Raw genomic sequence first — 72,089 nt, forward strand, 5'->3', positions numbered from 1 at the left:
ATGTACCCATCTGAATGTACCTAGATTAATGTACCCAGCTGAATGTACCCAGCTGAATGTATCTAGATGAATGTACACATCTGAATGTATCTAGATGAATGTACCCAGCTGAAGGTACCCAGCTGAATGTACCGAGATTAATGTACCCATCTGAATGTACCCAGCTGAATGTACCCAGCTGAATGTACCTAGATGAATGTACCTAGATTAATGTAGCCAGCTGAATGTACCTAGATTAATGTACCCATCTGAATGTACCTAGATGAATGTACCCAGATTAATGTACCCATCTGAATGTACCTAGATGAATGTACCCAGATTAATGTACCTAGATGAATGTACCCAGATGAATGTACCCAGCTGAATGTACCTAGATGAATGTACCCATCTGAATGTACCTAGATGAATGTACCCAGATTAATGTACCCATCTGAATGTACCTAGATTAATGTAGCCAGCTGAATGTACCCATATGAATGTACCTAGATATATGTACCTAGATGAATGCACTAAATCTAAGAGTGTCTGTAAGAGTGTCTGCTAAATTACTAAAATGTAAATGTAGCCTAATAGTCAATCTACCAGTTTAACCAGAGTGTATTGGCTATTGTAAACCAATCAGCTCAGAGCAGATCTAGTAAGGTGCTCCAAATAGCTTCCCTATTCCCATAGTAGAATGACTCTGTGGTAACTCCTGCCAGTAGTAGTGTGGATCCATTACAATACCCCTCCTCCTGCTGTAGACCAATGTAACCCTCGAGTCACACTTGTCAGAATAGATTTACCCAATGGAAACCACATGTTTGACTCTGTCCCATTAATTCCATTCCAGCCATTACAATGAGCCTGTCCTCCTACTGCTCCTCCCACCAGCCTCCACTGTTGTATGTGGTGTGTGTGTGTGTGTGTGTGTGTGTGTGTGTGTGTGTGTGTGTGTGTGTGTGTGTGTGTGTGTGTGTGTGTGTGTGTGTGTGTGTGTGTGTGTGTGTGTGTGTGTGTGTGTGTGTGTGTGTGTGTGTGTGTGTGTGTGTGTGTGTGTGTGTGTGTGTGTGTGTGTGTGTGTGTGTGTGTGTGTGTGTGTGTGTGTGTGTGTGTGAAAGAGAGACACTACCTGTTCTATCTGGCTGCAGCTAGGTTCTTCTCCACTCGTACAGCTGATACTAGCCGTGCCCCTGTGCCAAGGAGGTCACTATAGTAAATAACCTTGCACAAGCCTTGGCCCCTGCGAGTCAGAGCGCCTCATAGGAGCCTGTTTCTGTAGCGTGAGGCAGCTTGATGTTCAAGTACATCCCCTGGACAGGAGACTAGTGGTGTAAATGTTGTGTGGAGAATTCAGGGTGGGTTCAGTTGGCAGTTGGTTTTATCACCAGAACACAGAGCAGTGGTAGAGAGATCATGGTTGATATATCTGCTGCTCATGGTAACAGAGGGAGACCACAGCTTCTATTTGATATTGTAACAGCTTCTATTTGATACTGTAACAGCTTCTATTTGATATTGTAACAGCTTCTATTTGATACTGTAACAGCTTCTATTTGATATTGTAACAGCTTCTATTTGATATTGTAACAACTTCTATTTGATACTGTAACAGCTTCTATTTGATACTGTAACAGCTTCTATTTGATACTGTAACATAAAATGGATGGACTGAATCCCATTGAGTCCCCAACTGTGAAAAACAAGTACCAGACAAATAACAGAGTCTGTGCGGAAACAACCTTTGTTTAATAGTCTATTGACACCCCCTCACTATCAGAACCTGTACATTAACCTCTTAAGTCGACCCTCTACTTTTTCGAACATTCTGTAAAAATCGCGCAACATTTCAGCGCCCTGCTACTCAGGCCAGGAATATAGTATATGCATATGATTAGTATGTGTGGATAGAGAACACTCAGACGTTTATAAAACTGGTTAAATCACGGCTGTGACTATAACAGAACGTGCGTTTCATCGAAAAGTGCAGGAAAATCTGATCACTGAAAATGGAAATAAATATCCTTGCGCTACTTCCAGGAATTGTTCAAAGTGAACCGAATTACATGAGGCCGAGGTTGCAGTGCCTAAAGCTTCCACACGATGTCTAGAGTCTTGTCGTTTGATTCGGCTTTAATTCTTGGTCAAACCGAATCAAGGGAACCGATTCCCTCCGGTCTCCGACCGGATGTTTTGGTCGTGCTCTCATCAGACTTTTTTTCGAGACGGACACCTATAGAATTTACATCGTCTCCTGATGAATTGTATCGCTTATTAACGTGTACTAATACCTAAAGTTGCATTACAAAAGTATTTCGAAGTGTTTTGTGAAAGTTTATCGTCGACTTTTTGAATTTAAAAAAATGACGTTACGTTATGAAACGCTATTTTTTTCCGTTTATCACACAGTCTACATAGAACGATATCTAGGCTATATATGGACCGATTTAATTGAAAAAAATACCCAATAGTGATTATGGGACATTTAGGAGTGCCAACAAAGAAGATGGTCAAAGGTAATGAATGTTTTATATTTTATTGTGCGGTTTGTGTAGCGCCGAATATGCTAATTATTTTGTTTACGTCCCCTGCGGGTCTTTTGGGGTGTTACATGCTATCAGATAATAGCTTCTCATGCTTCCGGAGACACCTGAAAAGCATTTTAAAAATCTGACTTGTTGCCTGGATTCACTACGAGTGTAGCTTTAATTCAATACCCTGCATGTGTATTTTAATGAACGTTTGAGTTTTAACTAATACTATTAGTATTTAGCGTAGCGCATTTGCATTTCCAGAGCTCTAGATGGGACCCCTGCGTGCCAGGTAGGAGCAAGAGGTTAAGCCCCATGTTTATAGTCTATTGACACCCCCTCACTATCAGAACCTGTACATTAAGCCCCATGTTTATAGTCTATTGACACCCCCCCACTATCAGAACCTGTACATTAAGCCCCATGTTTATAGTCTATTGACACCCCCTCACTATCAGACCCTGTACATTAAGCCCCATGTTTATAGTCTATTGACACCCCTCACTATCAGACCCTGTACATTAAGCCCCATGTTTATAGTCTATTGACACCCACTCACTATCAGAACCTGTACATTAAGCCCCATGTTTATAGTCTATTGACAACCCCCCACTATCAGAACCTGTACATTAAGCCCCATGTTTATAGTCTATTGACACCCACTCACTATCAGAACCTGTACATTAAGCCCCATGTTTATAGTCTATTGACACCCACTCACTATCAGAACCTGTACATTAAGCCCCATGTTTATAGTCTATTGACACCCACTCACTATCAGAACCTGTACATTAAGCCCCATGTTTACAGTCTATTGACACCCACTCACTATCAGAACCTGTACATTAAGCCCCATGTTTATAGTCTATTGACACCCACTCACTATCAGAACCTGTACATTAAGCCCCATGTTTATAGTCTATTGACACCCACTCACTATCAGAACCTGTACATTAAGCCCCATGTTTATAGTCTATTGACACCCACTCACTATCAGAACCTGTACATTAAGCCCCATGTTTACAGTCTATTGACACCCACTCACTATCAGAACCTGTACATTAAGCCCCATGTTTATAGTCTATTGACACCCACTCACTATCAGAACCTGTACATTAAGCCCCATGTTTATAGTCTATTGACACCCACTCACTATCAGAACCTGTACATTAAGCCCCATGTTTATAGTCTATTGACACCCACTCACTATCAGAACCTGTACATTAAGCCCCATGTTTACAGTCTATTGACACCCACTCACTATCAGAACCTGTACATTAAGCCCCATGTTTATAGTCTATTGACACCCACTCACTATCAGAACCTGTATATTAAGCCCCACGTTTATTGTCTATTGACTGTTTATTGTATATAATGTGAGACATATCTAGCAGGCCTGTGAAGAGCACCCCTTGCCTTTCCTGCTCTAACACCTGCAGTAGTCTGGTCTTACTACCACTGACTTTGCTCATAGATTCTTTACAACTGTGATATGTGGTTGTCCCAAACAGCTAACATAATATATAATGTTAGTCACTCTGGATAAGTGTCTGCTCAATGACTCAAATGTCAAATGTAAAAAGAAATCAATGTAGCACACACACACACACACACACACACACACACACACACACACACACACACACACACACACACACACACACACACACACACACACACACACACACACACACACACACACACACACACACACACACACACACATGCTCACTCACACACACACTACAAACTCACTCACACACACACACCAAACACACTCACACACACACACAAACACACTCACACACACACACACACACACACACACACACACACACACACACACACACACACACACACACACACACACTCACTCACTCACTCACTCACTCACTCACTCACTCACTCACTCAGTACCTCTGATACCACTGACAGCCACAGGACTCCTGGAACATATCTAGGCTACACACACACACACACACACACACACACACACACACACACACACACACACACACACACACACACACACACACACACACACACACACACACACACACACACACACACACACACACACACTCACTCACTCACTCACTCACTCACTCACTCACTCACTCACTCACTCACTCACTCACTCACTCACTCACTCACTCACTCACTCACTCCTGGAACACACACACACTCACACACACACACAAACACACTCACACACACACACAAACACACTCACACACACACACACACACACACACACACACACACACACAACACACACACACACACACACACACACACACACACACACACACACACACACACACACACACACATGCTCACTCACACACACACACACAAAAGAGCTCACTCACACACACACACACACAAAACTCACTCACTCACACACACACACACAAACACACTCACACACACACACACACACACACACACACACACACACACACACACACACACACACACACACACACACACACACACACACACACAAACTCACTCACACACACACACACACACACACACAAAACACACTCACACACACACACACACACACACACACACACACACACACACACACACACACACACACACACACACACACACACACACACACACACACACACACACACAACCACACACAAGCCCAAAACACAAACACACACAAACACACACACACCTATCTCTATTGGGACACCTGTTCTTCATTTCCTTTCTCTAGATGGAGAAGCCTCCATTGCCTAGCGATGAGGAGGGCACTAGGATGGGAGAGAGTCGGTCGGAGGCGGAGCTCCTGGACTTGGGATTGCAGGGGACCTCCGGGCGTGGCGTCGTCTGGGGATGCAGACGACCGCCCGGCGTGGGACATTAAGCTGCAGTATGTACTGGCTCAGGTGGGCTTCAGCGTGGGCTTGGGGAACGTATGGAGGTTCCCCTACCTCTGCCATCAGAACGGAGGAGGTGAGTCTCACCCTGTGGGCCCTATAGGACAGGGGCAGAGAGGGAGAGTGAGAGGGAGAGAGAGAGGGAGAGAGAGAGAGAGAGAGAGAGAGAGAGAGAGAGAGAGAGAGAGAGAGAGAGAGAGAGAGAGAGAGAGAGAGAGGGAGAGGGAGAGAATTGTATATTTCAAATTCCATAAGGCAACTTTACATGCACTCTTAGAAAAAAGGGTTCCAAAAGGGTTCTTTGGCTGTCCCTATAGGAGACAAGGGTTCTTTGGCTGTCCCTATAGGAGACAAGGGTTCTTCAAAGGGTTCTTCTATGTGGACAGCCGAAGAACCCTTTTAGCAGCTATTCCTGAATTATTTGACATATTTGACATAAATACACAAATAAAGTGGGAAAGGGAGGTTCCCTAGTCAGTTGTACAACTGAATGCATTCAACTGAAATGTGACATCCACGTCTTTGTTGCCCAGGGAACAGTTGGTTAACTTAGTTTGAATTTTGTAAAGTTAGTGCGGGAGAGGTGGGAAAATTATTGTTATCGATCAATAATGACAAACCTCCTGGCATTGACAACTTAGATGGAAAGCTACTGAGGATGGTAGCTGACTCTATAGCCACTCCTACTGAGGATGGTAGCTGACTCTATAGCCACTCCTACTGAGGATGGTAGCTAACTCTATATCCACTCCTACTGAGGATGGTAGCTGACTCTATAGCCACTCCTACTGAGGATGGTAGCTGACTCTATAGCCACTCCTACTGAGGATGGTAGCTGACTCTATAGCCACTCCTACTGAGGATGGTAGCTGACTCTATATCCACTCCTACTGAGGATGGTAGCTGACTCTATAGCCACTCCTACTGAGGATGGTAGCTGACTCTATAGCCACTCCTACTGAGGATGGTAGCTGACTCTATAGTCACTCCTACTGAGGATGGTAGCTGACTCTATATCCACTCCTACTGAGGATGGTAGCTAACTCTATAGCCACTCCTACTGAGGATGGTAGCTAACTCTATAGCCACTCCTACTGAGGATGGTAGCTGACTCTATAGCCACTCCTACTGAGGATGGTAGCTGACTCTATAGCCACTCCTACTGAGGATGGTAGCTGACTATAGCCACTCCTACTGAGGATGGTAGCTGACTCTATAGCCACTCCTACTGAGGATGGTAGCTGACTCTATATCCACTCCTACTGCAGATGGCAGCTGACTCTATAGCCACTCCTACTGAGGATGGTAGCTGACTCTATAGCCACTCCTACTGAGGATGGTAGCTGACTCTATAGCCACTCCTACTGAGGATGGTATCTGACTCTATAGCCACTCCTACTGAGGATGGTAGCTGACTCTATAGCCACTCCTACTGAGGATGGTAGCTGACTCTATAGCCACTCCTACTGAGGATGGTAGCTGACTCTATAGCCACTCCTACTGAGGATGGTAGCTGACTCTATAGCCACTCCTACTGAGGATGGTAGCTGACTCTATAGCCACTCCTACTGAGGATGGTAGCTGACTCTATAGCCACCCCTACTGAGGATGGTAGCTGACTCTATATCCACTCCTACTGAGGATGGTAGCTAACTCTATAGCCACTCCTACTGAGGATGGTAGCTAACTCTATAGCCACTCCTACTGAGGATGGTATCTGACTCTATAGCCACTCCTACTGAGGATGGTAGCTGACTCTATAGTCACTCCTACTGAGGATGGTAGCTGACTCTATAGCCACTCCTACTGAGGATGGTAGCTGACTCTATAGCCACTCCTACTGAGGATGGTAGCTGACTCTATAGCCACGCCTACTGAGGATGGTAGCTGACTCTATAGCCACTCCTACTAAGGATGGTAGCTGACTCTATAGCCACTCCTACTGAGGATGGTAGCTGACTATAGCCACTCCTACTGAGGATGGTAGCTGACTATAGCCACTCCTACTGAGGATGGTAGCTGACTCTATAGCCACTCCTACTGAGGATGATAGCTGACTCTATAGCCACTCCTACTGAGGATGGTAGCTGACTCTATAGCCACTCCTACTGAGGATGGTAGCTGACTCTATAGCCACTCCTACTGAGGATGGTAGCTGACTCTATAGCCACTCCTACTGAGGATGGTATCTGACTCTATAGCCACTCCTACTGAGGATGGTAGCTGACTCTATATCCACTCCTACTGAGGATGGTAGCTGACTCTATAGCCACTCCTACTGAGGATGGTAGCTGACTATAGCCACTCCTACTGAGGATGGTAGCTGACTCTATAGCCACTCCTACTGAGGATGGTAGCTGACTCTATATCCACTCCTACTGAGGATGGTAGCTGACTCTATAGCCACTCCTACTGAGAATGGTAGCTGACTCTATAGCCACTCCTACTGAGGATGGTAGCTGACTCTATAGCCACTCCTACTGAGGATGGTAGCTGACTCTATAGCCACTCCTACTGAGGATGGTAGCTGACTCTATAGCCACTCCTACTGAGGATGGTAGCTGACTCTATAGCCACTCCTACTGAGGATGGTAGCTGACTCTATAGCCACTCCTACTGAGGATGGTAGCTGACTCTATAGCCACTCCTACTGAGGATGGTAGCTGACTCTATAGCCACTCCTACTGAGGATGGTATCTGACTCTATAGCCACTCCTACTGAGGATGGTAGCTGACTCTATATCCACTCCTACTGAGGATGGTAGCTGACTCTATAGCCACTCCTACTGAGGATGGTAGCTGACTATAGCCACTCCTACTGAGGATGGTAGCTGACTCTATAGCCACTCCTACTGAGGATGGTAGCTGACTCTATAGCCACTCCTACTGAGGATGGTAGCTGACTCTATAGCCACTCCTACTGAGAATGGTAGCTGACTCTATAGCCACTCCTACTGAGGATGGTAGCTGACTCTATAGCCACTCCTACTGAGGATGGTAGCTGACTCTATAGCCACTCCTACTGAGGATGGTAGCTGACTCTATAGCCACTCCTACTGAGGATGGTAGCTGACTCTATAGCCACTCCTACTGAGAATGGTAGCTGACTCTATAGCCACTCCTACTGAGGATGGTAGCTGACTCTATAGTCACTCCTACTGAGGATGGTAGCTGACTCTAAAGCCACTCCTACTGAGGATGGTATCTGACTCTATAGCCACTCCTACTGAGGATGGTAGCTGACTCTATATCCACTCCTACTGAGGATGGTAGCTGACTCTATAGCCACTCCTACTGAGGATGGTAGCTGACTATAGCCACTCCTACTGAGGATGGTAGCTGACTCTATAGCCACTCCTACTGAGGATGGTAGCTGACTCTATAGCCACTCCTACTGAGGATGGTAGCTGACTCTATAGCCACTCCTACTGAGAATGGTAGCTGACTCTATAGCCACTCCTACTGAGGATGGTAGCTGACTCTATAGCCACTCCTACTGAGGATGGTAGCTGACTCTATAGCCACTCCTACTGAGGATGGTAGCTGACTCTATAGCCACTCCTACTGAGGATGGTAGCTGACTCTATAGCCACTCCTACTGAGAATGGTAGCTGACTCTATAGCCACTCCTACTGAGGATGGTAGCTGACTCTATAGTCACTCCTACTGAGGATGGTAGCTGACTCTAAAGCCACTCCTACTGAGGATGATAGCTGACTCTATATCCACTCCTACTGAGGATGGTAGCTGACTCTATAGCCACTCCTACTGAGGATGGTAGCTGACTCTATAGCCACTCCTACTGAGGATGGTAGCTGACTCTATAGTCACTCCTACTGAGGATGGTAGCTGACTCTAAAGCCACTCCTACTGAGGATGGTATCTGACTCTATAGCCACTCCTACTGAGGATGGTAGCTGACTCTATAGCCACTCCTACTGAGGATGGTAGCTGACTCTATAGCCACTCCTACTGAGGATGGTAGCTGACTCTATAGTCACTCCTACTGAGGATGGTAGCTGACTCTAAAGCCACTCCTACTGAGGATGGTAGCTGACTCTATATCCACTCCTACTGAGGATGGTAGCTGACTATAGCCACTCCTACTGAGGATGGTAGCTGACTCTATAGCCACTCCTACTGAGGATGGTAGCTGACTCTAAAGCCACTCCTACTGAGGATGGTAGCTGACTCTATAGCCACTCCTACTGAGGATGGTAGCTGACTCTATAGCCACTCCTACTGAGGATGGTAGCTGACTCTATAGCCACTCCTACTGAGGATGGTAGCTGACTCTATAGCCACTCCTACTGAGGATGGTAGCTGACTCTATAGCCACTCCTACTGAGGATGGTAGCTGACTCTATAGCCACTCCTACTGAGGATGGTAGCTGACTCTAAAGCCACTCCTACTGAGGATGGTAGCTGACTCTATAGCCACTCCTACTGAGGATGGTAGCTGACTCTATAGCCACTCCTACTGAGGATGGTAGCTGACTCTATAGCCACTCCTACTGAGGATGGTAGCTGACTCTATAGCCACTCCTACTGAGGATGGTAGCTGACTCTATAGCCACTCCTACTGAGGATGGTAGCTGACTCTATAGCCACTCCTACTGAGGATGGTAGCTGACTCTATAGCCACTCCTACTGAGGATGGTAGCTGACTCTATAGCCACTCCTACTGAGGATGGTAGCTGACTCTATAGCCACTCCTACTGAGGATGGTAGCTGACTCTATAGCCACTCCTACTGAGAATGGTAGCTGACTCTATAGCCACTCCTACTGAGGATGGTAGCTGACTCTATAGTCACTCCTACTGAGGATGGTAGCTGACTCTATAGCCACTCCTACTGAGAATGGTAGCTGACTCTATAGCCACTCCTACTGAGGATGGTAGCTGACTCTATAGCCACTCCTACTGAGGATGGTAGCTGACTCTATAGCCACTCCTACTGAGGATGGTAGCTGACTCTATAGCCACTCCTACTGAGGATGGTAGCTGACTCTATAGCCACTCCTACTGAGGATGGTAGCTGACTCTATAGCCACTCCTACTGAGGATGGTAGCTGACTCTATAGCCACTCCTACTGAGGATGGTAGCTGACTCTATAGCCACTCCTACTGAGGATGGTATCTGACTCTATAGCCACTCCTACTGAGGATGGTAGCTGACTCTATATCCACTCCTACTGAGGATGGTAGCTGACTCTATAGCCACTCCTACTGAGGATGGTAGCTGACTATAGCCACTCCTACTGAGGATGGTAGCTGACTCTATAGCCACTCCTACTGAGGATGGTAGCTGACTCTATAGCCACTCCTACTGAGGATGGTAGCTGACTCTATAGCCACTCCTACTGAGAATGGTAGCTGACTCTATAGCCACTCCTACTGAGGATGGTAGCTGACTCTATAGCCACTCCTACTGAGGATGGTAGCTGACTCTATAGCCACTCCTACTGAGGATGGTAGCTGACTCTATAGCCACTCCTACTGAGGATGGTAGCTGACTCTATAGCCACTCCTACTGAGAATGGTAGCTGACTCTATAGCCACTCCTACTGAGGATGGTAGCTGACTCTATAGTCACTCCTACTGAGGATGGTAGCTGACTCTAAAGCCACTCCTACTGAGGATGGTATCTGACTCTATAGCCACTCCTACTGAGGATGGTAGCTGACTCTATATCCACTCCTACTGAGGATGGTAGCTGACTCTATAGCCACTCCTACTGAGGATGGTAGCTGACTATAGCCACTCCTACTGAGGATGGTAGCTGACTCTATAGCCACTCCTACTGAGGATGGTAGCTGACTCTATAGCCACTCCTACTGAGGATGGTAGCTGACTCTATAGCCACTCCTACTGAGAATGGTAGCTGACTCTATAGCCACTCCTACTGAGGATGGTAGCTGACTCTATAGCCACTCCTACTGAGGATGGTAGCTGACTCTATAGCCACTCCTACTGAGGATGGTAGCTGACTCTATAGCCACTCCTACTGAGGATGGTAGCTGACTCTATAGCCACTCCTACTGAGAATGGTAGCTGACTCTATAGCCACTCCTACTGAGGATGGTAGCTGACTCTATAGTCACTCCTACTGAGGATGGTAGCTGACTCTAAAGCCACTCCTACTGAGGATGATAGCTGACTCTATATCCACTCCTACTGAGGATGGTAGCTGACTCTATAGCCACTCCTACTGAGGATGGTAGCTGACTCTATAGCCACTCCTACTGAGGATGGTAGCTGACTCTATAGTCACTCCTACTGAGGATGGTAGCTGACTCTAAAGCCACTCCTACTGAGGATGGTAGCTGACTCTATATCCACTCCTACTGAGATTGGTAGCTGACTCTATAGCCACTCCTACTGAGGATGGTAGCTGACTCTATAGCCACTCCTACTGAGGATGGTAGCTGACTCTATAGTCACTCCTACTGAGGATGGTAGCTGACTCTAAAGCCACTCCTACTGAGGATGGTAGCTGACTCTATATCCACTCCTACTGAGGATGGTAGCTGACTATAGCCACTCCTACTGAGGATGGTAGCTGACTCTATAGCCACTCCTACTGAGGATGGTAGCTGACTCTAAAGCCACTCCTACTGAGGATGGTAGCTGACTCTATAGCCACTCCTACCGAGGATGGTAGCTGACTCTATAGCCACTCCTACTGAGGATGGTAGCTGACTCTATAGCCACTCCTACTGAGGATGGTAGCTGACTCTATAGCCACTCCTACTGAGGATGGTAGCTGACTCTATAGCCACTCCTACTGAGGATGGTAGCTGACTCTATAGCCACTCCTACTGAGGATGGTAGCTGACTCTAAAGCCACTCCTACTGAGGATGGTAGCTGACTCTATAGCCACTCCTACTGAGGATGGTAGCTGACTCTATAGCCACTCCTACTGAGGATGGTAGCTGACTCTATAGCCACTCCTACTGAGGATGGTAGCTGACTCTATAGCCACTCCTACTGAGGATGGTAGCTGACTCTATAGCCACTCCTACTGAGGATGGTAGCTGACTCTATAGCCACTCCTACTGAGGATGGTAGCTGACTCTATAGCCACTCCTACTGAGGATGGTAGCTGACTATAGCCACTCCTACTGAGGATGGTAGCTGACTCTATAGCCACTCCTACTGAGGATGGTAGCTGACTCTATAGCCACTCCTACTGAGGATGGTAGCTGACTATAGCCACTCCTACTGAGGATGGTAGCTGACTATAGCCACTCCTACTGAGGATGGTAGCTGACTCTATAGCCACTCCTACTGAGGATGGTAGCTGACTCTATAGCCACTCCTACTGAGGATGGTAGCTGACTATAGCCACTCCTACTGAGGATGGTAGCTGACTCTATAGCCACTCCTACTGAGGATGGTAGCTGACTCTATAGCCACTCCTACTGAGGATGGTAGCTGACTCTATAGCCACTCCTACTGAGGATGGTAGCTGACTCTATAGCCACTCCTACTGAGGATGGTAGCTGACTCTATAGCCACTCCTACTGAGGATGGTAGCTGACTCTATAGCCACTCCTACTGAGGATGGTAGCTGACTCTATAGCCACTCCTACTGAGGATGGTAGCTGACTCTATAGCCACTCCTACTGAGGATGGTAGCTGACTCTATAGCCACTCCTACTGAGGATGGTAGCTGACTCTATAGCCACTCCTACTGAGGATGGTAGCTGACTATAGCCACTCCTACTGAGGATGGTAGCTGACTCTATAGCCACTCCTACTGAGGATGGTAGCTGACTCTATAGCCACTCCTACTGAGGATGGTAGCTGACTATAGCCACTCCTACTGAGGATGGTAGCTGACTATAGCCACTCCTACTGAGGATGGTAGCTGACTCTATAGCCACTCCTACTGAGGATGGTAGCTGACTCTATAGCCACTCCTACTGAGGATGGTAGCTGACTATAGCCACTCCTACTGAGGATGGTAGCTGACTCTATAGCCACTCCTACTGAGGATGGTAGCTGACTCTATAGCCACTCCTACTGAGGATGGTAGCTGACTCTATAGCCACTCCTACTGAGGATGGTAGCTGACTCTATAGCCACTCCTACTGAGGATGGTAGCTGACTCTATAGCCACTCCTACTGAGGATGGTAGCTGACTCTAAAGCCAAAGTAATTCCGCTACCCAAGAGTGGTAAAGCAGCCTTTACTGGTTCTAACAGCAGACCTATAAGCTTGCTGCCAGATCTTAGCAAACTGATGGAAATAAATTGTGTTTGATGAAATACAATGCTATTTCTCTGTAAACAAATTAACAACAGACTTTCAGCATGCTTATAGAGAAGGGCACTCAACATGTACTGCACTGACACAAATGAATGATGATTGGTTGAAAGAAATTGATAATAATAATATTGTGGCAGCTGTAGATTTCAGTGCAGCCTTTGATATTATTGACCATAACCTGTTGTTGAAAAAACGTATGTGTTATTTATGGCTTTTCAACCTCTGCCATATCGTGGATTCAGAGCTATCTATCTAATAGAATTCAATGGGTTTTCTTTAATGGAAGCTTCTCTAATGTCCAACATGGAAAGTGTGGTATACCGCAGGGCAGCTCTCTGGGCCCTCTACACGTTTCTATTTTTACCAATGACCTGCCATTGACATTAAGCAGGGCACGTGTGTCCATGTATGCTGATGATTCAACCATATATGCATCAGCAACCACAGCTAATGAATTCACTGAAATCCTTAATAAAGAGTTGTTGTCTGTTTGTTCTGGTCCTGAACATCTCTAAAACTAAGAGCATTGTATATGGTACAAACCATTCCTTAAGTGCTAGACCTCAGCTGAATCTGGTAATGAATGGTGTGGCTGTTGAACAAGTTAAGGATACTAAATTACTTGGCGTTACCTTAGATTGTAAACTGTCATGGTCAAAACATATAGATTCAATGGTTGTAAAGATGGAGAGAGGTCTAGTCGTAATAAAGAGATGCTCTGCTTTTTTGACACCACACTCCAAAAAGCAAGTTCTGCAGGCTATAGTTTTGTCTAATCTTGATTATTGTCCAGTAATTTGGTCCAGTGCTGCAAGGAAAAACCTAGTTAAGCTACAGCGGACCCAGCACAGAGCGACACATTTAATTGTAATTGTAATTGTAATTAGAGGGCTGATATAAATGCTATGCATGCCAGTCTCTCTTGGCTAAGATAATAATAATAATAATATAATAATAATAATAATCTAATAATAATAATAATAATATATAATAATATAATAATATAATAATAATAATAATAATAATAATAATAATAATAATAATATATGCCATTTAGTAGACGCTTTTATCCAAAGCGACTTACAGTCATGTGTGCATACATTCTACGAATGGGTGGTCCCGGGGATCGAACCCACTACCCTGGCGTTACAAGCGCCATGCTCTACCAACTGAGCTACAGGACCACCAGGAGAGACTGACTGCATCATTTCTTCTTTTTATAACAAACATTGTTTGCATAGTCAACATCCCAAATTGTTTGCATAGTCATCTTACACACAGCTCTGACACACACACTTATCCCACCAGACATGCCACCAGGGGTCTTTTCACAGTCCCCATATTCAAGAAAGCCTACAGTAATATATAGAGCCCTTACTGCATGGAACTTCCATCTTATATTGATCAAATAAACATCAAACCTGGTTTAAAAAACAGATAAAGCAAAACCTCACGGCACAACGTCTCTCTCCTGTTTGACCTAGATAGTGTGTGTGTGTCTATGCATTGATATGTAGGCTACGTCTTCCTTTTAAAAAATGTATGTAGTTCTGTCCTTGAGCTGTTCTTATCTATTAATGTTCTGTATTATGTCATTCTGTATTATGTTTCATGTTTTGTGTGGACCTCAGGAAGAATAGTTGCTGCTTTTGCAACAGCTAATGGGGATCCTAATAAAATACAAAAAAAAACTTACACGCTCAGGGGCAGAACAACAGAGTTTTACCTTGTCAGCTCGGGATTCGATCCAGCAACCTTTCGGTTACTAGCCCAACGCTCTAACCACTAGATACACAATACACAATAAATTAATCAACAAACGTTTTATCACTAATTATTATTACAACCAGCACTTTCAGTCCTTATTATGTGGGACTAGAGCCATCACTTTCAGACTTTATGCTGTGGGACTAGAACCATCACTTTCAGACTTTATGCTTGTGGGACTAGAACTAATCACTTTCAGACTTTATGCTGTGGGACTAGAACCAATCACTTTCAGACTTGATGCTGTGGGATTAGAACCATCACTATCAGAATTGATGCTGTGGGACTAGAACCATCATTATCAGACTTCATGCTGTGGGACTATAACCATCACTTTCAGACTTAATGCTGTGGGACTAGAACCATCACTTTCAGACTTTATGCTGTGGGACTAGAACCATCACTTTCAGACTTTATGCTGTGGGACTAGACCCATCACTTTCAGATACTTTATGCTGGGGGACTAGAACCATCACTTTCACATACTTTATGCTGGGGACTAGAACCATCACTTTCAGATACTTTATGCTGGGGGACTAGAACCATCACTTTCACATACTTAATGCTGTGGGACTAGAACCATCACTTTCAGACTTTATGCTGTGGGACTAGAACCATCACTTTCAGACTTTATGCTGTGGGACTAGACCCATCACTTTCAGATACTTTATGCTGGGGGACTAGAACCATCACTTTCACATACTTTATGCTGGGGGACTAGAACCATCACTTTCAGATACTTTTTGAAGAAGTAGGTTTATTTCTCTCTAACTCGTCCCCTCCTCCCTCTCTCTCGCTCTTACTCTCTACTTTATTCCATTGTTTTATCTCTCCCTCCCCTGTCTCCTTCACTCGTGTTTTTCCATCTGTTCTCTGTCTAACCCCATTCACTCTCTCTCTCTCTCTCTCTCTCGCTTTTTCCCTCTCTACTTTATTCCATTGTTTTATCTCTCCCTCCCCTGTCTCCTTCACTCGTGTTTTTCCATCTGTTCTCTGTCTAACCCCATTCATCTCTCTCTCTCTCTCACTTTTTCCCTCTCTACTTTATTCCATTGTTTTATCTCTCCCTCCCCTGTCTCCCTCACTCGTGTTTTTCCATCTGTTCTCTGTCTAACCCCATTCACTCTCTCTCTCTCTCGCTTTTTCCCTCTCTACTTTATTCCATTGTTTTATCTCTCCCTCCCCTGACTCTTGTTTTTCCATCTGTTATCTCTCTAACCCCATTCAGTCTCTTTCTCTTGAGTGGCGCAACAGGCTAGAGGCGTCACTACAGACCATGGTTCGATCCTGGGCTGTATCACATACTGCAGTGATTGGGAGTCCCGTAGTAATTAATTACTTAAAAATCATACAATGTGATTTTCTGGATTTTTGTTTTAGATTCCGTCTCTCACAGTTGAAGTGTACCTATGATACAAATTACAGACCTCTACATGCTTTGTAAGTAGGAAAACCTGCAAAATCGGCAGTGGATCAAATACTTGTTCTCCCTACTGTATATAGCCATTGAATCTTGAAAAATATAACTGTCACGAGAATTTTCAATCCCAATGATAATAACCAACCATTATTAAAGCTTTGACTAATTCCCGAGGTTTCTAAGACCTTGGATTTAATAATAATTAGGCCAAGTCTCAAATCATATAATGCGCATAGCCTTTTATATAACTCCTACAAGCACCTACAAGTCTACAAGCGCATCTGTTCCTCCCTGGGTGGAGGAACGTTATCTCCTGTCCTTGGTCTCACAGTACCAAAACATGTGTGTTGTCAAGTTCCTATTTATCACACACAAACACAATGTTCCCACTGACTCACAATATTCTAGAATTATGTCTAAACACATTGTCTAAGCTTCTGTAACTATTAGGGTGAAATACTTTAGTCATTACTCTTAATGTCATTCAGATTCTCTTATTATTACTCTAAACATATACATTCCCTTATCAATAACTTTAAAATGCCTCATGACCTTAGTTCAACTGTCTAATTCCAAAACTCAAGAAATAAGCTTGTTTTGTTCCTTTGTTTGTAAACAATGCAATTGTAAACTATATATGTTTAAATCTTATGGATTGTCAATCCTTGCATCATAGCTCTGTCTTTGAATCTGAGAGTGGTTACATTTCTCCAACCCCATCCCTCAGCTGTTTACCTAAACAGAGAACTGCAGATTTCCCCTTTAACTCTCTGCCTCCTCTCCCTCTCTCTTCTCCTGGCAGGCGCATTCATGGTTCTCTATGTCATGCTGTTGGTGGTGGTGGGGGTTCCCCTGTTCTTCATGGAGCTGGCTGCGGGCCAGTGTATCCGTCAGGCAGCATCGGTGTGTGGAAGCACATCTCCCCCAAGCTGGCCGGTATCGGCTACTCCAGCTGCATGGTGAGCACAACAGGTTGGCCGGTATCGGCTACTCCAGCCGCATGGTGAGCACAACAGGTTGGCCGGTATCGGCTACTCCAGCTGCATGGTGAGCACAACAGGTTGGCCGGTATCGGCTACTCCAGCTGCATGGTGAGAACAACAGGTTGGCCGGTATCGGCTACTCCAGCCGCATGGTGAGCACAACAGGTTGGCCGGTATCGGCTACTCCAGCCGCATGGTGAGCACAACAGGTTGGCCGGTATCGGCTACTCCAGCCGCATGGTGAGCACAACAGGTTGGCCGGTATCGGCTACTCCAGCCGCATGGTGAGCACAACAGGTTGGCCGGTATCGGCTACTCCAGGCGCATGGTGAGCACAACAGGTTGGCCGGTATCGGCTACTCCAGCTGCATGGTGAGCACAACAGGGGTTGGTCCCAAATGGCACCCTATTTCATACTGTATGTACAGATGCCGTACCTTAATTTGAACCTGCTTCTCACAGCAGGAAAATAATCCTGCTGCAATGTCAATTATTATGTGGATTATAATTAATGGACATTTATGTAGGGAAAATCAGGTCTGAAATGTTAAAGTGGACGTTAGAAGCCTTTTTAAAAATTGAATTCACAAAAATTAGCATTTCCTGCAAAAATGAGCGTTTCCTTTTCCTGTGCAGGAAAATGATCTGCAACAACAGTGTGATTAAATTAAGATAGCAGATCTGTAGTACACTACTTTTGACCAACAGAGTGATTAAATTAAGATAGCAGATCTTTGCACTACTTTTGACCAACAGAGTGATTAAATTAAGATAGCAGATCTGTAGTGCACTACTTTTGACCAACAGTGTGATTAAATTAAGATAGCAGATCTGTAAATTTTGAAACAGTGTGATTAAATTAAGATAGCAGATCTGTAGTGCACTACTTTTGACCAACAGTGTGATTATGGCTCCTAGTGTTGTTAACAGGTCCTGCACCAATGACTGTGGACAGGTTTGGAACCTGACCTTAAGCCCTGAGGCAAAGAAGAACAGCAGAACAGCTTGCAGAAGTCGACTGGTGTAGTCTAGCAGTCAGAATAAGTCAGCTTGGTTTAACCGTGGAGGGGGTCATAGAAACAGCATAGTTATAGTGAGAGATCACTTCATAATGAACTTTTTAGTCACCTCATGTCTGGTAAAAAGAGATACAAAACAAACTGACTCGTACACCTGTGTGGCTGGAGAAGGCTAGAGGTTTGTGTGTGTGTGTGTGTGTGTGTGTGTGTGTCTGTCTGTCCGTCCGTCCGTCCGTCCGTCCGTCCGTCCGTCCGTCCGTCCGTCCGTCCGTCCGTCCGTCCGTCCGTCCGTCCGTCCGTCCGTCTGTGTGTTGTTAGGGGAACGATCTCTTTGTAATTTGTGAGATGTAGTTGCACACTCCTCTCTCCCCTGTGTTGGTATCACTTATGCACTGACACCCTATTGGTTAACACTGACACCCTATTGCTTAACACTGACACCCTATTCATACTCATTCTGTCAGTGCTGATGTCAGGGAGCTGCTATAACAATATTTAAAGGGATAGTGTGATACTTTAGGAATTACTTACCCAGAGTCAGAGAACTTTGTGATTTGATGTCCCTGCATACAGTTTGAAGGAAGTTTAATTTAGTTTTGCGAGCCATTGTTAACTAGCGTTAGCGCTGCTAAATGCTACTACTTGCAGTTTTATTATATGCATAGTCACTTCACCCCTATCTACATATACAAATGACCTGGACTAACCTGTACCCCTCCACACTGACTGTACCCCCTGTATATAGCACACTGACTCGGTACCGGTATCCCCTGTATATAGCCTCATTATTGTTATTTTATTGTGTTACTTTTTATTATTTTTTACTTTAGTTTATTTGGTAAATATTTTCTTAACTCGTCTTGAACTGCGCTGTTGATTAAGGGCTTGTAAGTAAGCATTTCACTGTGAGGTCTACACTGTTGATTAAGGGCTTGTAAGTCAGCATTTCACTGTGAGGTCTACACTGTTGATTAAGGGCTTGTAAGTAAGCATTTCACTGTGAGGTCTACACTGTTGATTAAGGGCTTGTAAGTAAGCATTTCACTGTGAGGTCTACACTGTTGGTTAAGGGCTTGTAAGTCAGCATTTCACTGTGAGGTCTACACTGTTGATTAAGGGCTTGTAAGTCAGCATTTCACTGTGAGGTCTACACTGTTGATTAAGGGCTTGTAAGTCAGCATTTCACTGTGAGGTCTACACTGTTGATTAAGGGCTTGTAAGTAAGCATTTCACTGTGAGGTCTACACTGTTGGTTAAGGGCTTGTAAGTCAGCATTTCACTGTGAGGTCTACACTGTTGATTAAGGGCTTGTAAGTCAGCATTTCACTGTGAGGTCTACACTGTTGATTAAGGGCTTGTAAGTCAGCATTTCACTGTGAGGTCTACACTGTTGATTAAGGGCTTGTAAGTCAGCATTTCACTGTGAGGTCTACACTGTTGATTAAGGGCTTGTCAGTCAGCATTTCACTGTGAGGTCTACACTGTTGGTTAAGGGCTTGTAAGTCAGCATTTCACTGTGAGGTCTACACTGTTGATTAAGGGCTTGTAAGTAAGCATTTCACTGTGAGGTCTACACTGTTGGTTAAGGGCTTGTAAGTAAGCATTTCACTGTGAGGTCTACACTGTTGGTTAAGGGCTTGTAAGTAAGCATTTCACTGTGAGGTCTACACTGTTGGTTAAGGGCTTGTCAGTCAGCATTTCACTGTGAGGTCTACACTGTTGGTTACGGGCTTGTAAGTCAGCATTTCACTGTGAGGTCTACACTGTTGGTTAAGGGCTTGTAAGTCAGCATTTCACTGTGAGGTCTACACTGTTGGTTAAGGGCTTGTAAGTCAGCATTTCACTGTGAGGTCTACACTGTTGGTTAAGGGCTTGTAAGTCAGCATTTCACTGTGAGGTCTACACTGTTGATTAAGGGCTTGTAAGTCAGCATTTCACTGTGAGGTCTACACTGTTGGTTAAGGGCTTGTAAGTCAGCATTTCACTGTGAGGTCTACACTGTTGGTTAAGGGCTTGTAAGTCAGCATTTCACTGTGAGGTCTACACTGTTGGTTAAGGGCTTGTAAGTCAGCATTTCACTGTGAGGTCTACACTGTTGGTTAAGGGCTTGTAAGTCAGCATTTCACTGTGAGGTCTACACTGTTGGTTAAGGGCTTGTAAGTCAGCATTTCACTGTGAGGTCTACACTGTTGATTAAGGGCTTGTAAGTAAGCATTTCACTGTGAGGTCTACACTGTTGGTTAAGGGCTTGTAAGTCAGCATTTCACTGTGAGGTCTACACTGTTGATTAAGGGCTTGTAAGTAAGCATTTCACTGTGAGGTCTACACTGTTGGTTAAGGGCTTGTAAGTCAGCATTTCACTGTGAGGTCTACACTGTTGATTAAGGGCTTGTAAGTCAGCATTTCACTGTGAGGTCTACACTGTTGATTAAGGGCTTGTAAGTCAGCATTTCACTGTGAGGTCTACACTGTTGATTAAGGGCTTGTAAGTAAGCATTTCACTGTGAGGTCTACACTGTTGATTAAGGGCTTGTAAGTAAGCATTTCACTGTGAGGTCTACACTGTTGATTAAGGGCTTGTAAGTCAGCATTTCACTGTAAGGTCTACACTGTTGGTTAAGGGCTTGTAAGTATGCATTTCACTGTGAGGTCTACACTGTTGATTAAGGGCTTGTAAGTCAGCATTTCACTGTGAGGTCTACACTGTTGATTAAGGGCTTGTAAGTCAGCATTTCACTGTGAGGTCTACACTGTTGATTAAGGGCTTGTAAGTCAGCATTTCACTGTGAGGTCTACACTGTTGATTAAGGGCTTGTAAGTAAGCATTTCACTGTGAGGTCTACACTGTTGGTTAAGGGCTTGTAAGTCAGCATTTCACTGTGAGGTCTACACTGTTGATTAAGGGCTTGTAAGTCAGCATTTCACTGTGAGGTCTACACTGTTGATTAAGGGCTTGTAAGTCAGCATTTCACTGTGAGGTCTACACTGTTGATTAAGGGCTTGTAAGTCAGCATTTCACTGTGAGGTCTACACTGTTGATTAAGGGCTTGTCAGTCAGCATTTCACTGTGAGGTCTACACTGTTGGTTAAGGGCTTGTAAGTAAGCATTTCACTGTGAGGTCTACACTGTTGGTTAAGGGCTTGTAAGTAAGCATTTCACTGTGAGGTCTACACTGTTGGTTAAGGGCTTGTCAGTCAGCATTTCACTGTGAGGTCTACACTGTTGGTTAAGGGCTTGTCAGTCAGCATTTCACTGTGAGGTCTACACTGTTGGTTACGGGCTTGTAAGTCAGCATTTCACTGTGAGGTCTACACTGTTGGTTAAGGGCTTGTAAGTCAGCATTTCACTGTGAGGTCTACACTGTTGGTTAAGGGCTTGTAAGTCAGCATTTCACTGTGAGGTCTACACTGTTGGTTAAGGGCTTGTAAGTCAGCATTTCACTGTGAGGTCTACACTGTTGGTTAAGGGCTTGTAAGTCAGCATTTCACTGTGAGGTCTACACTGTTGATTAAGGGCTTGTAAGTCAGCATTTCACTGTGAGGTCTACACTGTTGGTTAAGGGCTTGTAAGTCAGCATTTCACTGTGAGGTCTACACTGTTGGTTAAGGGCTTGTAAGTCAGCATTTCACTGTGAGGTCTACACTGTTGGTTAAGGGCTTGTAAGTCAGCATTTCACTGTGAGGTCTACACTGTTGGTTAAGGGCTTGTAAGTCAGCATTTCACTGTGAGGTCTACACTGTTGGTTAAGGGCTTGTAAGTCAGCATTTCACTGTGAGGTCTACACTGTTGATTAAGGGCTTGTAAGTAAGCATTTCACTGTGAGGTCTACACTGTTGGTTAAGGGCTTGTAAGTCAGCATTTCACTGTGAGGTCTACACTGTTGATTAAGGGCTTGTAAGTAAGCATTTCACTGTGAGGTCTACACTGTTGGTTAAGGGCTTGTAAGTCAGCATTTCACTGTGAGGTCTACACTGTTGGTTAAGGGCTTGTAAGTCAGCATTTCACTGTGAGGTCTACACTGTTGATTAAGGGCTTGTAAGTCAGCATTTCACTGTGAGGTCTACACTGTTGATTAAGGGCTTGTAAGTCAGCATTTCACTGTGAGGTCTACACTGTTGGTTAAGGGCTTGTAAGTCAGCATTTCACTGTGAGGTCTACACTGTTGATTAAGGGCTTGTAAGTCAGCATTTCACTGTGAGGTCTACACTGTTGATTAAGGGCTTGTAAGTCAGCATTTCACTGTGAGGTCTACACTGTTGATTAAGGGCTTGTAAGTCAGCATTTCACTGTGAGGTCTACACTGTTGGTTAAGGGCTTGTAAGTCAGCATTTCACTGTGAGGTCTACACTGTTGGTTAAGGGCTTGTAAGTCAGCATTTCACTGTGAGGTCTACACTGTTGGTTAAGGGCTTGTAAGTCAGCATTTCACTGTGAGGTCTACACTGTTGATTAAGGGCTTGTATGTAAGCATTTCACTGTGAGGTCTACACTGTTGATTAAGGGCTTGTAAGTAAGCATTTCACTGTGAGGTCTACACTGTTGGTTAAGGGCTTGTAAGTCAGCATTTCACTGTGAGGTCTACACTGTTGATTAAGGGCTTGTAAGTCAGCATTTCACTGTGAGGTCTACACTGTTGATTAAGGGCTTGTAAGTCAGCATTTCACTGTGAGGTCTACACTGTTGGTTAAGGGCTTGTAAGTCAGCATTTCACTGTGAGGTCTACACTGTTGGTTAAGGGCTTATAAGTCAGCATTTCACTGTGAGGTCTACACTGTTGATTAAGGGCTTGTAAGTAAGCATTTCACTGTGAGGTCTACACTGTTGATTAAGGGCTTGTAAGTAAGCATTTCACTGTGAGGTCTACACTGTTGATTAAGGGCTTGTAAGTCAGCATTTCACTGTAAGGTCTACACTGTTGGTTAAGGGCTTGTAAGTATGCATTTCACTGTGAGGTCTACACTGTTGGTTAAGGGCTTGTAAGTCAGCATTTCACTGTGAGGTCTACACTGTTGGTTAAGGGCTTGTAAGTCAGCATTTCACTGTGAGGTCTACACTGTTGGTTAAGGGCTTGTAAGTCAGCATTTCACTGTGAGGTCTACACTGTTGATTAAGGGCTTGTAAGTAAGCATTTCACTGTGAGGTCTACACTGTTGGTTAAGGGCTTGTAAGTCAGCATTTCACTGTGAGGTCTACACTGTTGATTAAGGGCTTGTAAGTAAGCATTTCACTGTGAGGTCTACACTGTTGGTTAAGGGCTTGTAAGTCAGCATTTCACTGTGAGGTCTACACTGTTGATTAAGGGCTTGTAAGTCAGCATTTCACTGTGAGGTCTACACTGTTGATTAAGGGCTTGTAAGTCAGCATTTCACTGTGAGGTCTACACTGTTGATTAAGGGCTTGTAAGTAAGCATTTCACTGTGAGATCTACACTGTTGGTTAAGGGCTTGTAGGTCAGCATTTCACTGTGAGGTCTACACTGTTGATTAAGGGCTTGTAAGTCAGCATTTCACTGTGAGGTCTACACTGTTGATTAAGGGCTTGTAAGTCAGCATTTCACTGTGAGGTCTACACTGTTGATTAAGGGCTTGTAAGTCAGCATTTCACTGTGAGGTCTACACTGTTGATTAAGGGCTTGTAAGTCAGCATTTCACTGTGAGGTCTACACTGTTGATTAAGGGCTTGTAAGTCAGCATTTCACTGTGAGGTCTATACTGTTGGTTAAGGGCTTGTAAGTCAGCATTTCACTGTGAGGTCTACACTGTTGGTTAAGGGCTTATAAGTCAGCATTTCACTGTGAGGTCTACACTGTTGATTAAGGGCTTGTAAGTAAGCATTTCACTGTGAGGTCTACACTGTTGATTAAGGGCTTGTAAGTAAGCATTTCACTGTGAGGTCTACACTGTTGATTAAGGGCTTGTAAGTCAGCATTTCACTGTAAGGTCTACACTGTTGGTTAAGGGCTTGTAAGTATGCATTTCACTGTGAGGTCTACACTGTTGGTTAAGGGCTTGTAAGTAAGCATTTCACTGTGAGGTCTACACTGTTGATTAAGGGCTTGTAAGTCAGCATTTCACTGTGAGGTCTACACTGTTGATTAAGGGCTTGTAAGTCAGCATTTCACTGTGAGGTCTACACTGTTGATTAAGGGCTTGTAAGTCAGCATTTCACTGTGAGGTCTACACTGTTGATTAAGGGCTTGTAAGTCAGCATTTCACTGTGAGGTCTACACTGTTGATTAAGGGCTTGTAAGTCAGCATTTCACTGTGAGGTCTACACTGTTGATTAAGGGCTTGTAAGTCAGCATTTCATTGTGAGGTCTACACTGTTGGTTAAGGGCTTGTAAGTCAGCATTTCACTGTGAGGTCTACACTGTTGGTTAAGGGCTTGTAAGTAAGCATTTCACTGTGAGGTCTACACTGTTGATTAAGGGCTTGTAAGTCAGCATTTCACTGTGAGGTCTACACTGTTGATTAAGGGCTTGTAAGTCAGCATTTCATTGTGAGGTCTACACTGTTGGTTAAGGGCTTGTAAGTCAGCATTTCACTGTGAGGTCTACACTGTTGGTTAAGGGCTTGTAAGTAAGCATTTCACTGTGAGGTCTACACTGTTGATTAAGGGCTTGTAAGTCAGCATTTCACTGTGAGGTCTACACTGTTGATTAAGGGCTTGTAAGGCAGCATTTCACTGTGAGGTCTACACTGTTGGTTAAGGGCTTGTAAGTCAGCATTTCACTGTGAGGTCTACACTGTTGGTTAAGGGCTTGTAAGTAAGCATTTCACTGTGAGGTCTACACTGTTGGTTAAGGGCTTGTAAGTAAGCATTTCACTGTGAGGTCTACACTGTTGGTTAAGGGCTTATAAGTCAGCATTTCACTGTGAGGTCTACACTGTTGGTTAAGGGCTTGTAAGTCAGCATTTCACGGTTGTATTTGACGCATGTGACAAATAACGTTTGATTTGATTTGATTTGACTGGAAGTCTACAGGTGCAGCTAGCATGTTAAATACTGCATTAACCCTGTCTTCCTTCCTCAGGTGCAGCTAGCATGTTAAATACTGTATTAACCCTGTCTTCCTTCCTCAGGTGCAGCTAGCATGTTAAATACTGTATTAACCCTGTATTCCTTCCTCAGGTGCAGCTAGCATGTTATATACTGCATGAACCCTGTCTTCCTTCCTCAGGTGCAGCTAGCATGTTAAATACTGCATGAACCCTGTCTTCCTTCCTCAGGTGCAGCTAGCATGTTAAATACTGTATTAACCCTGTCTTCCTTCCTCAGGTGCAGCTAGCATGTTAAATACTGTATTAACCCTGTCTTCCTTCCTCAGGTGCAGCTAGCATGTGAAATACTGCATTAACCCTGTCTTCCTTCCTCGGGTGCAGCTAGCATGTTAAATACTGTATTAACCCTGTCTTCCTTCCTCAGGTGCAGCTAGCATGTTAAATACTGTATTAACCCTGTCTTCCTTCCTCAGGTGCAGCTAGCATGTTAAATACTGCATTAACCCTGTCTTCCTTCCTCATGTGCAGCTAGCTAAATACTGCATTAACCCCTTCTGATGACCAGGTGGCGAATCGCATCTCTGCATGTCTGGCAGACATATCAGTGTGGATGACTGATCACCACCTCAAGCTGAACTTCGGCAAGACGGAGCTGCTCTTCCTCCCGGGGAAGGACTGCCCGTTCCATGATCTCGCCATCACGGTTGACAACTCCATTGTGTCCTCCTCCCAGAGCGCTAAGAACCTTGGAGTGATCCTGGACAACACCCTGTCGTTCTCAACTAACATCAAGGCGGTGGCCCGTTCCTGTAGGTTCATGCTCTACAACATCCGCAGATTACGACCCTGCCTCACACAGGAAGCGGCGCAGGTCCTAATCCAGGCACTTGTCATCTCCCGTCTGGATTACTGCAACTCGCTGTTGGCTGGGCTCCCTGCCTGTGCCATTAAACCCCTACAACTCATCCAGAACGCCGCAGCCCGTCTAGTGTTCAACCTTCCCAAGTTCTCTCACGTCACCCCGCTCCTCCGCTCTCTCCACTGGCTTCCAGTTGAAGCTCGCATCCGCTACAAGACCATGGTGCTTGCCTACGGAGCTGTGAGGGGAACGGCACCTCAGTACCTCCAGGCTCTGATCAGGCCCTACACCCAAATAAGGGCACTGCGTTCATCCACCTCTGGCCTGCTCGTCTCCCTACCACTGAGGAAGTACAGTTCCCGCTCAGCCCAGTCAAAACTGTTCGCTGCTCTGGCTCCCCAATGGTGGAACAAACTCCCTCACGACGCCAGGACAGCGGAGTCAATCACCACCTTCCGGAGACACCTGAAACCCCACCTCTTTAAGGAATACTTAGGATAGGATAAAGTAATCCTTCTCACCCCCCCCCCCTTAAAATATTTAGATGCACTATTGTAAAGTGGCTGTTCCACTGGATGTCATAAGGTGAATGCACCAATTTGTAAGTCGCTCTGGATAAGAGCGTCTGCTAAATGACTTAAATGTAAATGTAAATGTAAATACTGTATTAACCTTGTCTTCCTTCCTCAGGTGCAGCTAGCATGTTAAATACTGTATTAACCCTGTCTTCCTTCCTCAGGTGCAGCTAGCATGTTAAATACTGTATTAACCCTGTCTTCCTTCCTCAGGTGTGTTTCTTTGTGGCTCTCTACTACAATGTCATCATCGCATGGAGTCTCTTCTACATGGGCAACTCCTTCCAGTATCCTCTACCTTGGGAGCAGTGTCCCATCAACATGACCACCAATAACACTGGTATTCACGAGCTGTGTGTGTGTGTGTGTGTGTGTGTGTGTGTGTGTGTGTGTGTGTGTGTGTGTGTGTGTGTGTGTGTGTGTGTGTGTGTGTGTGTGTGTGTGTGTGTGTGTGTGTGTGTGTGTGTGTGTGTGTGTGTGTGTGTGTGTGTGTGTGTGTGTGTGTGTGTGTGTGTGTGTGGTTCATATCATGCTTCTCCTTATTTGTGTTTAGATGTGTAATGGACACATTGTATTCTACAAGAGCAGGGTTTGTGTATGTAAACTATAAATCTCTCTCTCTCACTCACTCTCTCTCACTCCCCCTCTCTCTCTCACTTCCTCTCCCTCCTTCTCTCTCTGTCTCTCGCTCTCTCTGTCTGTCAGTAAAGGAATGCTTAGGTAGCTCCCCAACCTCATACTTCTGGTTCCGGAAGGCTCTAGACATCACAGACTCCATCGATGAGTCTGGTGAGTTTAACCCCATCATGACTGGCTGTCTGATGGCTGCCTGGGCCATCGTCTGTCTAGCCATGATCAAAGGCATCAAGTCATCTGCCAAGGTAAGGACGCTCTCAGTTCATCTTTTTCACAACATATAACATGTTGCAAACAGTATAACGGGTCACCACCTGCCTTGACCCTCAGTAATGTCGCCGCTGGCAACCACTAACCATGATTATGGTAGGCTAGTAGTTAACACGCTAGCTGTGAAGGAAAGTGGCTGAATTCTGTTTTTACTTTTAAATTGTTTAATGTTAATGTTAATGTCCTCCTTCGTTGACCTTGTCTTGTTAAATGTTTTTTTTTTCATATATAGTTTTTAAAAGAGAATGTAGAATCATAAAACACGGGACGAGATGTTAAAAACTGTCCATTGTGCCAATAGATGGAATGCACTCGCATGAGATTTGCCGTGATGTTGACAGAGTGGCATGGGAGGTTTATTTCTTAGACTGGGGTAAGATGTCAATTTTTGGGACACATCCTCAGTAGTGTGCCTTCGAATCAGTGGGTGTTTCGGCCTTTAATCACTAAACACCCTCATCAAAGGTGTCCAGCTAAAGGGTGATCAAGCCTTAGCTTGTGTCCCATGCCCGTGGAAAAATGAGTTGCTGGCCAATATCGACAAGCATCTTCCAGTCCCGGGCCATGGCTAGGTGTCCAGTTTCTGGCTTTGTAGGAGGATACTTGGGCCTTTTCTGTCCCTCCCGGATGAATGTTGTTGTTTTGACGGGATTGCTTGTTTTTGGAGGTAATGAATTGGTTGCACTCCTCTTGGTCTCAAGTGCTGCAGCCAGGCTCTTGAGGACCTGATTGTGCCTCCAGGTGTAGCGGCCTTGTGAGAGGCTGGTCTTGCAACCTGTCATTATATGCCTGAGAGTCGCTGGAGCTGGGCAGAGGGGGCAGGTCGAGTCCTCGCCATACCATTGATGTAGATGTTTTGGTGATGGAAGCACATCATAAACAGCTCTTATGATGAAGCTGATGTTGCTTGCCTCCATTTGCCAAAGCTCACTCCAGTTGATCTTTCTCCTCTCCAGACCTTCCCACCACGTCCATTGCCCTTGTTTAGCAAGAGAGACAGCCTTTGCACTTCTTGCAGTCTCCTCCTGTCTGCGCACCTCCTCGACCACCAGCTTCCTGCGTTCAGATGTTGTTGCCTTATGGAACGTTGGTTTGCTTGCTGCCAGGCCAAAGCCTCCTCTTCCATGCTGGATATTCCCCACAATGTCTTGGTGTCTCAGGGCTGATGTTGCTTGCTGCACAGCCTTGGATGATGTCCATTTCCGTCCAGTTTGTAGGGGAGGTGCAGCCTTGCTAATGGTCTGGTCTTTGGAGTCCTTCAATGTCATCTGAAGTCTTACTTTAGAGCACTTGTACTCCTCCGTTAGACTTGTAAGAGGTAGTTCAAGGACCCCTTTGCCATAGAGGCCGATGTTACTCAGGCATCGTGGGACACCCAGCCATTTCTTCACGTATGAGGTAATGGTTCGCTCCATCTTCTCCACTGTTGTTATTGGGACCTCATAAACGGTGAGTGGCCACATTACCCGGGGAGAAGTCCAAACTGTAGGCACCAATGCTTGAGCCTCCCAGGCAGTAGGGCCTTGTTGATGTTCTCAAGACTGTCGGCGATGTCCTGCCTTACTTGCTGCACTTGATCTTTATCCCGGAGGCTTTCGTTGTACCATCTACCCAGGCTCTTGATGGGTTGCTCAGACACGGTTGGTATCGGGTCATCTCCAATGCAGAAGCTCACATCTTTAAGCTGTCCCTTAACTATGGAGATGCTTCGAGATTTGCTTGGCTTGATTTTCATCCGGGCTCACTTGATGTTATCCTGCAGTTTTGCAAGTAGGTGGGAGATGGATCCCTTCCTTAGTTCTTTCACCGCCGACCACCCATCTCGATGCCCTGATGATGACTTCCATGGCCATAGTGAAGGCCAGAGGAGAAATTGTACAGCCTGCCATTATGCCTACTTCCAAGCACTGTCATGTTGTTGTGAAGTCAGGTGTTGTTGAGGAATGGGGCTGGAGAAATGCAACCTCTCCTAAATCCATAGACATATTTTACAATCTCCATTAAAAGAAGTGATGGTTCCTAATTGTATTGTAATTCTCCTTAGGTGATGTATTTCTCCTCAGTCTTCCCCTATGCTGTGCTGCTCATCTTCCTCGTCAGAGGCTTGATGCTGGACGGAGCCATGGAGGGAATCGCCTACATGTTCTACCCTAAAGTAAGTACTAATATAACTATAATATATTTAATTGATTTTGCACTTTTAATTACAAGTAGAGTCTCAAAGATGTACAAAGATGCTTAAAAACAAGAATAAAAAAAACATGAATTTCTATTCACTTCCTGAATTGACAGCTTATAAATAGAATAGAATTTAGTCTTATGCTGTCTCTCTCTCTCTCTCTCTCTCTCTCTCTCTCTCTCTCTCTCTCTCTCTCTCTCTCTCTCTCTCTTCTCTCTTCTCTCTTTCTTCTCTTGCTTTCTTCTTTCTCTCTCTCTCTCTCCCTTTTGTCTCTCTCTCTCTCTCTCTCTCTCTCTCTCTCTCTCTCTCTCTCTCTCTCTCTCTCTCTCTCTCTCTCTCTCTCTCTCTCTCTCTCTCTTCTCTTTCTTCTCTTGCTCTTCTTTCTCTCTCTTCTCTCTCTCTCTCTCTCTCTCTCTCTCTTCTCTCTCTCTTCTCTCTCTTCTCTCTCTCTCTCTCTCTCTCTCTCTCTGTCTCAGATAGAAATTTGGGCTGAGGTGCAGGTGTGGCGGCAGGCAGCCACACAGGTGTTCTTTGCCCTGGGCCTGGGCTACGGCTCTGTGATTGCCTACTCTTCCTACAACCCCATCCACAACAACTGTCACCGTGACGCGCTCATGGTCTCTTGCATCAACTTCATGACCTCAGTGCTCGCATCACTGGTGGTGTTCGTAGTGCTGGGCTTCAGGGCCAAGAACATTGTCCTGAACTGCATCACCCAGTAAGTGTGGAGTCAAGGGGGGGATTGTGGGTGTGTGTTTGTGAGTGAGTGAGTGAGTGTTGTAGGAATTCCTCTATGTTTTAACACCCAATTAAAATTAAACACTCTGTCAATTCAAAATGGATATGTATGACCCTTATTAGTATAAAAATGGACAGAGCCCAGTCTTAAAGTCAAACAGCAGCCTTTATTCACGAGAGTACTGCTCCTTACACATTTTACCACAGGTTATAAACTTAAAATGACGTCATTAGTTTCAGTACCCACCCGTGCCATCTCCGCTCTAATACAAAGGCTGTATGTTTCTCACATCGTCTTCCCCATTAAGATGATATATGACTGAGCTTAGGACAGCTGGTGTAGATAAGCCTTCTAGCCAGTCTGGCTATGAGTTCATTCATTTCTACCATGGTACAGACAGTCATTGTATTCATTGCACACATTATATTCAGTACTAAGATTAAAAATACAATTCATACATATACAGTAACATAATAGTATTCTGATTAGTACATATACAGTAACATAATTGTATTCTGATTAGTCAGTCCTGATTGAAATGTATACATAATTAGTCATCATTGATAAAAAATTCCTTTAACAGTGAGTGAGTGAGTGAGTGAGTGAGTGAGTGAGTGAGTGAGTGAGTGAGTGAGTGAGTGAGTGAGTGAGTGAGTGAGTGAGTGAGTGAGTGAGTGAGTGAGTGAGTGAGTGAGTGAGTGAGTGAGTGAGTGAGTGAGTGAGTGAGAAATGTCATTTTGTTACTTCGGATGAACTATCCCTTTATAAAGCATGTCAATATTATGGAAACACATCCAAGACATGTCTATATGTACACTCTTAGAAAGAAAGGTGCTATCTAGAACCTTAAAGGGTTCTTCAACTGTCCACATAGGAGAACCCTTTGAAGAACTATTGTTGGTTGCAGGTAGAACCCTTTTGGTTCCAGTTTCTACATGGAACCAAAAAGGGTTCTACATGGAACCAAAAAGGGTTCTACCTGGAACCATAATGGTCCTCCTATGGGTCCATCTGACTAACCTTTTCTGAACCTTTTTTTCTCCGAGTGTAAGCATACCTTCAAATGAAGTATTAGCGATGTACCGAAGGGAATTTCGATATTGAGAGCTTGGAATTATCATGTTCTATCTGCAATTTTGACCAAATTGAGTTCTGGACATTTTCTTGTTCTGTTCAATGTTCTCTACCTATATAGTACTCTAAATAACCCCAATTCATGTTGTTAAGTGAATAAGGATATGAGCTAGAAATTTCTCACACCATTCAAAACAATAAGGGTTGGTAACTTTCAAGCCAATTACCTCAGAATCAACTTTTTACAGAAGGAACCTTATAATTCTAAGCTCGGACAACGTCACCTCCTACCCTTCAGAAATCTGGGCCTGTTAAATGACATGGCCACACATGGAAGCAACCATCACTGGTGGCCATGGTTCAACATGTCTGATCCTGCCTCCGTCACCATACCTGACTACAGAGAGTGGTACCATCACTACGGCTCCCAGGTGGGGACAAACATCACCGACTGTGACCTGGATGAGGAGATGAGCAAGGTGAGGGTTAGATTAGGTTTTAGGGGGCTTGTGGTTCAAATCCTATTTTCAGAAATAATGGACAGAGCCCAGTCTTAAAGTCAAACAGCAGTCTTTATTCACGAGAGTACTGCTCCTTACACACTGCTCCTCCCGAGTCCTTTGTAATGTAGGCACAAAGTTATTTATAAGGAGCTGTCTTTACGTGGCTCTAACTGTCTTTACGTGGCTCTAACTGTCTTTACGTGGCTCTAACTGTCTTTACCTGGCTCTACCTGTCTTTACCTGGCTCTAACTGTCTTTACCTGGCTCTAACTGTCTTTACCTGGCTCTAACTGTCTTTACGTGGCTCTAACTGTCTTTACCTGGCTCTAACTGTCTTTACCTGGCTCTAACTGTCTTTACCTGGCTCTAACTGTTTCCCCTACCTTGTATTCCCTCTCTTTCTTCACCCCTTACAACCTCCTGTTAACACCTTGCCCCCCCTCACTCATCCTCTCTCTCCCTCCCTCGTTATCTCCCTACCTCCCGTGTTCTCTCACTCCCTCCCGTGTTCTTTCCCTACCTCCCGTGTTCTCTCCTTCCCTCCCGTGTTCTCTCCCTACCTCCCATGTCCCCCACCTCCCGTGTTCTCTCCCTCCCGTGTTCTCTCCCTCCCGTGTTCTCTCCCTCCCTCCCGTGTTCTCTCCCTACCTCCCGTGTTCTCTCCCTATCTCCCGTGTTCTTTCCCTACCTCCCGTGTTCTCTCCCTCCCGTGTTCTCTCCCTACCTCCCATATTCTCTCCCCTCCTTCGTTCTCTCCTTCGTTCCCTCCCTCGTTCCCACGTTCTCTCCCTCCCTCCCGTGTTCTCTCCCCTACCTCCCGTGTCCCCCCTCCCGTGTTCTCTCCCTACCTCCCGTGTTCTCTCCCCCTACCTCCCGTGTTCTCTCCCCCTACCTCCCGTGTTCTCTCCCTACCTCCCGTGTTCTCTCCCTACCTCCCGTGTTCTCTCCCTCCCTCCCGTGTTCTCTCCCTCCCTCCCGTGTTCTCTCCCTCCCTCCCTCCCGTGTTCTCTCCCTACCTCCCGTGTTCTCCCTCCCTCCCGTGTTCTCTCCCTACCTCCCGTGTTCTCTCCCTACCTCCCGTGTTCTCTCCCTACCTCCTGTGTTCTCTCCCTCCTGTGTTCTCTCCCCACCTCCCGTGTTCTCTCCCTCCTTCGTTCTCTCCTTCGTTCCCTCCCTCATTCCCACGTTCTCTCCCTCACTCACTCTCTCCCTCCCTCCCATGTTCTCTCCCCCCTCCCTTCCTCCCTCCCTCGTTCTCTCCCTTTCTCTATTACATTTTTACCCCCCCCCCTCTCTAACCCATTTCTAACCCATTTCTAACCCATTTCTAACCCATATCTAACCCCTCTCTAACCCATATCCTACCCCTCTCTAACCCATCGCTAACCCATATCTAACCCCTCTCTAACCCATATAATAATAATAATAATATATGCCATTTAGCAGACGCTTTTATCCAAAGCGACTTACAGTCATGTGTGCATACATTCTACGTATGGGTGGTCCCGGGAATCGAACCCACTACCCTGGCGTTACAAGCGCATATGTCGCTCAAACCCTCTTAATTTCAATACGTTGTTGAGAAAGGCAGGTTACAAATATCAACATAATCCACATAGAATACAGTTTACAAATATCATCATATTCCACATAGAATACAGGTTACAAATATCAACATACTCCACATAGAATACAGTTTACAAATATCATCATATTCCACATAGAATACAGGTTACAAATATCAACATACTCCACATAGAATACAGGTTACAAATATCAACATACTCCACATAGAATACAGGTTACAAATATCATCATATTCCACATAGAATACAGGTTGCAAATATCAACATACTCCACATAGAATACAGGTTGCAAATATCATCATATTCCACATAGAATACAAGTTACAAATATCAACATACTCCACATAGAATACAAGTTACAAATATCAACATACTCCACATAGAATACAAGTTACAAATATCAACATACTCCACATAGAATACAAGTTACAAATATCAACATACTCCAAATAGAATACAAGTTGCAAATATCAACATACTCCATATAGAATACAAGTTACAAATATCAACATACTCCACATAGAATACAAGTTACAAATATCAACATACTCCACGTAAATGAATGTGTTTGTCCCTCTTGTCCCTCTCTCTCTAACCCCCAGGGTGTGGAAGGGACGGGCCTGGCGTTCATTGCCTTCACAGAGGCCATGGCCCAGTTCCCTGCCAGCCCCTTCTGGTCCACGCTCTTCTTCCTCATGCTGCTCAACCTGGGCATGAGCACCATGTTCGGCACCATGCAGGGGATCCTCACCCCCTCATGGACAACTTCAGCCTGCTGGGACGCCACCGGACCATGCTCACAGGTAATACAGACATGTTCACACACACCAATGACCCAATACACAAATGCACCCACAAATGCACCCACGTATACACACGTGCGCACACACTCAACTAAATGTTTCAAAGACAGACAAAGAGCACAACTACAAACTGAAACACCAAAAAATATAACAAGTTTTAGTTTGTAGTTGTGCTCTTTGTCTGTCTTTGAAACATTTAGTCTGCGTGTCACTGTTCTTTGCGTGTCACTGTTCTTTGTCATTATGGTTCAGTGTGTCACTAAATAGCTGTGTTCTTTGTCATTATGGTTCAGTGTGTTACTAAATAGCTGTGTTCTTTGTCATTATGGTTCAGTGTGTTACTAAATAGCTGTGTTCTTTGTCATTATGGTTCAGTAGGTCACTAAATAGCTGTGTTCTTTGTCATTGTGGTTCAGTGTGTTACTAAATAGCTGTGTTCTTTGTCATTATGGTTCAGTGTGTTACTAAATAGCTGTGTTCTTTGTCATTATGGTTCAGTGTGTTACTAAATAGCTGTGTTCTTTGTCATTATGGTTCAGTAGGTCACTAAATAGCTGTGTTCTTTGTCATTGTGGTTCAGTAGGTCACTAAATAGCTGTGTTCTTTGTCGTTATGGTTCAGTAGGTCACTAAATAGCTGTGTTCTTTGTCATTATGGTTCAGTAGGTCACTAAATAGCTGTGTTCTTTGTCATTATGATTCAGTGTGTCACTAAATAGCCGTGTTCTTTGTCGTTATGGTTCAGTGTGTCACTAAATAGCTGTGTTCTTTGTCGTTATGGTTCAGTAGGTCACTAAATAGCTGTGTTCTTTGTTGTTATGGTTCAATGAGTCACTAAATAGCTGTGTTCTTTGTTGTTATGGTTCAATGAGTCACTAAATAGCTGTGTTCTTTGTTGTTATGGTTCAGTGTGCAGCTGTTCCCTGGGCTTTGTGATCGGACTTTTGTTTACCCAGCGCTCGGGGAACTACTTTGTGACAATGTTCGATGACTACTCTGCTACCCTACCCCTGATCATCGTGGTGGTCTTTGAGACATTCGCTGTGGCCTGGGTGTACGGAGCTGACCGGTAAGATGTTCAAACAGGTTTACCAATGCCAATGTAATAGTGTAATACCAATGTAATAGTGTAATACCAGTGTAATAGTGTAATACCAGTGTAATAGTATAATACCAGTGTAATAGTGTAATACCAGTGTAATAGTATAATACCAGTGTAATAGTGTAATACCAGTGTAATAGTATAATACCAGTGTAATAGTGTAATACCAGTGTAATAGTATAATACCAGTGTAATAGTATAATACCAGTATAATACCAGTGTAATAGTATAATACCAGTGTAATAGTATAATACCAGTGTAATAGTATAATACCAGTGTAATAGTGTAATACCAGTGTAATAGTATAATACCAGTGTAATAGTGTAATACCAGTGTAATAGTATAATACCAGTGTAATAGTATAATACCAGTATAATACCAGTGTAATAGTATAATACCAGTGTAATAGTATAATACCAGTGTAATAGTATAATACCAGTGTAATAGTATAATACCAGTGTAATAGTATAATACCAGTGTAATAGTGTAATACCAGTGTAATAGTATAATACCAGTGTAATAGTGTAATACCAGTGTAATAGTATAATACCAGTGTAATAGTATAATACCAGTATAATACCAGTGTAATAGTATAATACCAGTGTAATAGTATAATACCAGTGTAATAGTATAATACCAGTGTAATAGTATAATACCAGTGTAATAGTGTAATACCAGTGTAATAGTATAATACCAGTGTAATAGTATAATACCAATGTAATAGTGTAATACCAGTGTAATACCAATGTAATAGTATAATACCAGTGTAATACCAATGTAATAGTGTAATACCAGTGTAATAGTATAATACCAGTGTAATAGTATAATACCAGTGTAATACCAGTGTAATAGTGTAATACCAGTGTAATAGTATAATACCAGTGTAATAGTGTAATACCAGTGTAATAGTATAATACCAGTGTAATAGTGTAATACCAGTGTAATAGTATAATACCAGTGTAATAGTGTAATACCAGTGTAATGGTATAATACCAGTGTAATAGTATAATACCAGTGTAATAGTATAATACCAGTGTAATAGTATAATACCAGTGTAATAGTATAATACCAGTGTAATAGTGTAATACCAGTGTAATAGTGTAATACCAGTGTAATAGTGTAATACCAGTGTAATAGTATAATACCAGTGTAATAGTGTAATACCAGTGTAATAGTATAATACCAGTGTAATAGTATAATACCAGTGTAATAGTATAATACCAGTGTAATACCAGTGTAATAGTATAATACCAGTGTAATAGTATAATACCAGTGTAATACCAGTGTAATAGTATAATACCAGTGTAATAGTATAATACCAGTGTAATAGTATAATACCAGTGTAATAGTATAATACCAGTGTAATAGTATAATACCAGTGTAATAGTGTAATACCAGTGTAATAGTGTAATACCAGTGTAATAGTGTAATACCAGTGTAATAGTATAATACCAGTGTAATAGTATAATACCAGTGTAATAGTATAATACCAGTGTAATACCAGTGTAATAGTATAATACCAGTGTAATAGTATAATACCAGTGTAATACCAGTGTAATAGTATAATACCAGTGTAATAGTATAATACCAGTGTAATAGTATAATACCAGTGTAATAGTATAATACCAGTGTAATAGTATAATACCAGTGTAATACCAGTGTAATAGTATAATACCAGTGTAATAGTGTAATACCAGTGTAATAGTATAATACCAGTGTAATAGTATAATACCAGTGTAATACCAGTGTAATAGTATAATACCAGTGTAATAGTATAATACCAGTGTAATAGTATAATACCAGTATAATACCAGTGTAATAGTATAATACCAGTGTAATAGTATAATACCAGTGTAATAGTATAATACCAGTGTAATAGTATAATACCAGTGTAATAGTATAATACCAGTGTAATAGTATAATACCAGTGTAATAGTGTAATACCAGTGTAATAGTATAATACCAGTGTAATAGTATAATACCAGTGTAATAGTATAATACCAGTGTAATAGTATAATACCAGTGTAATAGTGTAATACCAGTGTAATAGTGTAATACCAGTGTAATAGTATAATACCAGTGTAATAGTATAATACCAGTGTAATAGTATAATACCAGTGTAATAGTATAATACCAGTATAATACCAGTGTAATAGTATAATACCAGTGTAATAGTATAATACCAGTGTAATAGTATAATACCAGTGTAATAGTGTAATACCAGTGTAATAGTATAATACCCGTGTAATAGTGTAATACCAGTGTAATAGTATAATACCAGTGTAATAGTATAATACCAGTATAATACCAGTGTAATAGTATAATACCAGTGTAATAGTATAATACCAGTGTAATACCAGTGTAATAGTATAATACCCGTGTAATAGTGTAATACCAGTGTAATACCAGTGTAATAGTGTAATACCAGTGTAATAGTATAATACCAGTGTAATACCAGTGTAATAGTATAATACCAGTGTAATAGTATAATACCAGTGTAATACCAGTGTAATAGTGTAATACCAGTGTAATAGTGTAATACCAGTGTAATAGTGTAATACCAGTGTAATAGTATAATACCAGTGTAATACCAGTGTAATAGTATAATACCAGTGTAATAGTGTAATACCAGTGTAATAGTGTAATACCAGTGTAATAGTATAATACCAGTGTAATAGTATAATACCAGTGTAATAGTATAATACCAGTGTAATAGTATAATACCAGTGTAATACCAGTGTAATAGTATAATACCAGTGTAATAGTATAATACCAGTGTAATAGTATAATACCAGTGTAATAGTGTAATACCAGTGTAATAGTGTAATACCAGTGTAATAGTGAAATACCAGTGTAATAGTATAATACCAGTGTAATAGTGTAATACCAGTGTAATAGTGAAATACCAGTGTAATAGTATAATACCAGTGTAATAGTATAATACCAGTGTAATAGTATAATACCAGTGTAATAGTATAATACCAGTGTAATACCAGTGTAATAGTATAATACCAGTGTAATAGTATAATACCAGTGTAATAGTATAATACCAGTGTAATAGTATAATACCAGTGTAATAGTATAATACCAGTGTAATAGTGTAATACCAGTGTAATACCAGTGTAATAGTATAATACCAGTGTAATAGTATAATACCAGTGTAATAGTGTAATACCAGTGTAATAGTGTAATACCAGTGTAATAGTGAAATACCAGTGTAATAGTATAATACCAGTGTAATAGTGTAATACCAGTGTAATAGTGAAATACCAGTGTAATAGTATAATACCAGTGTAATAGTATAATACCAGTGTAATAGTATAATACCAGTGTAATAGTATAATACCAGTGTAATAGTATAATACCAGTGTAATAGTGTAATACCAGTGTAATAGTGTAATACCAGTGTAATAGTATAATACCAGTGTAATAGTATAATACCAGTGTAATAGTGTAATACCAGTGTAATAGTATAATACCAGTGTAATAGTATAATACCAGTGTAATAGTGTAATACCAGTGTAATAGTGTAATACCAGTGTAATACCAGTGTAATAGTATAATACCAGTGTAATACCAGTGTAATAGTGTAATACCAGTGTAATAGTGTAATACCAGTGTAATAGTGTAATACCAGTGTAATAGTGTAATATCAGTAGTATACCATAATACCAGTGTAATAGTATAATACCAGTGTAATAGTATAATACCAGTGTAATACCAGTGTAATAGTATAATACCAGTGTAATAGTGTAATACCAGTGTAATAGTGTAATACCAGTGTAATAGTGTAATACCAGTGTAATACCAGTGTAATAGTATAATACCAGTGTAATACCAGTGTAATAGTGTAATACCAGTGTAATAGTGTAATACCAGTGTAATAGTGTAATACCAGTAGTATACCATAATACCAGTGTAATAGTGTAATACCAGTGTAATAGTATAATACCAGTGTAATAGTATAATACCAGTGTAATAGTATAATACCAGTGTAATAGTATAATACCAGTGTAATAGTATAATACCAGTGTAATACCAGTGTAATAGTATAATACCAGTGTAATAGTGTAATACCAGTAGTATACCATAATGCCAGTGTAATAGTATAATACCAGTGTAATAGTATAATACCAGTGTAATAGTATAATACCAGTGTAATAGTATAATACCAGTGATGTACAGTACTCCTTTCTTTGGATAAGTTATTCATGGTTTCTTTTCTACGTCACATTGCGATGTCCCTCCGTAATACGGTACGATCCTGTGTCCCTCCGTAATACGGTACGATCCTGTGTCCCTCCGTAATACGGTACGATCCTGTGTCCCTCCGTAATACGGTACGATCCTGTGTCCCTCCGTAATACGGTACGTGTCCCTCCGTAATACGGTACGATCCTGCGTCCCTCCGTAATACGGTACGATCCTGTGTCCCTCCGTAATACGGTACGATCCTGTGTCCCTCCGTAATACAGTACGATCCTGTGTCCCTCCGTAATACGGTACGATCCTGTGTCCCTCCGTAATACGGTACGATCCTGTGTCCCTCCGTAATACGGTACGATCCTGCGTCCCTCCGTAATACGGTACGATCCTGTGTCCCTCCGTAATACGGTACGATCCTGTGTCCCTCCGTAATACGGTACGATCCTGTGTCCCTCCGTAATACGGTACGATCCTGTGTCCCTCCGTAATACGGTACGATCCTGTGTCCCTCCGTAATACGGTACGATCCTGTGTCCCTCCGTAATACGGTACGATCCTGTGTCCCTCCGTAATACGGTACGATCCTGTGTCCCTCCGTAATACGGTACGATCCTGTGTCCCTCTTTAATACGGTACGATCCTGTGTCCCTCCGTAATACGGTACGATCCTGTGTCCCTCCGTAATACGGTACGATCCTGTGTCCCTCCGTAATACGGTACGATCCTGTGTCCCTCCGTAATACGGTACGATCCTGTGTCCCTCCGTAATACGGTACGATCCTGTGTCCCTCCGTAATACGGTACGATCCTGTGTCCCTCCGTAATACGGTACGATCCTGTGTCCCTCCGTAATACGGTACGATCCTGTGTCCCTCCGTAATACGGTACGATCCTGTGTCCCTCCGTAATACGGTACGATCCTGTGTCCCTCCGTAATACGGTACGATCCTGTGTCCCTCCGTAATACGGTACGATCCTGTGTCCCTCCGTAATACGGTACGATCCTGTGTCCCTCCGTAATACGGTACGATCCTGTGTCCCTCCGTAATACGGTACGATCCTGTGTCCCTCCGTAATACGGTACGATCCTGTGTCCCTCCGTAATACGGTACGATCCTGCCTACTTTCTGGATCATGTCCCATACGGTTTTTGAATTGGGCTTCAAGAATATAAAATCAAATTCATCAAAACGCAGCCATTTAAGATATACACTGAGTGTACAAAACAATACCTGCTCTATACATGACAGACTGACCAGGTGAGTCCAGGTGAAAGCTATAATCCCTTATTGATGTCACTTGATAAATCCACTTCAATCAGTGTAGATGAAAAGGAGGAGACAGGTTAAAGAAGGATGTTTAAGCCTTGAGACAATTGAGACCTGAATTGTGAATGTGTTCCATTCAGAGGGTGAATGTGTTCCATTCAGAGGGTGAATGTGTTCCATTCAGAGGGTGAATGTGTTCCATTCACAGGGTGAATGTGTTCCATTCACAGGGTGAATGTGTTCCATTCAGAGGGTGAATGTGTTCCATTCAGAGGGTGAATGTGTTCCATTCAGAGGGTGAATGTGTTCCATTCAGAGGGTGAATGGACAATGCAAAATATTTACTGTAAATTCCTTTGAACTCAAACACCGGTTTGAGTCGAGAACTGAAACCCTGCTGGGTTTTTCACGCTCAACAGTTTCCCAGATGTATAAAGAATGGTCTACCACCCAAGGACATCCAGCCAATTTGACACAACTGTAGGAAGCATTGGAGTCAACATTGGCCAGCATTCCTATGGAACGCTTTTGACACCTTGTAGAGTCCATGCCCCAATGAAATGAGGCTGTTCTGGGGGAAAAGGGGGACAACTCAATAGGAAAGTGTTCCTAATGTTTTGTATACTTGTGTATTTTTATTTTACTAGGCAAGTCAAATCAAATCAAATCAAATTTATTTATATAGCCCTTCGTACATCAGCTGATATCTCAAAGTGCTGTACAGAAACCCAGCCTAAAACCCCAAACAGCAAACAATGCAGGTGTAAAAGCACGGTGGCTAGGAAAAACTCCCTAGAAAGGCCAAAACCTAGGAAGAAACCTAGAGAGGAACCGGGCTATGTGGGGTGGCCAGTCCTCTTCTGGCTGTGCCGGGTAGAGATTATAACAGAACATGACCAAGATGTTCAAATGTTCATAAATGACCAGCATGGTCAAATAATAATAAGGCAGAACAGTTGAAACTGGAGCAGCAGCACAGTCAGGTGGACTGGGGACAGCAAGGAGCCATCATGTCAGGTAGTCCTGGGGCACGGTCCTAGGGCTCAGGTCCTCCGAGAGAGAGAAAGAAAGTGGTAGTTGGCAAGTCAGTTAAGAACAAATTCTTGTGTTCAATGGCGGCCTAGGAACAGTGGGTTAACTGCCTGTTCAGGGGCAGAACGACAGATTTGTACCTTGTCAGCTCAGGGATTCAAACTTGCAACCTTTCGGTTCCTAGTCCAACGCTCTAACCACTAGGCTACCCTGCCGCCCCAAATGTCAATGATATTTCTATTTGTGGTTTAATTTACTTCTAACTGTTGCCTTTCATGAAGGTTTTCGACTGCGTTTTATTTTTTGTAATTGAAAACCATCATGGGCGGCACTGGGTAGAAGTAAATTAACCCACGATACAAATATTATATTATATACATTTTAACTGACCGCGTTTTGATGAATTTGAAAATATAATCTTGAAGGCCATTAAAAAAACGGCGTGGGACATGATCCAGAGAGTAGGCGGGACTTTCATACCATATGGTGGAAATGATTTCTGTGTATGTATGGTGTTATAGTGTAGGAACAGATTGTTACATAGTACTTACAACTCTGACACCTAGTGGTAGTTGGGTGCAATTACACATTGATTTGTCATGTTTTTCAATGCTATTATGGTATAAAGTTTTACACACTATGGTGTAACGACTTTGTTGTCGAAAGGAGGACTGTCTTAACTTTACTTCAAGTCTACCTTTCCAATCCCATATCAACCCCATTTCCCTGGGTCCTAGGCACTTGTGTAGATCTGAGAGGATTGGATAGGTGTAAGGAATATGGTGGTAGCTTTCACCTGACCTCTGATCTAGGTCAAAAATACACAGGTTAGGACAACGTAATAATTCCATGCGAAGTGTTCTAAAATAAACAAATTCATTGGTCCAGCACCGTTGCTGATTCTACAGGATTAGTATTGTAAATGTGACCAGCGGTCAGGACATTAAGTAATAAAGTGGCGGTAGTGTAGTCATTCTAAACACATTTAAATGAATAGGATGAGAGAAAAACAGTTATGTACTAGCTGAGTAGTTAGCTGAAACTTTCTGCAATGCTAACATCCACTTCCAGTCATTTTCGCTCGTATTGCTAGTCCCATTGTTTAGATTTTTTCCGCATTTTTTGCAAGGATTTATGGGATATTAGAATCCTCTTGTCCTTAACCTGTAGATTTACAACCTTTTGTATTTGTTTTTCTATTGAACCTTTGTTCTAACAGGGAAGACATGTTGAGACCTACGTCTCTTTTACAAATGTGCCCAACATACTACAACATCGTAATATATATATATATATATATATATACAGTACCAGTCAAAGTTTGGACACACCTACTCATTCAGGGGTATATATATATATATATATATACACAGTACCAGTCAAAGTTTGGACATACCTACTCATTCAGGGGTATATATATATATATATATATATATATATATATATATATATATACAGTACCAGTCAAAGTTTGTACACACCGACTCATTCAGGGGTTTATATATATATATATATACAGTACCAGTCAAAGTTTGGACATACCTACTCATTCAGGGGTATATATATATATATACAGTACCAGTCAATGTTTGGACACACCTACTCATTCAGGGGTATATTATATATATATATATATATATATATATATATATATATATATATATATATATATATATACAGTACCAGTCAAAGTTTGGACACACCTACTCATTCAGGGGTTTATATATATATATATACAGTACCAGTCAAAGTTTGGACACACCTATCATTCAGGGGTATATATTCTTATATATATATATATATATATATATAACATATATATATATATACACAGTACCAGTCAAAGTTTGGACATACCTACTCATTCAGGGGTATATATATATATATATATATATATATATATATATATATATTTAGCATATATATATATATATATATATATATATATATACAGTATATATACAGTACCAGTCAAAGTTTGTACACACCGACTCATTCAGGGGTTTATATATTATATATATATATACAGTACCAGTCAAAGTTTGGACATACCTAATTCAGGGGTATATAATATATATACAGTACCAGTCAAAGTTTGGACATACCTACTCATTCAGGGGTATATTATATATATATATATATATATCAGTACCAGTCAAAGTTTGGACACACCTACTTTTCAGGGGTTTATATATATATATACAGTACCAGTCAAAGTTTGGACATACCTACTCATTCAGGGGTATATATATATATATATACAGTACCAGTCAAAGTTTGGACACACCTACTCATTCAGGGGTTTATATATATATATATACAATACCAGTCAAAGTTTGGACATACCTACTCATTCAGGGGTATATATATATATATATACAGTACCAGTCAAAGTTTGGACATACCTACTCATTCAGGGCGTTTCTTTATGTGACTATTTTCTGCTGCTTTCCCTTCATATGGGGGAGCACGTTCCATCTAATGAGTGAACATGTAGTTCATCTTAAACATTCTTACCAGAGTTTGTTAACAACATGTATTTCGTTTTGCCCATATTAATATAATAATATATGCCATTTAGCAGACGCTTTTATCCAAAGCGACTTACAGTCATGTGTGCATACATTCTACGTATGGGTGGTCCCGGGAAGCACAAGTTTTAAATCAGCAAGGTATTCCTGAATAGCTATAAAATCTTACTGTAGTTTTAACACATCCAGATTAACAGTTGGGGCAGTTAATTATGTATTAGCATACATCATTAAAAATAAGAAAAACATTTTTTAACCTTTATTTAACTAGGCAAGTCAGAACAAATTCTTATCATCCGCGCATAGATGAAGTTTACTTTTTTTTTTACAGATTGACCAATGGTGTTTATATAAATAGTGAAGAGAATACGTCCCAAAATCAAACCCTGTGGTACACCTTTATTTAACCAGGTAGGCTAGTTGAGAACAGGTTCTCATTTGCAACTGCGACCTGGCCAAGATAAAGCATAGCAGTGTGAACAGACAACACAGAGTTACACATGGAGTAAACAATTAACAAGTCAATAACACAGAGAAAAAAAGGGGAGTCTATATACAATGTGTGCAAAAGGCATGAGGAGGTAGGCGAATAATTACAATATTGCAGATTAACACTGGAGTGATAAATGATCAGATGGTCATGTACAGGTAGAGATATTGGTGTGCAAAAGAGCAGAAAAGTAAATAAATAAAAACTGTGGGGATGAGGTAGGTGAAAATGGGTGTGCTATTTACCAATAGATTATGTACAGCTGCAGCGATCGGTTAGCTGCTCAGCTAGCTGATGTTTGAAGTTGGTGAGGGAGATAAAAGACTCCAACTTCAGCGATTTTTGCAATTTGTTCCAGTCACAGGCAGCAGAGTACTGGAACGAAAGGCGGCCGAATGAGGTGTTGGCTTTAGGGATGATCAATGAGATACACCTGCTGGAGCGATTAGATGGGTGTTGCCATCGTGACCAGTGAGCTGAGATAAGGTGGAGCTTTGGCTAGCATGGCCTTGTAGATGACCTGAAGCCAGTGGGTCTGGCGACGAATATGTAGCGAGGGCCAGCCGACTAGAGCATACAAGTCGCAGTGGTGGGTAGTATAAGTGTTATGCTGGTGAATGAGGACCCAAAAGCGACTTAACAGAAACAGAGTCTTTATTCCAGTCTTAAACAAAAACGATAATCCTGGATATATCTTAGGTAAATACAAAACAGGAAAACTGAAATCCACTCGTCAGTGGAGAGGAACGACTGGAGACGCGACCACAGACTGCAGGTCGCTTCGGGAAGGCAACGGCCGTAGCTGACATAGACACCTGCTCACACGCAGCATCTGAAGAAGGCAAAAACACGACAGGGCGGAACAAGGACACAGAACAGCGAACATCAAACAAGGATCCGACAAGGACAGAAGCGGAAAACAGAGGGAGAAATAGGGACTCTAATCAGAGGGCAAAATAGGGGACAGGTGTGAAAGAGTAAATGAGGTAGTTAGGAGAATGAGGAACAGCTGGGAGCAGGAACGGAACGATAGAGAGAGAGAGCGAGAGAGGGAGAGAGAGAGGGAGGGGGAGAGAGAGGGATAGAAAGAGGGAAAGAACCTAATAAGACCAGCAGAGGGAAACGAATAGAAGGGAAGCACAGAGACAAGACATGATAATCAATGACAAAACATGACAATAAGGTGCTTTAGTGACAAAACGGATGGCACTGTGATAAACTGCATCCAGTTTGCTGAGTAGAGTGTTGGAAGCAATTTTGTAGATGACGTCGCCGAAGTCGAGGATCGGTAGGATAGTCAGTTTTACTAGGGTAAGCTTGGCAGCGTGAGTGAAGGAGGCTTTGTTGCGGAATAGAAAGCCGATTCTTGATTTGATTTTCGATTGGAGATGTTTGATATGGGTCTGGAAGGAGAGTTTGCAGTCTAGCCAGACACCTAGGTACTTATAGGTGTCCACATATTCAAGGTCGGAGCCATTCAGTGTGGTGATGCTAGTCGGGCATGCGGGTGCAGGCAGCGATCGGTTGAAAAGCATGCATTTGGTTTTACTAGCGTTTAAGAGCAGTTGGAGGCCAAGGAAGGAGTGTTGTATGGCATTGAAGCTCGATTGGAGGTTAGATAGCACAGTGTCCAATGACGGGCCGAAAGTGTATACAATGGTGTCGTCTGCGTAGAGGTGGATCAGGGAATCGCCCGCAGCAAGAGCAACATCATTGATATATATAGAGAAAAGGGTCGGCCCGAGAATTGAACCCTGTGGCACCCCCATAGAGACTGCCAGAGGACCGGACAACATGCCCTCCGATTTGACACACTGAACTCTGTCTGCAAAGTAATTGGTGAACCAGGCAAGGCAGTCATCCGAAAAACCGAGGCTACTGAGTCTGCCGATAAGAATATGGTGATTGACAGAGTCGAAAGCCTTGGCAAGGTCGATGAAGACGGCTGCACAGTACTGTCTTTTATCGATGGCGATTATGATGTCGTTTAGTACCTTGAGTGTGGCTGAGGTGCACCCGTGACCGGCTCGGAAACCGGATTGCATAGCGGAGAAGGTACGGTGGGATTCGAGATGGTCAGTCACCTGTTTGTTGACTTGGCTTTCGAAGACCTTAGATAGGCAGGGCAGGATGGATATAGGTCTGTAACAGTTTGGGTCCAGGGTGTCACCCCCTTTGAAGAGGGGGATGACTGCGGCAGCTTTCCAGTCCTTGGGGATCTCAGACGATATGAAAGAGAGGTTGAACAGGCTGGTAATAGGGGTTGCGACAATGGCGGCGGATAGTTTCAGAAATAGAGGGTCCAGATTGTCAAGCCCAGCTGATTTATACGGGTCCAGGTTTTGCAGCTCTTTCAGAACATCTGCTATCTGGATTTGGGTAAAGGAGAACCTGGAGAGGCTTGGGCGAGGAGCTGCGGGGGGGCCGGGGCTGTTGGCCGAGGTAGGAGTAGCCAGGCGGAAGGCATGGCCAGCCGTTGAGAAATGCTTGTTGAAGTTTTCGATAATCATGGATTTATGTACTTCAAGACATTCAGACTTAACCCCATGAATTAGGATGAGTTCTGTCACTAAGATAATCATGAAGCCATGAACAGGCATCAGAGCTCAGCCCTAATCAAGGACAACTTACATAGTGATCCCATTTAGCCTTTCTGATTTGTTTTAGACAATGATTCCTCAGTTACTTAAAAACTTACCAGTCCAGACCTAATCATGTGTTCCTGGCCTTGACCCAAACATCAACTGTTTTATGAATGACTTCTGCAACTTCCGGAGTGTACCAGGCATTCAATTTACCTTTAACCCTTCATTTTCTGAAAGGAACATGATTATCCGCAATAGTATTGAAAACATCTGCAAAGTGTCTCAAAGCTAAATCAGGTTCAGAGATATCTGAAGTACAATCAAGCCTCTGATAGGCTGGGTGGAATTGTTGCCATATTGTGGACAACTATCTAATCCTCTAACATCTCCACAAGAGTCTAGCGGGCTAGAGGCTATATGGGGTTGGTTTGAGATTCAGCATCTGTGATGAGGACACATCTAGCATCTCCTCTCCTCCCTAGCTTCTTGGATGACATTGAGATCATGCTGAAATGGCGCCCCCCGGTGCTGTATAAGTACCTGTGGAAGTACGTGTGTATGTTTGCTATGGTGGGCCTGCTGGCGGCAAGTCTACTGCGAATGGTCTTCAAACGACCGACCTACACAGCCTGGAACCACACCACGGTGAGATACCCCTACAATGGCCCTGGTCCCTGTTCCTGGCTGGCTAGATGGAGGGCTTCCTTTCCTTCCTTCCTTTTGACCTTCCTAACTTCCTTCCTAACTTCCTTGAAGTACATTTTTCTCTCAATTGCTTGATTTACACTCATGTTCTTTTTTCACTCTCTTCTTATACCTCCCTCTTTCTTTCTTTCTTTCTTTCTTTCTTTTCTCTCTTTCTTTCTTTCTTTCTTTCTTTTTTTTCTTTCTTTCTTTCTTTCTTTCTTTCTTTCTTTCTTTCTTTCTTTTCACTCTTTCTTTTCTCTCTCTCTTTCGCTCTCATGCCCCTATACAAGGTGCTATCTAGAACCTAAAAGGGTTATTTGACTGTCCCATTGGAGAACCCTTTGAAAACCCCTTTTGGTTCCAGGTAGAACCCTTTTGTTTCCGGGTAGAACCCTTTTGAGGGCCGCACACTTTAGGAGCTCAGATGCAATAAATGAATAACCTATAAACCAAGGTTTGGACAGACAAGCTGTCTTCATCAGGGTGTAATGACAAACACTGCAGAGTGACTAGTTTATATTGTGTGAAAGGACACACAGGTGGTAATCATACATGGGTGTGGCCTGATATCATTGGTTAATTCTCAGATATAAAAATAACATACCAAAAACATGAATGGATAGCTTACGATCATAGATGCAATCTGGCTACATAAGCCTACAAACATTTACAACAGCAAAATCACAATAATCACAAGAATGGCTTCAGATCAACGTCTACATTGAGACCGAAGGGAGCAAGGGTCTTTAAATTAAAACCTCTCGTTTTAACAATAAATTGTCGAGGTCACCCCTCTCCTAGGGTTCGATGCCGATATAACGTAGGGACGAAATCGAGTGGTTTGCTTCCAAAAAGTGTGCTATAACTGGGTAAGTCGAGTTTTTGTACCTAATGGTGCTACGATGCTCTGAGATACATACTTTTAATTTGTGTTTTGTTTTACCCACATCATTTTTTACCACAAGGACAAGTTATAAGATAAATAACTGCCTTAGTGGAGCACGTAATAACACCTTTCATTGGGATCTGTTTCCCTGTTTGGGGGTGTTTGATGGATTTACATTTATAAGTGCCATTACATTGAGCACAGACGTTACACTTGTAGTTTCCATCCAGTAGGGGTGCAAAATAGACGATGATGATCTTGGTGTGGTAAATCAGAGTTTACCAGTTGATCTCTGAGGTTTCTGCCCCGCGCGAGAATACAACCAAGGGAAGGTCCGAAAACACATTACCGATACTGTCATCGGATCTTAGAATGTGCCAATGTTTGTGAACGATTCCCTTAATTTGTTCAGAGCACTTTGAATAGCGGGGAGTTAGAATGCAAGAATGCTACTTTTTGCCAGACTGACCTTGAAAAAGATCATGTCCCCCTGCATTGTTTATTATTATACCCTGATGAAAACAGCTTGTCTGGCAAAACCTTGGTTATTAGGTTATTCATTATTATAAATTGTTCAAGTGTTCTACTCCGCTGGCCAGCACCTCGCCAAAATAGGTGTGCGTTTCTTTTGCCTCTAGAAGAACCCTTTTGAGTTCCATGCAGAACCCTTAACACAGAGGGTTCTACATGGAACCTTAAAGAGTTCTACCTGGAACCAAAAAGGGTTCTACCTGGAACCAGAAAGTGTTCTCCTATGGGGACTGCCGAAGAACCCTTTTGGAACCCTTAGTATGTATGTCTTCCTCTCCAGGCATCGGAGACAACTCTGGAGTACCCAGGCTGGGCCCTGGCCATGTTGGCCATGCTGATCCTGGCTGCCACCCTGCCTGTCCCTGTTGGCTACTTCCACTCCTGGCTGAAGAACCGTGGCATGGGCCCCGAGGGGGAGCTCGCGGGCCAGGAGATAGACAGAGAGAGGTACACCAAGTGCAACTCCAGCGACACCCTGGACTCCAACTCCCAGCATACCCCTTCGGTGGAGGATGATGGCCGACCCAGGGCTAGCTTCCTACCACTGGGCCTTGACCACTACAGACTCCTCCCACAACAGGAAGACGTGGAGGAGGAGGAAGAGGATACGATGTGAGAGAGGGGTTTGAGAATCAAGGGACGAAGAGAGGAGAGTGGCAGTCGGAAAGAGAGCCCCACTTTAGAGAGAGAGCATCTCTTGACTGAAATAGTGGAAAGGACTCCACTTATATCCCCAGACTTTTAATTGATAAGGAATCTTAACCATGTATTACAATGTATATGACCGTTCATCCATATTACCAAAGAAACCTAACATTAGCACAATGTAATAACCGGTATCCTTAGTGCCAATGCACACCTATCATAAGTGACCTATCATAAGTGACCTATCATAAGTGACCTATCATAAGTGACCTATCATAAGTGACCTATCATAAGTGACCTATCATAAGTAACATCATAATTGACCTATCATAAGTCACGTATCATAATTGACCTATCATAATTGACCTATCATAAGTGACCTATCATAAGTGACCTATCATAAGTAACATCATAATTGACCTATCATAATTGACCTATCATAAGTGACCTATCATAAGTAACATCATAATTGACCTATCATAAGGGACCTATTATAAGTGACCTGGGGTGGCAGGTAGCCTAGGGGTTAGAGTGTTGGGCCGGGAACTGAAAGGTTGCTGGATCGAATCCCTGAGCTGACAAGGTAAAAATCTGTTGTTTTGCCCCTGAACAAGGCAGTTAACCCACCTTTCCCTGGTAGGCTGTCATTGTAAATACAAATTTGTTCTTAACTGACTTGCCTAGTTAAATTGACTATTTACAGAACCTATTATAAGTGCCTTATTATAGGTGACCTATCATTATACTGATAAGTACTGTAAGAAGTGCCTTATTATGGGTGACCTATCATTATACTGATAAGTACTGTAAGAAGTGCCTTATTATTGGTGACCTATCATTATACTGATAAGTACTGTAAGAAGTGCCTTATTATTGGTGACCTATCATTATACTGATAAGTACTGTAAGAAGTGCCTTATTATGGGTGACCTATCATTATACTGATAAGTACTGTAAGAAGTGCCTTATTATAGGTGACCTATCATTATACTGATAAGTACTGTAAGAAGTGCCTTATTATTGGTGACCTATCATTATACTGATAAGTACTGTAAGAAGTGCCTTATTATGGGTGACCTATCATTATACTGATAAGTACTGTAAGAAGTGCCTTATTATGGGTGACCTATCATTATACTGATAAGTACTGTAAGAAGTGCCTTATGGTTCAAGTGCTGTATTAACACACCCAGGATCCTGTTCCTTGAACTGTGATGACAGTTTCAACTAGCTGCTCACAGGTCAATTATAAGTATGACTTGTATTCCAAAGACACTTCTGAAGGTGAGGAGTATTGAGGGAATATTGCATAGTAATACTCTTGTAAGACAAGTAGAGGCTCTGATCCAGAGAGCCACAAAATATATATTTGATATATTCTGATATGCAGTTTTTTTATTAGGGTGCTAAACTTGGGGCAAAGATTGGGGAAGTTGTGCAGTGGTACTCGGTATGACCAGTAACCGCCCATAAACAAAGATCCTGCAAAAGTAACTTCTAAAGGATGTTTAGAAAATAACATGCCTTGTGTCTGGGGTTTTACTGAGTAGTAGTATGTGATGGTAGTGAGGAACAGTACAATCCCCATAGCTGTGTGTTAGTAGTGTTAATAGTAGTGAACGGACTGAAAGGGAACTTAACATTCACATCATCTCCTGATGCCTATTGTTGCCTCTGACCCAACGTGTCTGTCTGTCTGTCAGAGGCCCCATCAGGGGGCAGGTCACCAGGCAGAACCAGTGAGCTAGAGAGGCCCAACCAGGGGGCAGTTCATCAGGCAGAACCAGTGAGCTAGAGAGGCCCCACCAGGGGGCACGTCACCAGGCAGAACCAGTGAGCTAGAGAGGCCCCATCAGGGGGCAGGTCACCAGGCAGAACCAGTGAGCTAGAGAGGCCCCACCATGGGGCACGTCACCAGGCAGAACCAGTGAGCTAGAGAGGCCCCACCAGGGGGCAGTTCATCAGGCAGAACCAGTGAGCTAGAGAGGCCCCACAAGGGGGCACGTCACCAGGCAGAACCAGTGAGCTAGAGAGGCCCCATCAGGGGGCAGGTCACCAGGCAGAACCAGTGAGCTAGAGAGGCCCCATCAGGGGGCAGGTCACCAGGCAGAACCAGTGAGCTAGAGAGGCCCCACCAGGGGGCAGGACACCAGGCAGAACCAGTGAGCTAGAGAGGCCCCATCAGGGGGGCAGGTCACCAGGCAGAACCAGTGAGCTAGAGAGGCCCAACCAGGGGGCAGGTCACCAGGCAGAACCAGTGAGCTAGAGAGGCCCCACCAGGGGGCAGGTCACCAGGCAGAACCAGTGAGCTAGAGAGGCCCCACCAGGGGGCAGGTCACCAGGCAGAACCAGTGAGCTAGAGAGGCCCCACCAGGGGGCAGGTCACCAGGCAGAACCAGTGAGCTAGAGAGGCCCCACCAGGGGGCAGGTCACCAGGCAGAACCAGTGAGCTAGAGAGGCCCCATCAGAGGGCAGGTCACCAGGCAGAACCAGTGAGCTAGAGAGGCCCCATCAGGGGGCAGGTCACCAGGCAGAACCAGTGAGCTAGAGAGGCCCCACCAGGGGGCAGGTCACCAGGCAGAACCAGTGAGCTAGAGAGGCCCCACCAGGGGGCAGGTCACCAGGCAGAACCAGTGAGCTAAGTATCTAATAATATATTTTGGACATAGTGTATATCCAGTTCATAAGAAACAGGAATTGCATTTTTGACTCTTACTTTCAATGAGCTGCAACTTTACTTCCCTTATGATCTAGAGACCATGGTGCATAGTCTCAGTCCTCAAAGCAGACTACTCCTTTAACCTAATCACACTGTCGTTCTGATCATAACCATACTGTTCTGGTTCTACTCCTTTAACCTAATCACACTGTCGTTCTGATCCTAACCATACTGTTCTGGTTCTACTCCTTTAACCTAATCACACTGTCGTTCTGATCCTAACCATACTGTTCTGTTTCTACTCCTTTAACCTAATCACACTGTCGTTCTGATCCTAACCATACTGTTCTGGTTCTACTCCTTTAACCTAATCACACTGTCGTTCTGATCATAACCATACTGTTCTGGTTCTACTCCTTTAACCTAATCACACTGTCGTTCTGATCATAACCATACTGTTCTGGTTCTACTCCTTTAACCTAGTCACACTGTCGTTCTGATCATAACCATACTGTTCTGGTTCTACTCCTTTAACCTAATCACACTGTCGTTCTGATCATAACCATACTGTTCTGGTTCTACTCCTTTAACCTAGTCACACTGTCGTTCTGATCCTAACTATCTAACCATTCTTATCACCTTGTCCTTTGCAGGCCAGTTCAGCTTGGCTCAGATCGACTCCGTAGTGTGAAAATAACTGTTTTTTTATCCTTGCCTTGTTACCAGAGATTGATTTGTCGCTGGGAAACGAGGTGTGTGCACACGTCAGCCAATCATTACTGTTACTACTGTATTTCTCAGTGTTGAGTTTACCCTGGTCAACTGTTACTGTATTTCTCAGTGTTGAGTTTACCCATGTCAACTGTTACTGTATTTCTCAGTGTTGAGTTTACCCTGGTCAACTGGTCAACTGTTACTGTATTTCTCAGTGTTGAGTTTACCCTGGTCAACTGTTACTGTATTTCTCAGTGTTGAGTTTACCCTGGTCAACTGTTACTGTATTTCTCAGTGTTGAGTTTACCCTGGTCAACTGGCTAACTCATTGCTCCTGCCTGATGAGTTTACCACCCAGCTCTGCCCATTCATGTCATTAGATATAAACTGGGATTTCTGAGTGCTCTGCACAGCTATAACCATCAAAGCAAAGCTAGTAGCTGCAATGGAGACTGCAGAGAGAACAGAATCCTCCACAGTTACAACTGGGATGTAGACTTCACAATGATTGTACAAACATCATCATGGCAACACAGCGTGACTTAGGCCTTATTAGTAACTGTAATGAAATAACAAGTGGAATGATTTAATACCAGACATGAACCCAGTTACAGTCCACTTCCACTGCTTTTCCATTTAAATCGTGTTTGAAATTACTATTTGAAAAAAAAATACAAATTCTAATTCATATGACAAAGGGAATCCAAAAGTAGTGACATTTCCAAAACTTGTTTACGACCCTGTTATTACATGGTAATTACACAGCGTATTTCATTGGTAGTTAATATGGTTTAACAAGGCGAAGCCTATGGCGTCAAGTGTGGCCAGAAACCTTACTGTACTAGAAGGATTGGTACACTTGCAGTCCCGCAGTCAAACACACTCCAGGTCAGGGGTGGGCAACTCCAGTCCCCTGGGGCCGGAATGGTGTCACACTTTTTCTCCATCCCCAGCTAAAACACCTGACTCCAATATCATGATCTTCAGTTTAGAATGTAATTAGTTTAATCAGCCGTGTTTGCTAGCTGTGGGTGAAAAGTGTGACAACATTCCGGCCCCAGGGGACTGGAGTTGCCCATCCCTGCTCCAGGGGAATAGAGTTGCCCATCCCTGCTCCAGGGGACTGAAGTTGCCCATCCCTGCTCCAGGGGACTGAAGTTGCCCATCCCTGCTCCAGGGGAATGGAGTTGCCCATCCCTGCTCCAGGGGAATAGAGTTGCCCATCCCTGCTCCAGGGGAATGGAGTTGCCCATCCCTGCTCCAGGGGAATGGAGTTGCCCATCCCTGCTCCAGGGGACTGGAGTTGCCCATTCCTGCTCCAGGGGAATAGAGTTGCCCATCCCTGCTCCAGGGGAATGGAGTTGCCCATCCCTACTCCAGGGGAATGGAGTTGCCCATCCCTGCTCCCGGGGAATAGAGTTGCCCATCCCTGCTCCAGGGGAATAGAGTTGCCCATTCATGCTCTAGGGGAATAGAGTTGCCCATCCCTGCTCCAGGGGACTGGAGTTGCCCATCCCTGCTCCAGGGATCTGGAGTGGCCCATCCCTGCTCCATGGGAATAGAGTTGCCCAACCCTGCTCCAGGGGACTGGAGTGGCCCATCCCAGAGTTGCCCAACCCTGCTCCAGGGGAATAGAGTTGCCCATCCCTGCTCCAGGGGAATAGAGTTGCCCCTGCTCCAGGGGAATGGAGTTGCCCATCCCTGCTCCAGGGGAATGGAGTTGAGTTGCCCATCCCTGCTCCAGGGGAATAGAGTTGCCCATTCATGCTCTAGGGGAATAGAGTTGCCCATCCCTGCTCCAGGGATCTGGAGTTGCCCATCCCTGCTCCATGGGAATAGAGTTGCCCAACCCTGCTCCAGGGGACTGGAGTGGCCCATCCCTGCTCCAGGGGAATAGAGTTGCCCAACCCTGCTCCAGGGAATAGAGTTGCCCATCCCTGCTCCAGGGGACTGGAGTGCCCATCCCTGCTCCAGGGGAATAGAGTTGCCCATCCCTGCTCCAGGGGAATAGAGTTGCCCATCCCTGCTCCAGGGGAATAGAGTTGCCCATCCCTGCTCCAGGGGAATAGAGTTGCCCATCCCTGCTCCAGGGGAATAGAGTTGCCCATCCCTGCTCCAGGGGAATAGAGTTGCCCATCCCTGCTCCAGGGGAATAGAGTTGCCCAACCCTGCTCCAGGGGAATAGAGTTGCCCATCCCTGCTCCAGGGGACTGGAGTGGCCCATACCTGCTCCAGGGAATAGAGTTGCCCATCCCTGCTCCAGGGGAATAGAGTTGCCCATCCCTGCTCCAGGGGAATAGAGTTGCCCATCCCTGCTCCAGGGGAATGGAGTTGCCCATTCCTGCTCCAGGGGAATAGAGTTGCCCATCCCTGCTCCAGGGGAATGGAGTTGCCCATCCCTGCTCCAGGGGAATGGAGTTGCCCATCCCTGCTCCCGGGGAATAGAGTTGCCCATCCTTGCTCCAGGGGAATAGAGTTGCCCATTCATGCTCTAGGGGAATAGAGTTGCCCATCCCTGCTCCAGGGATCTGGAGTGGCCCATCCCTGCTCCATGGGAATAGAGTTGCCCAACCCTGCTCCAGGGGACTGGAGTGGCCCATCCCTGCTCCAGGGGAATAGAGTTGCCCAACCCTGCTCCAGGGGAATAGAGTTGCCCATCCCTGCTCCAGGGGAATGGAGTTGCCCATCCCTGCTCCAGGGGAATGGAGTTGCCCATTCATGCTCCAGGGGAATGGAGTTGCCCATTCATGCTCCAGGGAATGGAGTTGCCCATTCATGCTCCAGGGGAATGGAGTTGCCCATCCATGCTCCAGGGGAATGGAGTTGCCCATCCATGCTCCAGGGAATGGAGTTGCCCATTCATGCTCCAGGGGAATGGAGTTGCCCATTCATGCTCCAGGGGAATGGAGTTGCCCATTCATGCTCCAGGGAATGGAGTTGCCCATTCATGCTCCAGGGGAATGGAGTTGCCCATTCATGCTCCAGGGGAATGGAGTTGCCCATTCATGCTTCAGGGGAATGGAGTTGCCCATTCATGCTCCAGGGGAATGGAGTTGCCCATTCATGCTCCAGGGGAATGGATGACAAAAAGTGAGGGAGACTGAAAGACAGATACACTGTCCTGGGTTCACTAAGGCCTGAGGGTCAAGGACACGCCCTGAGATAGATGAACTGCAGGAACGCTGGGTTGTAGTGATTATGGCACAGCGTAGCAAAACGTTTTGCAAATAAAAACAATTGTTTCTTATTGTTCAGGTATCTGTCCGTTTCAGTCAGTTTTCTTCCGTTTGGTGCATAGTAAACACTACCCTGTTGAGACAGTGAGAGGCCACATTGTCATAGAGACTCCGCACTCCAGACAATCAAGGCAGCTTTGTGTTTGTTTTTGTGTGTGAGTTCATTACAGCACAATCTTACCAACGCCAAAGAGGTTTGCATGCAGTGTTTTACTGTATATTATGAAAAAGCTTGAGCTATTATGCTGCAATTTCAGCTTAGCTTGATCCATGTTGAGGATGGGTTTGCATGGACACCACCTTGGCCTTGTTAGCTCCCTAGGAACTGTGATTATGTATGTGTGAATGTATGCCTCTGACTGAATCTATGTCAGTGTAAAACTCTGCGTGTGTGTGTCTGTCTGTCTGTCTGTCTGTCTGAATATATAAATATGAGTTGTTTTGAAAGATGTCTTACCTCAAGTATGTATGTGTTGATGTCTAATAAGAGGATTGTACTGTATATACCAAATAAAGTATCATTTTGAACAGGTTGTTCCGTGTTTGTCTTTGGCTTCTATTCCTCCTAGGTCAGGGCTCTCCAAGTCCGGTGATGGGGAACTACTGGGTGAGCAGGCTTTTGTTCTATCCCAGCGCTAACACATCTCCAATAAGGATCTGCATAACTGATCATGGCCTTGAGATATGTTAAGAAAGGGGGTTGACATAGGTAGATAATGGGGGTTGACATAGGTAGATAATGGGGGTTGACATAGGTAGATAATGGGGGTTGACATAGGTAGATAATGGGGGTTGACATAGGTAGATAATGGGGGTTGACATAGGTAGATAATGGGGGTTGACATAGGTAGATAATGGGGGTTGACATAGGTAGATAATGGGGGTTGACATAGGTAGATAATGGGGGTTGACATAGGTAGATAATGGGGGTTGACATAGGTAGATAATGGGGGTTGACATAGGTAGATAATGGGGGTTGACATAGGTAGATAATGGGGGTTGACATAGGTAGATAATGGGGGTTGACATAGGTAGATAATGGGGGTTGACATAGGTAGATAATGGGGGTTGACATAGGTAGATAATGGGGTTGACATAGGTAGATAATGGGGGTTGACATAGGTAGATAATGGGGGTTGACATAGGTAGATAATGGGGGTTGACATAGGTAGATAATGGGGGTTGACATAGGTAGATAATGGGGGTTGACATAGGTAGATAATGGGGGTTGACATAGGTAGATAATGGGGGTTGACATAGGTAGATAATGGGGGTTGACATAGGTAGATAATGGGGGTTGACATAGGTAGATAATGGGGGTTGACATAGGTAGATAATGGGGGTTGACATAGGTAGATAATGGGGGTTGACATTGATAATGGGGTTGACATAGGTAGATAATGGGGGTTGACATAGGTAGATAATGGGGGTTGACATAGGTAGATAATGGGGGTTGACATAGGTAGATAATGGGGGTTGACATAGGTAGATAATGGGGGTTGACATAGGTAGATAATGGGGGTTGACATAGGTAGATAATGGGGGTTGACATAGGTAGATAATGGGGGTTGACATAGGTAGATAATGGGGGTTGACATAGGTAGATAATGGGGGTTGACATAGGTAGATAATGGGGGTTGACATAGGTAGATAATGGGGGTTGACATAGGTAGATAATGGGGTTGACATAGGTAGATAATGGGGGTTGACATAGGTAGATAATGGGGGTTGACATAGGTAGATAATGGGGGTTGACATAGGTAGATAATGGGGGTTGACATAGGTAGATAATGGGGGTTGACATAGGTAGATAATGGGGGTTGACATAGGTAGATAATGGGGGTTGACATAGGTAGATAATGGGGGTTGACATAGGTAGATAATGGGGGTTGACATAGGTAGATAATGGGGGTTGACATAGGTAGATAATGGGGGTTGACATAGGTAGATAATGGGGTTGACATAGGTAGATAATGGGGGTTGACATAGGTAGATAATGGGGGTTGACATAGGTAGATAATGGGGGTTGACATAGGTAGATAATGGGGGTTGACATAGGTAGATAATGGGGGTTGACATAGGTAGATAATGGGGTTGACATAGGTAGATAATGGGGGTTGACATAGGTAGATAATGGGGGTTGACATAGGTAGATAATGGGGGTTGACATAGGTAGATAATGGGGGTTGACATAGGTAGATAATGGGGGTTGACATAGGTAGATAATGGGGGTTGACATAGGTAGATAATGGGGGTTGACATAGGTAGATAATGGGGGTTGACATAGGTAGATAATGGGGGTTGACATAGGTAGATAATGGGGGTTGACATATAGGTAGATAATGGGGGTTGACATAGGTAGATAATGGGGGTTGACATAGGTAGATAATGGGGGTTGACATAGGTAGATAATGGGGGTTGACATAGGTAGATAATGGGGGACATAGGTAGATAATGGGGGTTGACATAGGTAGATAATGGGGGTTGACATAGGTAGATAATGGGGGTTGACATAGGTAGATAATGGGGGTTGACATAGGTAGATAATGGGGGTTGACATAGGTAGATAATGGGGGTTGACATAGGTAGATAATGGGGGTTGACATAGGTAGATAATGGGGGTTGACATAGGTAGATAATGGGGGTTGACATAGGTAGATAATGGGGGTTGACATAGGTAGATAATGGGGGTTGACATAGGTAGATAATGGGGGTTGACATAGGTAGATAATGGGGGTTGACATAGGTAGATAATGGGGGTTGACATAGGTAGATAATGGGGGTTGACATAGGTAGATAATGGGGGTTGACATAGGTAGATAATGGGGGTTGACATAGGTAGATAATGGGGGTTGACATAGGTAGATAATGGGGGTTGACATAGGTAGATAATGGGGGTTGACATAGGTAGATAATGGGGGTTGACATAGGTAGATAATGGGGATTGAGAGATAGGTAGATAATGGGGGTTGACATAGGTAGATAATGGGGGTTGACATAGGTAGATAATGGGGGTTGACATAGGTAGATAATGGGGGTTGACATAGGTAGAATAAATATCTATTATATTTTACCTTGTTCTATTCTGAAGCAGTGGTCCAGTGGGTGAGCAGCCTCCGAGGTTATGATGGAGTTTTACAGTGTATTGGATTTTAAAGAGGCAATCGGCTTTAGAATAGAACAAGAGATTAGAATATAATATAAATACTTAATTGTCTGTTTTGTGAGAAACGGAAATATCATATATTTAAAAGTCCAAACAAAGATAGGCTACATAAGGTGTGGATAGGCTGAAGCTAAAAAAAAGGTCAAACCAAAAACCTGTGGAACTTCCTTTAAACTGCTGCTATCGATGGTCCTATTGGGCAGCCTACCCCTGGCCCCTCCTAGTTCCCTTCACCATAACTCCTCCTTTCTCCTGAAGTGTAGGTCTACTCTCCTTCACTAGGCTACTTCCCACACATCTAAAAGCATTGGATTGGTGGAGGCATTTAGGCTAGAGGGGGTTTATACCTAATTTATTTTACCAGTGATTTCATTCAAATCAGTGAAGGGGAAGTTAACAAGTGCAAACTTTGGGAGGAAGGAGAGATAATTGCGTCTTACATCTCTACAGATCGGTGTCCCACCCTCAGGGCGGTTGAGCTAATGTGCGGTAATGTGATTAGCATGATGTTGTAAGGAACAAGAACATTTCCCAGGACATAGACATATCTGATATTGGCAGAAAGCTTAGCTGTACTGTTCCATTACAGTAGCTATTACAGGGAAAGAATACCATGCTGTTGTTTGAGGAGAATGCACAGTTATGAACTTGAAAAGTTATTAATAAACCAATTAGGCACATTTGGGCAGTCTTGATAAAACATTTTGAACTGACATGCTATGGTTCACTGGATCAGTCTAAAACTTTGCACATACACTGCTGCCATCTAATGGCAAAAATCTAAATTGTGCCTGAGCTGGAATAATACATTATGGCCTTTCTCTTCCATTTCAAAGATGATGGTAGAAAAAAAGTTGTTTTTTCTTTGTATTATCTTTTACCAGATCGAATGTGTTATATTCTCCTACATTCGTTCTACATTTCCACAAACGTCAAAGTGTTTCCTTTAAAATGGTATCAAGAATATGCATATCCTTGGTTCAGGTCCTGAGATACAGGCAGTTAGATTTGGGTATGTCATTTTAGGCGAAAATTGAGGGGGAAAAGGGGCGGAAACTTTTAACCACTGTCGCCATCTAATGTGAAAGTAAGTGGCCGCTAGATGGCAGCATGCACACACTGAGTGGAGAGACTGGTCACGAGGCAGTGCGTGTCAAAAATAAGTGGATGACAAAAGTATTAGTATCAAGTTTTTTAATCACATGGCGACAAAACGATGTTTATTACTTTTATCATGTCAATTGATTAAAATGGCAGCCTTGGCTTTAATATATGCAGAGACTAGGCCTAGGCTACTCGAAAATGGATAAGAGCTCTAACAATGTTGTTTCGAGAGGGAAGTGTAAGCTATACTATCCTGTGAAAGAAAAGTCACTTCCGAATGGGCGCAATAATAAAGATAGGGCTGCCTATAGGCTAGACTAGGCTACATCTAAATGTTGGCTATTGTATTTAGAAATATACATTTTATGACAAGTAATTTCTGTTGTGTATAGGAGCGCAAGAAGTGGTAGGGATGTAATGATGGAGTGTGTAAGAGAGAGAGAGAGAGAGAGAGAGAGAGAGAGAGAGAGAGAGAGAGAGAGAGAGAGAGAGAGAGAGAGAGAGAGAGAGAGAGAGAGAGAGAGACTGCGCTTAGAGCTGGAGTGCGCGCGGGATAGCACACCGGCTGGATCGGGGAGTCGCGAGGATGGAGATCCGACCAGACAGGTTTAAGGCGGTTGCAGCCAAGAATCTGGGAAAGATACACAGGTACCTCCTTACCTTTTTAAGAATCGCTTATGGCTTGCCTCATTTTTATGTAACCCGTTTGTTGAAAATAGCTTTTTCTATAGGCTGCGGTAATTGATCCCCATCTGCTACCCATTCCCAATTCTTACCACCCTATAACTTTTATTGGTGATATTCAAAAGCCCAAAAGGGCAACTGTTCGTGAAAGTGACTAAAAAGAAGTGGCACTTACAGACAATGTTGCGCCACGGTCGATACCTGGATCTCAGTGACGCGCGCTGTATGCTAGGCGCACCTGGACTCGTTTGGATAGTGTGCCCTCAGGGGCACCTGGACTCGTTTGGACAGTGTGCGCTCAGGGGCATCTGGACTCGTTTGGACAGTGTGCGCTCAGGGGCACCTGGACTCGTTTGGACAGTGTGCGCTCAGGGGCACCTGGACTCGTTTGGACAGTGTGCGCTCAGGGGCACCTGGACTCGTTTGGACAGTGTGCGCTCAGGGGCACCTGGACTCGTTTGGACAGTGTGCGCTCAGGGGCACCTGGACTCGTTTGGACAGTGTGCGCTCAGGGGCACCTGGACTCGTTTGGACAGTGTGCGCTCAGGGGCACCTGGACTCGTTTGGACAGTGTGCGCTCAGGGGCAACATCAAAATGGCAACATATGGTGTGCATCCAGAGATGGGGTGGACATTATCACTAGAAAACTAGAAAAACTCAAACAAATCGTGAGCGTGTATGTTATGAAATTCGATTCGGATAGGCTGTATAACATTGTTCAATACTCCAGTCGAAATGTGTTGATGTAAATTGATTGTAGCAGGGTTGGAGTCAATTCGAACTGAATGCAGTCAATTCAGGAATTAAACTGAAAGTCCAATTCAATTATTTGAAAAGTGCATACATTTTCAGTGTCTTCTCAATAAACTGGAAAGTACCTATTTATTTCAGAAGTACCATTTTTGAACGGCTTTAAATTAAATTCGAATTGCCCCCAAACCTTGGATTGTAGGCTACCTAGATTGTTTCGGTCTTGGCGTTCAGGTGAGATGTGCAACTCTTGGTTTCAGCAGAGAGTGCGTGCGGTATCTGGGACCTGTGTTGCTCTGAGAGGTGTGATTACATAATGTTTTCGTGCGTAATTGACGCTCACTGGCCGATTGAGAAGGTTGTCCAAGTGGAAAGGAATAGAGAGAATCAGATTAGCCTCATGTAACATGGATGGTCCCCGGTGCCGATGACAGACCGAAACATCGACAGACAGACAGGACACTCAGAAAGACAGACATACAATACCCATCGCCATCCTAATTGTCGCGTGTTCAATCAAGTGGTTGCAATAGCTCTGAACATGTACATAGTTGGAAAAGGATTTAAAACTTCCCCTGCAACTACAGGTGCGGATTATAGGCCTCGCTTTCGCTATGCAAATGCAGTGGTCACGTGCATCCACTGGTTTAATAAATCATGTTTCCAATCTATTTTTATTTAGTAACTTTGAAATGTATTCATAAAAAAAGCCATATGGCGTTCAAATAGGCCTACAATCAAATAAAAAGCCCCAGTCATTGTTATGATGACCAGATTTATAGATGTGTTTGCACAAAATCATCTTTCAACATAAACATTTCATCACATTAGACTAAATGTACATCATTTTAGCTTGGAATTAACTCATTGGGATATTTAGGCTGTGATTAAAATTGGAAATATTGTCAAATCAATAGAGGTCTTTCCAATAACTTTTGCCAGGTGTATTAATTGATTGATTGCATTTATTGGATAATTAAATGTATCGCGGTGCTCCAGCTCCAGCCAGACGGAACTTCCTTGGGTCGACTAGGCCTACAGGTTATTTTGTCAGACTGATTCTCCGTAGGTCGACTGGACACTCAGGCAGGAGTCACTGCTAAACTAAAGGCTATAAAATAGGTGTCGAAAAAAATCGCATTTTAAAGCTCCTGCAGCTTCCTGTCGAAACCCTGAATCGAAGCATAACTCCAAACGTTTTGAAGATTTCAGAATCTCACGTTCTCTTTATTTTATTATTATTAACCCATTATTAATATCGTTTACATGTTTTATATATGTTTACAACAGCAGCATGGCCTAAACAAATGCAGCGTTACGGAAGGAAAAACCTGTGAGAAAACACAATTTCATGTTCCTTTAAACCGGTAGATAATCTACATAATAATTTACCATATACGGTTTAAAATAGAATATTAAAAAGTGATCAATTGATCGTCTGTGTAGGTGACAAAAAAATAGAGATTATAGTCATTGATAGGGCAGCAAACTCGAGCTCTCCCGGGGTTTGAGGTAGCAACCAAACATATAAATCCCCATCCTGAAATAGCCCGTTTCTCCGCCCAGCTGTCGGTCCACGCAAATCCCCTAACTCTACCCCTCCCACATTCCCACTCCAAGCCCAGCCCACTGTTACTTCCTCTCGCCCCCCTCCTCTCACCCCATCCTCATTCACAGACCAGCCTACTCCATCATCTCATCCGGGGCCCCGGATTAAGAGTGTAAGGGCACGCGAGTCAAATCGCTTTTTTCCCCATGGCGCTCGTGAGGCACGTGCGTGCTGGTGTCCAATGCTATTTGCTTTGAAATACTGTATGTGATTGGATTTGATTTATTTATATAGGGCCTTTCTACCAATTCTTTCTACCAACTGAGGTAGTAGGCTAAAGGAGGTACTGAAAGCGCTTTACATAGTAGGCTAAAAGGGGAAAATCACCTTCACATTACACTTCTTCCATGACTGTGAGGGCTCACCCTCAGAGGAACTAGCTATATGACTGTAGTGTATCAGACTGAGGGCCCAGAGGAACTAGCTATATGACTGTAGTGTATCAGACTGAGGGCTCAGAGGAACTAGCTATATGACTGTAGTGTATCAGACTGAGGGCCCAGAGGAACTAGCTATATGACTGTAGTGTATCAGACTGAGGGCCCAGAGGAACTAGCTATATGACTGTAGTGTATCAGACTGAGGGCCCAGAGGAACTAGCTATATGACTGTAGTGTATCAGACTGAGGGCTCACCCTCAGAGGAACTAGCTATATGACTGTAGTGTATCAGACTGAGGGCCCAGAGGAACTAGCTATATGACAGACTGAGGGCTCAGAGGAACTAGCTATATGACTGTAGTGTATCAGACTGAGGGCCCAGAGGAACTAGCTATATGACTGTAGTGTATCAGACTGAGGGCCCAGAGGAACTAGCTATATGACTGTAGTGTATCAGACTGAGGGCCCAGAGGAACTAGCTATATGACTGTAGTGTATCAGACTGAGGGCCCAGAGGAACTAGCTATATGACTGTAGTGTAACAGACTGAGGGCTCATCCTCAGAGGAACTAGCTATATGACTGTAGTGTATCAGACTGAGGGCCCAGAGGAACTAGCTATATGACTGTAGTGTATCAGACTGAGGGCCCAGAGGAACTAGCTATATGACTGTAGTGTATCAGACTGAGGGCCCAGAGGAACTAGCTATATGACTGTAGTGTATCAGACTGAGGGCCCAGAGGAACTAGCTATATGACTGTAGTGTAACAGACTGAGGGCTCACCCTCAGAGGAACTAGCTATATGACTGTAGTGTATCAGACTGAGGGCCTAGAGGAACTAGCTATATGATTGTAGTGTATCAGACTGAGGGCTCAGAGGAACTAGCTATATGACTGTAGTGTATCAGACTGAGGGCCCAGAGGAACTAGCTATATGACTGTAGTGTATCAGACTGAGGGCCCAGAGGAACTAGCTATATGACTGTAGTGTATCAGACTGAGGGCCCAGAGGAACTAGCTATATGACTGTAGTGTATCAGACTGAGGGCCCAGAGGAACTAGCTATATGACTGTAGTGTATCAGACTGAGGGCCCAGAGGAACTAGCTATATGATTGTAGTGTATCAGACTGAGGGCTCAGAGGAACTAGCTATATGACTGTAGTGTATCAGACTGAGGGCCCAGAGGAACTAGCTATATGACTGTAGTGTAACAGACTGAGGGCCCAGAGGAACTAGCTATATGACTGTAGTGTATCAGACTGAGGGCTCAGAGGAACTAGCTATATGACTGTAGTGTATCAGACTGAGGGCCCAGAGGAACTAGCTATATGACTGTAGTGTATCAGACTGAGGGCCCAGAGGAACTAGCTATATGACTGTAGTGTATCAGACTGAGGGCCCAGAGGAACTAGCTATATGACTGTAGTGTATCAGACTGAGGGCCGAGAGGAACTAGCTATATGACTGTAGTGTATCAGACTGAGGGCCCAGAGGAACTAGCTATATGACTGTAGTGTATCAGACTGAGGGCCCAGAGGAACTAGCTATATGACTGTAGTGTATCAGACTGAGGGCCCAGAGGAACTAGCTATATGACTATAGTGTATCAGACTGAGGGCTCAGAGGAACTAGCTATATGACTCTAGTGTATCAGACTGAGGGCTCAGAGGAACTAGCTATATGACTGTAGTGTATCAGACTGAGGGCCCAGAGGAACTAGCTATATGACTGTAGTGTATCAGACTGAGGGCTCCAGAGGAACTAGCTATATGACTGTAGTGTATCAGACTGAGGGCTCAGAGGAACTAGCTATATGACTGTAGTGTATCAGACTGAGGGCTCAGAGGAACTAGCTATATGACTGTAGTGTATCAGACTGAGGGCCCAGAGGAACTAGCTATATGACTGTAGTGTATCAGACTGAGGGCTCAGAGGAACTAGCTATATGACTGTAGTGTATCAGACTGAGGGCCCAGAGGAACTAGCTATATGACTGTAGTGTATCAGACTGAGGGCTCAGAGGAACTAGCTATATGACTGTAGTGTATCAGACTGAGGGCCCAGAGGAACTAGCTATATGACTATAGTGTAACAGACTGAGGGCTCAGAGGAACTAGCTATATGACTGTAGTGTATCAGACTGAGGGCCCAGAGGAACTAGCTATATGACTGTAGTGTATCAGACTGAGGGCCCAGAGGAACTAGCTATATGACTGTAGTGTATCAGACTGAGGGCTCAGAGGAACTAGCTATATGACTGTAGTGTATCAGACTGAGGGCTCAGAGGAACTAGCTATATGACTGTAGTGTAACAGACTGAGGGCTCAGAGGAACTAGCTATATGACTGTAGTGTATCAGACTGAGGGCCCAGAGGAACTAGCTATATGACTGTAGTGTATCAGACTGAGGGCCCAGAGGAACTAGCTATATGACTATAGTGTATCCAAATCAAAGTGTTGAACTCATCCATATTTTGTAAATTATTGGTGTATTCACATATATGGTAGGCCTACAGTACCAGTAAAACGTTTGGACACAGCTACTTATACTTGGGTGTTTCTTGTAGAATAATAGTGAAGACATTAAAACTATGAAATAACACACATGGAATCATGTAGTAACCAAAAATGTGTTAAACAAATTAAAATATATTTTAGATGAGATTCTTCAAAGTAGCCAGCCTTTGCCTATATGACACCATTGCACACGCTTGGCATTCTCTCAACCAGCTTCATGAGGTAGTCACCTGGAATGCATTTCAATTAACAGGTGTGCCTTGTTAAAAGTTAATTTGTGGAATTCCATTCCTTCTTAATGTGTTTGAGCCAATCAGTTGTGTTGTGAAAATGTAGGGGTGTTATACAGAATATGTCCCTATTTGATAAAAGACCAAGTCCATGTTATGGCAAGAACAGCTTGAATAAGCAAAGAGAAACTACAGTCCATCATTACTTTAAGACATGAAGGTCAGTCAATACGGAACATTTGAAAGTGTCTTCAAGTGCAGTCGCAAAAACCATAAAGCGCAATGATGAAACTGGCTCTCATGAGGACCGCCACAGAAAAGGAAGACCCATAGTTACCTCTACTGCAGAGGATAAGTTAATTAGACTTAACTGCACGTCAGATTGAATTGCTGCAAAGAAACCACAACTAAAGGACACCAATAATAAGAAGAGACTTGCTTGGGTCAGGAAACACAAGTAATGGATATTAGTCCGGTGGAAATCTGTCCTTTGGTCTGATGAGTCCAAATGTAAGATTTTTGGTTCCAACCGCCGTGTCTTTGTGAGATGCAGAGTAGGTGAACAGATGATCTCCACATGTGTGGTTCCCACCGTGAAGCATGGAGGAGGTGTGATGGTGTGGGGGTGCCTTGCTGGTGACACTGTTGGTGATTTATTTAGAATTCAAGGCACACTTAACCAGCATGGCTACCACTGTATTCTACAGCAATACGCCATCCCATATGGTTTGAGCTTAGTGGGACTATAATTTGTTTCTCAACAGGACAATGACCCAATAAACCTCCTGGTTGTGTAAGGGCTATTTGACCAAGAAGGAGAGTGATGGAGTGCTGCATCAGATGACCTTACCTCCACAATCACTTGATCTCAACCCAATTAAGATGGTTTGGGATGAGTTCAACTGCAGAGTTTTTATTTTTTATTTTACCTTGGCAAGTCAGATAAGAACAAATTCTTATTTAAAATGACAGTCTAGGAACAGTGGGTTAACTGCCTTGTTCAGGGGCAGAATGACCGATATTTACCTTGTCAGCTCAGGGATTCAATCTAGCAACCTTTCGGTTACTGGCCCAACACTCTAACCACTAGGCTACCTGCTGGTTACTGGCCCAACACTCTAACCACTAGGCTACCTGCTGGTTACTGGCCCAACACTCTAACCACTAGGCTACCTGCTGGTTACTGGCCCAACACTCTAACCACTAGGCTACCTGCTGGTTACTGGCCCAACACTCTAACCACTAGGCTACCTGCTGGTTACTGGCCCAACACTCTAACCACTAGGCTACCTGTCCTCCAGTGAAGGAAAAGCAGTGAACAAGTGCTCAGCATATGTGGGAACTCCTTCAAGCCTGTTGGAAACGCATTCCAGGTGAAGCTGGTTGAGAGAATGCCAAGAGTGTGCAAAGCTGTCATCAAGGCAACGGGTGGTAACTTTGAAGAATCTCAAATATAAATGTATTTTGATATGTTTAACACTTTTCTGGTTAATACATGATTCCATATGTGTATTTGTTTTGATGTATTCACTATTATTCTACAACGTAGAAAATAGTTAAGAAAAACCTTGACTACGTGTGTCCAAACTTTTGATTGGTACTCTATATTCAAACAATAGGAAGAGTGTGTGTGTGTGTGTGTGTGTGTGTGTGTGTGTGTGTGTGTGTGTGTGTGTGTGTGTGTGTGTGTGTGTGTGTGTGTGTGTGTGTGTGTGTGTGTGTGTGTATACTGTGTGAGTGGTCTACCTCACCGACTGAACCGTGATCCCACCCTGTGAATGCTGCCAGTAGTTCATCTATTATTTAGAGTTTTTCTCCATCGGAATGAGTCTCTTGTTTCTATATTAAACTAGGTAGGCAAATACTATGGTAGTGTAAGGTACAGAGCAGCCCCAACACCTTCTCCTCTCCTCTCTAAGGTACAGAGCAGCCCCAACACCTTCTCCTCTCCTCTCTAAGGTACAGAGCAGCCCCAACACCTTCTCCTCTCCTCTCCTCTCTAAGGTACAGAGCAGCCCCAACACCTTCTCCTCTCCTCTCTAAGGTACAGAGCAGCCCCAACACCTTCTCCTCTCCTCTCTAAGGTACAGAGCAGCCCCAACACCTTCTCGTCTCCTCTCTAAGGTACAGAGCAGCCCCAACACCTTCTCCTCTCCTCTCTAAGGTACAGAGCCCCAACACCTTCTCCTCTCCTCTATAAGGTACAGAGCAGCCCCAACACCCTCACCTCTCTAAGGAACAGAGCAGCCCCAACACCTTCTCCTCTCCTCTATAAGGTACAGAGCCCCAACACCCTCTCCTCTCTAAGGTACAGAGCAGCCCCAACACCTTCTCCTCTCCTCTCTAAGGTACAGAGCCCCAACACCTTCTCCTCTCCTCTCTAAGGTACAGAGCCCCAACATCCTCTCCTCTCTAAGGTACAGAGCCCCAACACCTTCTCCTCTCCTCTATAAGGTACAGAGCCCCAACACCCTCTCCTCTCTAAGGTACAGAGCAGCCCCAACACCTTCTCCTCTCCTTTCTAAGGTACAGAGCCCCAACACCTTCTCCTCTCCTCTCTAAGGTACAGAGCCCCAACACCTTCTCCTCTCCTCTCTAAGGAACAGAGCAGCCCCAACACCTTCTCCTCTCCTCTATAAGGTACAGAGCCCCAACACCCTCTCCTCTCTAAGGTACAGAGCAGCCCCAACACCTTCTCCTCTCATCTCTAAGGTACAGAGCCCCAACACCTTCTCCTCTCCTCTCTAAGGTACAGAGCCCCAACATCCTCTCCTCTCTAAGGTACAGAGCCCCAACACCTTCTCCTCTCCTCTCTAAGGTACAGAGCAGCCCCAACAACTTCTCCTCTCCTCTCTAAGGTACAGAACCCCAACACCTTCTCCTCTCCTCTCTAAGGTACAGAGACCCAACACCTTCTCCTCTCTAAGGTACAGAGCCCCAACACCTTCCTCTCTAAGGTACAGAGCAGCCCCAACACCTTCCTCTCCTCTCTAAGGTACAGAGCCCCAACACCTTCTCCTCTCCTCTCTAAGGTACAGAGCCCCAACATCTTCTCCTCTCCTCTCTAAGGTACAGAGCAGCCCCAACACCTTCTCCTCTCCTCTCTAAGGTACAGAACCCCAACACCTTCTCCTCTCCTCTCTAAGGTACAGAGACCCAACACCTTCTCCTCTCTAAGGTACAGAGCCCCAACACCTTCTCTCTAAGGTACAGAGCAACCCCAACACCTTCTCCTCTCCACTCTAAGGTACAGAGCCCCAACATCCTCTCCTCTCTAAGGTACAGAGCCCCAACACCTTCTCCTCTCTAAGGTACAGAGCCCCAACATCTTCTCCTCTCCTCTATAAGGTACAGAGCCCCAACACCCTCTCCTCTCCTCTCTAAGGTACAGAGCCCCAACACCCTCTCCTCTCCTCTCTAAGGTACAGAGCCCCAACACCTTCTCCTCTCCTCTCTAAGGTGCAGAGCCCCAACACCCTCTCCTCTCCTCTCTAAGGTACAGAGCCCCAACACCTTCTCCTCTCCTCTCTAAGGTGCAGAGCCCCAACACCTTCTCCTCTCCTATCTAAGGTGCAGAGCCCCAACACCTTCTCCTCTCCTCTCTAAGGTACAGAGCCCCAACACCTTCTCCTCTCCTCTCTAAGGTACAGAGCCCCAACACCTTCTCCTCTCCTATCTAAGGTACAGAGCCCCAACACCTTCTCCTCTCCTATCTAAGGTACAGAGCCCCAACACCTTCTCCTCTCCTCTCTAAGGTGCAGAGCCCCAACACCTTCTCCTCTCCTCTCTAAGGTACAGAGCCCCAACACCTTCTCCTCTCCTCTCTAAGGTGCAGAGCCCCAACACCCTCTCCTCTCCTCTCTAAGGTACAGAGCCCCAACACCTTCTCCTCTCCTCTCTAAGGTGCAGAGCCCCAACACCTTCTCCTCTCCTATCTAAGGTGCAGAGCCCCAACACCTTCTCCTCTCCTCTCTAA

At 44.0% G+C, this 72,089-nt stretch overlaps 1 protein-coding gene and 1 pseudogene across 1 annotated transcript in view; both read left to right on the forward strand.

Moving 5' to 3' along the window:
• The first annotated feature begins 5,403 nt into the window (after positions 1–5,403).
• On the forward strand, positions 5,404–51,096 carry LOC124000066 (annotated as a pseudogene).
• Positions 51,097–62,462: 11,366 nt separating this feature from the next.
• LOC124000461 (vesicular glutamate transporter 1-like) overlaps positions 62,463–72,089 on the forward strand; it is a 66,320-nt gene continuing 56,693 nt past the window's right edge. The window contains exon 1 of the mRNA XM_046306821.1: positions 62,463–62,587. Coding sequence (XP_046162777.1) covers positions 62,526–62,587 — 62 coding nt within the window. The 5' untranslated portion in view covers positions 62,463–62,525. The remainder of the gene's footprint in view (positions 62,588–72,089) is intronic.

The sequence above is a fragment of the Oncorhynchus gorbuscha genome, linkage group LG16 (genome assembly GCF_021184085.1).
Source record: "Oncorhynchus gorbuscha isolate QuinsamMale2020 ecotype Even-year linkage group LG16, OgorEven_v1.0, whole genome shotgun sequence".
NCBI lineage: Eukaryota > Metazoa > Chordata > Actinopteri > Salmoniformes > Salmonidae > Oncorhynchus > Oncorhynchus gorbuscha.